Raw genomic sequence first — 72,089 nt, forward strand, 5'->3', positions numbered from 1 at the left:
TTTTTGATTATTTAGAATAAATATTCAAAACTTGTAATGTGTGGCCGGTTTAAAATTAATCTACTTAATTTTTCTATCAAATTTCCTACTGTAGTAGAAGAAAATTGTGTTAGGTAATGGGAAAATATATTGGTGGGAAACTACATAGGAAAGAATATAGTTTCCTTCATAGTCATCAAATAGGCACTTTTGAAGCAATGAGAGGAAAAGAGATTGAAGAAAATTTCAGGAAATTTACATGATATATACTTTCTGAAATTTAAGAAGGAATCAAATCTAGATAAAATTCTGAAAAATGGTCATACATATATTGGATCCAACTACATAAAGTTGGAAAGATGGTCTAAAGATTTGAACCTATTAAACAAGACTAAGGAAACATCTCAGATATGGTTCAAACTTTGGAATATCTTTACACACATGTATAATGTAGAAGCTCTTAGTCATTTTGCAGGTTTATTGGATACACCATCATTTATGGACTTAATTACTAAAGGAGGAGAGCACCTATCATTTGCTAGAATTAGTATTGAGGTGCATCATAGAAGCACACTGCCAAATAGTATGACAGTAGTAAACATAAAAGGAAAACCTATTGTCATGGAAATCACTTATGAGTGGAGGTCATACATATACACTTCTACAATACCTTCTAACATGCAAGCCCAAATTGTGATTTGGCTAAGGAAGAAGATTAGAAAATTCATAAAGGCCAAAAAGTAAAGATGCGGGAAAATGAAATAAAGGTGCCTATTATCAAAAATCAAAATGTGGTTAAAGATCAAGAAACATAAATTAAGAAAATTCTATACAAGAAGAAAATAGTACGAAAAAGGAGGTGAAATCTCAACCTAATCATATTGAAGAGATAGTTAAGGATTCTCAATCAAATCAAGTTGAAATGGTTGCTTATGAAAACATAGAGGAAGATACTCAGAATAATCGAGAGAAAGAAAAGAATTCTAAAAATATCGAAGACTAGTCAAATTTATCTCATTTACATTCCTAAAATATTTTAATAAAGATTTGATCATTTCAATGAATATTTTCTTATTAATTAATGGAGATAAATTGTCATCAATTATTTATTTAGCATTTTTGTTATATTTGTTTTTGAATTTAGTTTAAACTCAAAGGTAAGTGAAATTGTAATTTGTTTAATTATTAATAATATTTTTTGTATTTTAATTTATAAATTATAAAATACAATAAAAATATTTTTGGTTTTTAATTAATGAAAATTAAAAAAAATAAAAACTAATTAAGAAAGTGTGTGAAAATATTTTTTTATTTTTTTTTTCTAATTTATGTTTAGATAAATATTTAGGATTGTTAATAATCTAGTAATCATAAGTAATAATAAAAGCGACGTAAAAATATAAACTTTTTAGTACGAGAATATAAATTTTTTTTTATAAAAAGTTATTTTATATAAAATTTATAATTATATATCAGTTTTAATTAATATTAGTGTTTATTTTTTTATAATATTTGTACTTTATAAAATAAAATAAATCTGTAATTTTTAAATATGAATAAAAAAAAATATAAGAATTTAATTAAAAAATGAAATGCATATAATATCTTTGAATTATATAATATGTAAATTTATAAATATAATTGAAAATTATTGTATTTAATATTATGTAATTCCACTTCACCCAGTCCTCCATTTTCTTCTCCACGGTTTCACCTTCCTCTTTTTGTGGAGCTTCAACCTACTCTAGTTTATCGAGCACTATCTAAATTCCCTATTCTCTTTTGCCCATTATCTACATTCCCTAATATCTTTTTAGCGCTTCACTTTACTCGGTACATTTGAAGAAGGTTTTTGCATAGCTTCACGTACATTTGAAGAAGATTTATGCATTGTAAGTATAGTAATTTTGTTTCATCGGCCAGGTCCTCCATCTTGTAGATAATGATTAATAGAAGCATGAAAGAAATTTTGTCATTGAATATAATTAACTTTATTTATGAATTTTAAGTTATTAAAGTGGTTGTCATTGATATAAATTTGAAAAAACTAATGAATGTTCTAAATTCATTTCCTCATTTTCTCCATGATTTTATTTAAGTGATAGTGATCTCTTTTGGAACAAGGACGTCCAATTTAAGACAAGGACAAATAGATGGAACAATAAATTTTTTTGAGGAAAATTTGCAGCGCCACATTAGCATGTTAGTATGAATTCTCTCCTCCAATTAATTTATCATATGTAATTTATATCAAATTATTTAATATAGGAAATATTTTACTTAGTTCTTGCTTGTTAAAAGAGAGTAAAAAAGTGTAATTATTTACTAATTGATAAATTTGTATTTGACTCTTTTATAGGTCGGGAGAAGGAAGAGAAATTGTTTCAAATTTTGGAATTTGATTATTTTTATTGATATAATAATGTTTATTTTGTATGACTTTAAATACTATATAATTATACTTTGATGTAATTATACTTGGATATAATTATATTTTTAGACAATATTATAATATAAAAATGGAGTGTTAATTATATAATATTATTTTGAATGATTTTTATTGTTTCCAATTGACTATTAACTACACTTATAATTATTAGTTATTTTTAAACCGTAATTAGAAACAATTATTTGTGGTAAAAATAATGTTTTTATATATAACCAACTAACTGTTAACTTATGAACACTATTAATTGTGGTTTTTAAACAGAAGTTAAAGACTATTACTTACGGTAAAAATATCGCATTTATATATAGCCAACTAACTATTAACTACGGTTTTTTTTACCGCCTTTGTAGCCACTATTAACTGCGGTTTTTAAACCGCAGTTAGAAACTATTACTTGCGGTGAAAATCCCGCCTTTATAAGTAAACAATTTACTATGGTTTTAGGAACCGCAGTTAGAGACTATTAACTGCGGTCTTATAAACCGTAGTTAGAGACTATTAACTACGGTTTTATAAACCGCAGTTAGAGGCTAGTATATGCGGTAAATTTACCGCCCTTAATTGTCAAAATCTCTTTAATGTCGAAACTATTAACAACAGTTGACTAAGGTAATTTAACTACAGTAATTGTCTTTTAGCAGCGGTAAATTATGCAATAACGGCGGTAAAAACCGCCCTTAAATGTTACTTTTTTACTAGTGATAACACCTTCAACAATTGTGTCAAACAATTATATTATCTCTTAGAAGAACATACAATATTATTTCAAAACATGGTCATTACATTCACAATTATATAATATAAACATGATCATTAGAGATAATAGAACATTATCTTCACTAAATAATACAGAACCGTAAAAACACCAATCTTTGCTTATTGAGATCTCTAATATAGTGACTAAGATGATTTCGTTGTTTGTTGGTTGCATATTAAAAAAATAGGACTATGTTATTTACAAAATAAAAAACTTTTTACAAAATCATAGTAGTGTTTCGTAGAAAATAATATACGAAACCAAAGTAGGGTTTCCTGAATATGAACAAAACATAATGATTTCATTGAACGTAACATTTTCAAAGTGGGGTTTCATAAATATGAACAAAATAGAATGATTTCATTGTGCATACCATTCTCGAACTAGGATTTCCTAAATATGAACAAAATAATTTTGTTGTAAGTACTATTTTCGTGAGTTATAGATATCATGAATCACCGTGAGAAAGAGCCAAATTTGAATCGTAGTGAAAGAGAAAGTTGAAGAGAGAGATTATAAAAACAATAAGAAAATTTTAAATAATAATATAATTATTTAAATTATAAATTCAAGTGAAGCGCAACCGAGTGAAGTTTGCTTCACTTCTATTAGCAACGTTAATAGAAGTGAAGCAAGCTTCAGTCGATAGAAGTGAAACAATCTTGCTTCACTTCTATTTATAATGTAAATGGAAGTGAAGAAAGAGCACTTTAGTGAAGCTAGTTTCACTTTCATTTACATTATAATATAAAAGTGAAGCGCACTTGAGTGAAGTTTGTTTCACTTCTATTTACAATGTAAATAGAAGTGAAGGAAGCACACTTGATTAAAGCTTGTTTCACTTCTATTTATAATGTAAATAAAAGTGAAGCAAGCGCACTTTAGTGAAACTTGCTTCATTTTTATTTACATTGTAAATAAAAGTGAAAATCTTCACTCAAATACGCTTCCTCGGGTTTAACCCGAAATGAAGCGTTGATATTTCTGGGATATGGTATTTTTTTTAACTCAAAAGAGATTTAATAATATAATATTAATGATGCGTTAGGATGGATCCGGAATAGGGAAATAGATAATTCAGTAACATAGGAAACATACATCTTAAAAAGTCTATATACAATTGCATAGGTTGTTTTACCCTCTAGTCGGGCCTGACGGTAACAATGCATGAAAAATATCATGGTAAAAGGTCTATCGAAATTGAAGATAAGCCGAATCAAAAGTCTTGACAAAAATTAAAGAAGATCGAGGAGAAATCAACGTTTAAGACGAAATAAATGATGACGCAATTTTCAAATGATCCACTCTTCATCCCTACACGTAATAATTTTAGTACGTCAATAGTTCCAGAGCTTTTAAATAAAAACAATTATATTAATTAATTGGAGCATAAGTGTTAGGATCTAGGTAGCCGCTGGAGGACCAGGGGTTGGACCGGTTAGCGGTTCTCACTCGAAGGGTGGTGATTAATCCGGTTAGAGATTAACACCGGGGTTTCAATACTACACAAACTGTTACAAACCCTTGAACTAGGTTCAAGTGCGGAAGAGGTTTGTTTCAGGTTGAAGCAGCACACTTGTAGGATAGGCAGAACCGGTTTCGGATGATGAAGGTTACAGAAAATGATGGGTCGGTTTCGGTAACTTGGTGATTCGGCTTTTAGTAAAGTTAGGTCGTTTATAGCGGTACGGGTTGGTTAGATAATGGAACCGGCAGAAAGTAAATGACAAGACAGATTTTATGGATGTTCAGAGATAAAACTCCTATGTCTCCCCTTCCTCTCGAAACCGCGAGAAGGATATTCACTAAGGAATACAAGTACAATCCGATCAAGACTTATTTCCTGCTTGATAACACTCTTACAATTTGCACCGAAATTGTAAAACACACACTAGCACTTTTAGCACTCAGGCTTTCTCTAGAGTACACTATTTGGAACTTGTAAATTAAATGCTCTTAGAATCTCTTGTTATCCCACTTGTCTCTCTGTGTCGTATTTACTCTTCTTCAACTGCCCCCTTTTATAGATGAAATATGCCAACAGTCATATTTCACTTCCTTGAATCTGATTGGTTGAGCAGAGGTTCAGTGATTCAGTGATTCAGAGTTTCAGACCCTACGGTCGTCTTTTCAGACCTGACGGTCAACCTCAGACCTGGCGGTCTGTTCTTCCGGTGTGTAAGACAAACCTGCTAGGTTTGTCTTTTACTCAATGTGGACACTGTCTGTTAGACAGTTGTCTGTACTTGGAAGATCTCCTTTCTGACTTATCCCGAAGTGGAAAGATCCTGTAGGACTGTCTTCTGCAGCATGTAGACTTTTCCTCAGACTTGTATGGATATGGAAGTGTTCAGTCTGTTCCTTTGGTATCATTCTCAACAGATACCCGAATTGTCTTTTTGTACGGTCGGTCATTTGACTTAACCGGATGGCTTCCGGTATGAGTGATATAACCGGACTTCTTCCGGTTATTCATCTGCCTTGTGGCTGGTCGGCTGTCTGATGTTTCCGGTTTTAAGCTTTGGCCGATTCTTTCTTTATGCGGTCATGTTCCAAGTGTTCCTGGTCGGTTTCATGACTTGACCGGCTAGTTTTCTTTAGCCGGTTCTTTTGTTTGACCGGTCTGGTTCCTTGTTCCTGCATGGAATATTTATTTAAGTTAGGTTTATGTGAGTCGGTCTAATTTTATCTAACAATTTCTCCCTTTTTGATTATTTTATTTAAAATTATCAAAATCATGTAAGTTTGCAAACGTAGGCCGGTTCTTTCTTTGACCGGATTTTTGAAACTGACTTAGGAGAATTTTTCGAAAAATTTGGAAAAATTTTGAGAAAATTTTTGGAAAAGTCTTATCTTTTATCTTATCAATTTCTCCCTTTTTGATTATTTTATTTAAAATTATCAAAACCATGTAGAAATGCAAGTGCAGGCCGGTTTCAAAAATAACTTTATATATTTATAACCGAAAATAGAAAATATTATATAGAAACATTAAGATAGGCATAGGTAATAGAAAGAGAGCCCCTATTCCGAGTTAGAGAAGTCGTAGCTAGTCATCAACTTCTTGTTCCGCTTTTTCTTCACCGGTTGCGGTCGACTGGCCGATTCGGTGACTCATTGTCTTGTGGGCCGCCGCTGTAGATGCACTTCATCCTCTTCTTCGTCTTGAGTAGCCTGCTGCGGTATACTCTCAATGACCGTGTCAGTGACCTCATTCAGCAGGTCGGCCATTTGAACTTTCTTTAAAGGTTCCCTCTTTCGCTTTGTCGGAACTGAAACGGAAGAGGCCGCCTTTTCTTTTTGTTATCGGCTGCAAAGCCTTCTAGCCTCCGTCTTTCCCTTTCTAACCGCTCAGCATCCTTCGCAGCTTGAGCGGCTACCGTTTTTGCAAATCCTGGGAACTTAGCCTCTGCCCTTCGAATTCGCTCGGCTTCTTCTTCTTCGGTAAGTTGCGGTGGATCCTTCACTTTTCTTGCTTCGTTGTCCAGCGCATCCTAGACTTCTTGAGCCGCTCGAGCATCGGCCTCCACAGCCGCGGTGTCCGCATTTATCTTAGCTTGGAGCAATTCGGCAACTTGTGCGGTCAGCGCTTTGAGGTCGTTCTCGAGACCCGCATTCTTCTTCTCAAGTTCGGAGACCCGTCCAAGTGTTGTGTCGACCAGGTCCTCAGTAACCTCTGTGAATCGTTGATCGGTCTCTCTTTGAAATCGTTCGAAGTTCTCTTTTATCTCGGAGGTCGTATCTTCCAAAATCACGGTTCGCCTAAGGTGTTTGCTGCGCAGAACCGCTTCTTCCTGTTGATCATCTTCGATTTCTGAGAACCAGTCTTCTATTCTTGACAAAAGTTGCCTTGTAGTGTTGGCGAATTTGAGTGCCGAGCAAACGGTTCTCTGCATCCTTTCTTCTAGTGGGTTAACCGTCGAGTCTTCAAATTCTTGAAAGAGACTCTGGACTCATTCTTTTGTGACGCCCGGTTCGGAGACTTCCGGTTGTTTATGTGGAGACTGCCCGGTGAGAGGAGGGTCCGTCCTTTCATCGGTTTTATCTGTTGTCGGATTCGCCCTTGGAGGTGTCGGACAGTGAGCTGGACTCGTATCGATCCGGGGAGCTGTATAGTGCGGTAGTTTTCTTTGTCCACACATCGCCTCCAGCCGGTCAATTTATTTAATGAGTTCCCCTCTTGCTTTCTCAAGCCTTTCTAACACCAACGGTGTTAAGGTGTCCTCCGATGCTACCTCTTCGAACTTTGCCGTGATCTTCTGGATCCGTATGGTTAGCTTCCGTAGCTGTGCTCGCGGTCTTAAGAGGCAGGTTCAGCCCAGGACCTCATGAATGGTTTCGGAATTTGTGAGGTCCATGACTACGTCCTCCACTTCCTTCAGCCTTTGGAAACATTCCTCGTCGGTGTAACCCGGTAGGATGTCCCTATACCGTTTGCCGAACCGGTGCTCGTGCCATTCCAGGTATATCTCGCCAATCTTCTCGGCTCGCTGTTCAGTGCCCTTTAGGAGTTTGAGCGCTATCCTATCGGCCTTTGTCTGTTCGTCCTCCTCCTCCTCTTCGTCACTGCTTTCATTACCGCCTTCTTTACCGCCTTCTTCACCGCCTTCGGTGGTCTCAGGATTTGCACTGGCGTTGTCGGGACTTTGGCCCGACTACTCTTCATCATCGGTCTTCTCAGATTCGGTTCTTTCAGATGTGGAAGTCGACTCTTCCTCCTCTGTTGGTTGTGGCGGTTCCGAGAAGACTATTTTCTCTTTCCCTTTGCTTTCGGCCTTTTCTTTAGCTGCGGCTGATTTCTTGCCGGTTGTCTTCTTTCGGCCACCTGTGGAACCGGGGGCCGGTTTCTTCCTTTCTAGAAATTGTTTGGCTCTTATTAGGCTTCTTGATGGGATGGTGACGCGGGGACCGATTTTGAGGTTATGGTGAAGGAATATTTTACCGAGAGGAACAGTGTATCCCCATGACCGGTTTGAGTCCGGTTTCACCATTTCCATCAAATTGTTGAACACTTCCTTTGCCCAGTTAACCTTTGTCCCCTCTATCAGGCTACCAACATCCTGATTTTGTCATTGGTTAGGCTGTTGTAGTTTCCTCCCCTTGCCTGAACCGCCTTTGTGAAGATATCACAAATCGGTATATACTCCGGTCGCAACGTTGATTTGTTACCGGAAACTTTTATCGGCTCCTTAGTCGCCGAGAGTATTTGGCATGCCGCTTCGAACGTTTTGAGCTCTATGTCCGCCGTTGCATCTTGGCCGGCTGTTGGAAGGCGCAGGCTCTCCGCCACCGATTCCTCGGTGAGCTCTATTTCAGTACCGCCTACAGTTGCGGTGATCTTGTCGTCAGAGATGGTTGTGGTGTTGAAAAATTCCCCAACCGCATCTTTATATAGAACATGAGGACCGCCAAGAAAATATTTCAGACCGGCTCCGGCTACCCGGTCAATAACCTCTTTTGCCGCAGGCGTGCCTTTCTGTCGGATTTCCTCGAAATCCACTTTAGTCAAGTGTTTAAACAAGACCGAGTCGCGCCCCATCTTAGAGAGTTGAGAGAGTTTGAAAAGTGTGAGAGCAGATAACCGCTTTAAGAGAATTTAAGAGCTTTAGAGAGAGAAAGTTGTTTCGCGTGAGAATGAAAATGAATGGCCGAGACCCCTTTTTATAGATGCAGTTTGGAAACCCAACCGTCCCATCAACAATGGGCGGGAGTTTTCCCTCCAAGCTGAAAGGGCGGCAAACCATGGGCGGGAAACCAACGGCGGTAAACGAATAGGCGCCAATCCGTGGGCGGGAGATTTAGGCGGGAGATTTCCCTCAAAAATTTTGCTTTTGTCATTGATGACGCAATCTTCTTTTTGAGACCGAATGATGCTGCGATTTTCTAAAGATAACCGGTTATTTTGAGTAAGCCGAATTTTGCAATCTTTTGAGTTTAAGCGGTTTTCTTTTGAGATAGGAGCGCGGTTATTTTGACAATGTTAACCGGTTATTTAGATAGATATTCAAAGTGGTTAGATAACCCGGTCATTTAGACTTGAAATGAAGTTGCATTCAAGAAACAATGTAGAAAGAAAAGTGAACGATAGATTGGTGTGAAATCAAACATACATAAGATGGAAAAATACAACTTATGTAAAAACCATTTTGGAGATCTTGTCTTCCACCGCATCCTTGTCAAGAATGTTTGAGGAGGAGGGCGGTGTGCCCGGTCCAAATTCTGGCCGGTATTTAAGAATCAGCTTACTGATGTAAGGTGCATAACCGAGACCTTTCTTGGTCATCACCATGTTCTTCAGATTTTTAAAGAGGACCGATGACCAGTTGATGGCCGTGTTGCTGTAGATATGTGTCATCATGTTGTAGGTGTTCTTTGAGTACCACTGATTTGGAGACTGACAGAGAATAGACCGAGTCACAATCTCAAGAGGGAGTTGAGCGTGACGACCGAGGCGGGTTTTCAACCCGTAATTTTCCACTGGATCAATGGTTCCAGGGAGGAGTAGTGCGTAATAAAATGCCGTACTTCCCTCCAGAGTTGGGAAGTCAGAAAACCCCTCTGTGGGCAGGTTGAGAAGGGAGGCAAATTCGGCTTCATCAAGCCAGAAGGTGTGGTTTCTTACCGTAGAGACAATGTAATTTCCCCTGATGCAGGCACTTCTGAAGAATGCCTAGACATCCTCAATCAATATGGGACCGGATTCTTCGAGGAAGGTTCGAAGGCCGGTATCAATAAGGGATTCAAACATGATTTTCTTTGCATGATTTCCGTCCCATTCTTCCATACATGAGTTGAAATCGACGCTCAAAAAGTTTCCTAGGGTTCTGCTCGGCATGTTTCTAAACTTTGATAGTAGAGAAAGAGAGGGAGTTTATGATTCGAGGTGTGTTGATTTCATTAGGAGAGCTCTCCTTTTATAGAACCGGTTTTGGAGGGAAAATGTTTGCATTGAATGACAGTTTTGTCTCTTTAGAGAAAAGAATCTTTATATTTCCAAGGTCATTGGGAAGAGTGTGTTTTTTGACTATTTGCGGTTCTCGAGGTAGGTATTAGTTGAGAAGTAACCAAGTTAGTTGGATATTGATTACTTGTGTTAGTTGGGAGTTACCTCATTAATTAAAGATCCCATTTTTATTAATGCACTAACATAATGAAGAGTAATCAGAAGAGACCGAGGGAATCATAAATAAAACCGATGACAAACATAAGAAAAGCCGAAGTGATCATAATGATGTTGGATAAAGATACACCCGGTACATGAAGCAAAACGACCGGGTGTGGAAAGGAGTGACTCAGTGTGCGTGGGAGTTGACGACACCGGTAGGGTTATTACGGCGGTTCCTTCTCCTCCAGGCCCTCTCAAACCGCTCATAGAAGGAGTCGGTTATCTCTTTGGTCAGCACTTGGGCTTGGTTCAGACCTTCTCCGGGACAGGTCGGAACACCAAGCTCCACAAGAAGGCAGCTTAGTTGGGGGATGAGGCTGACTGATCGGATACCAACCATCCAGATGAGGACGTCAAACAGCACCCTGGACCAGTTCACCGGTGTTCCGGTGACTATAGCCGCCATCATGTTGAAGGTCGAGGTATAGTAGGTATTTGTGACATCTCTCTCAAAGATGCTCCTACCGATCACATCGTTGAGGAGATGATATTCAGCTCCCAAGTGTGATTTAGTACCGTGATCCTCAACCGGTTCGTCAGACCGTGCGAGGGTGAGGGAGATCTTGGCCTTTATGTTGGCCGGAACATCGAGATCTGTCAACCCTTGCTTTGGCAGGCTAAAGCACCGCGCAAAGTCTTTCTCCGTGAAGTCAAAGATGATGCCTCCCACCTTAGATTGGATGTGAGTTTCAAAGTGGGGGGTCCCCCTGAACACCCTGCCGTGATAGAAAAACTCTAGTATTGATTCAGGATAAATGGTGTGCTTGTCGTCCAGGAAGTACCGAAGACCGGTATCTTCCAGGGATTTGATCATCTTATACACCTCATAGTGCTCTGTGCTTGAGCAGGATTGAAAATCAACCTGAAGGATGTTGGGGAACTAAGACATTTTTGCCTTAGTGAGAGGATGATCTTTTGTCTTGTGAGTGCTTTGGTGAATGTTTGATTCATTTAAATACTAGTTTGGGGAGTATCCTATTGTCCAGGTATTAAATGGGATGATATATATTAACTGCAAGATAAATATGTATTGCATAAAATAGGCATGTTTACAGTCTAGGGTGTTGGTCATAGACCTAGACTGTGAAAGATATCATCAAATCTTCACGTCTTTTTAGGTGCGACCATTTTAATTTGAAAAGGCAATGTTTCAAAACAGATATTTTTTTTAACACTGATAATTATTCCACTTCTGTTTGAAATTTAAATAATCTAAGATAGCCTGCTTACGAACCGGTCAGCTATCAGTTGTTCATCCCGATGCGGTTATTTGGTGCATGCACCAAGTAGCCGATCGGTTTACTCTATCCGATGAACTGGGCAGTTCTTCCATAGGTACCTTGAAAATTTGGAGTTCAACAGTTTAGGAGGAACTACCGGTTTTATCTGTCCGAACTGGTTTCCCTTTAAGCATCCTTAGGAAGGATCTGACTAATATCGGTTAAACCGAGAGTAAGTCTGAATTGAGAGAACTTAGCTTCCTGTAGAGGCTTCGTGAAGATATCGGCTACTTGTTGATCATTCGGTACGTATTCCAGCCGGATATGCTTCAGCGTGACATGTTCCCGGATGAAGTGGTGTCGTATGTCAATATGCTTGGTCCTAGAGTGGAGAACCGGATTGTAAGTAATTGCTATGGCACTCGTGTTGTCACAGAAGATCGGGGACTCTTCGGCTGTGACACCGAAGTCCTTCAGCTGTTGTTGGATCCAAAGTAATTGTGAATAGCAGCTTCCGGCCGCCAGGTATTTAGCTTCTGCGGTCGACGTGGCCACCGATGTCTGTTTCTTGCTATGCCATGAAACAAGTCGGTCACCTAGGAACTGACATGTTCCGGTGGTGCTTTTTCTGTCGATCTTACAGCCTGCATAGTCTGCATCTGAATAGCTCGTTAGATTAAAGGACGAGTCCTTTGGATACCACAGACCGACATCAGGTGTGCCCTTTAGATACTTCAGTATCCTCTTTGCGGATGTGTAGTGGGATTGTTTTGGATTTTCTTGGAATCTCCCACACACACCGACTGCAAACAGAATGTCTGGTCTACTCGCTGTCAAGTATAGGAGAGAACCGATGATGTCCCGGTATGCGATCTGGTCTACCGATTGGCCCTCATCATCCCTGTCCAATTTAATCGATAAGCTCATTGGAGTAGCCGCTGAGGAGCATGTGTCCATTCCAAACTTCTTTAGAAGTTCCTTGGTGTACTTAGGTTGGCTTATGAAAGTTCCTTCTTTGAGTTGTTTAACATGAAGACCTAGGAAGAAACTTAATTCTCCCATCATACTCATTTCAAACTTGTCAGTCATCATTTTTGAGAATTTATCACATAGCTTAGGATCGGTGGAACCGAAGATGATATCGTCTACATATATTTGAACAAGTAGGATATGTTCCTTCTTTTCAAATTTAAACAACGTTTTATCCACCGAACCGATGGTGAAATCATGTTGTAACAGAAATGCGGTTAGTGTATCATACCAGGCTCTAGGTGCTTGCTTTAGACCGTATAAAGCTTTATTTAACCGGCATACATGGTTTGGAAATGCAGCGCTTTTGAAACCGGGTGGTTGTTCAACATACACCTCTTCACGTAATTCACCATTTAAAAATGCACTCTTAACATCCATTTGAAAAACCTTAAAGTTTTTTAAAGCAGCAAAGGCTAGAAAAATCCTAATGGCTTCAATCCTGGCTACAGGAGCAAATGATTCTTCAAAATCAATGCCTTCTTCCTGTTTGTAACCTTGTGCCACAAATCTGGCTTTGTTCCTCGTGACCAAACCGTCCTCATTGAGTTTGTTTCTAATTACCCATCTTGTTCCTATGACCGATTGATCTTTCGGTCTAGGGACTAAGTACCAGACTTTACTACTCTCAAACTGGTTTAGCTCTTCTTGCATTCCCAAGATCCAGTCCGGATCTGACAATGCTTCATCTATTCTTTTCGGCTCAATCTGGGATATAAACGCGGAATTGAAGTATTCCTCCAGAAGTTGACGCCTAGTTCGAACAGGTTCTGAAGGGTCACCTATAATTTGCTCAGGAGGATGTTTAGTGTTTCTTCTGAGGTTCAGTTCAGGGATGTCTACCAAATTACCGTTTAATTGATCAAGGCTAGACATGTCGGTAGGCTGAACAGGATTGTCAGACCGACCGACTTTCTCGGATTGGACCGAAGTGTCAGCTTCCTGTTGTGGGACAGCTTGATCCGGCTGGGTTTTAATGTTACCCATTTGGTCATGGACAAACCGCCTGAATACCGGAATCTCATCTTCACTATCAGAATGGATATTGTTGTTTTCCAATATGTTGTGTAGATCAAAGCATGATGCAGTGTTACTTTCAACCGATTCATCGAAAACAACGTGAAGTGTTTCCTCCATGGTTGAAGTTCTATTATTATACACTCTATATGCTTTACTCACTGCTGAGTAACCTAGCATGATCCCGATATCGGTTTTTGCATCAAAAACAGAGAGTTGGTTTTTGCCATTTATATGTATATAGCATTTACAACCGAAAATCTTGAGGTACTTAAGTTTGGGAACTCTGTTAAAATAAACCTCATACGGTGTTTTGTTGTGAAACTTGTTAATTAAAGACCGGTTTTGTGTATAACATGCAGTGTTGATAGTCTCAGCCCAAAATTTCTGAGCAATGTCGGAATCGGCTATCATGGACCTTGCGGCTTCCTTGAGAGTCCGGTTTCTTCTCTCGGCCAGGCCATTTTGTTGAGGAGTCCTAGCACTAGACAACTCGTGTCTAATGCCGGATTCATCAAGATATGCGGTTAATGTACTATTGGTAAATTCGGTACCTCGATCACTTCGAATGCTATTAATGCGAGTTGATTTTTCATTTTGCAAGCGTTTAAGAAGTGTAATCAGATTTGATGCGGTTTCACGTTTAGATGGTAGAAATATTACCCATGTAAATCTAGAATAATCATCAATAACTACCATGAAGTAAAACATACCTCTTAGGCTAACAACCTGAATCGGTCCAAATAGATCCATGTGAAGAAGATCTAAACATCGGCTAGATTGTATATTTCCTTTACTCTTAAAGGTTGACCTAGTTTGTTTACCCATTTGACATGCTGAGCAGACCTTATCCTGATTAAATACTATATCAGGAATACCTTCAACTAGCTTTTTACCGCGAATGTAGTTTAAAGTTTTCATGTTCAGATGATTTAGTCTCTTATGCCACAACCAGGTTTGATCAGTCTTAGCTATCATGCATATAGGATATTCTACTTTAGTTTTCCAGTCTACCTTGTAGATATTACCTAACCTATTTCCGGTTAACAGTACAATACCTTGAAAGTTCTTAACTAAGCATGCATGTTTAAGAAATTCTACAGTATATCCAGCATTACACATCTGACTAATGCTGAGCAGGTTAAAGCGTAGGTTTTCAACTAAAAGTACGTTATCAATAGTTAAGGTACCATGGACAATCTTACCCTTGCCCACAGTTCTACCTTTTGAGTTATCACCGAAGGTGATTAGAGCACCGGTTTCTATTCTGATGTCGGTTAGCAAGTTGTTGTTTCCGGTCATATGCCTGGAGCAGCCGCTATCCAAGAACCATTCAGAGTTTCCTAGCCGTTTCTTTGGATCCTGCAAAATGTACATATTTACAACTATTTGGTACCCACATTTACTTGGGTCCACATGCGATTAGTCCCTTAGGTATCCAAACCTTGACAAACCGGACGGTCTTCTTTGCTAGGGTTTTAACCGTCCTTTTGGCACTCGGTCTTGTGTATCTCAGTTTTTCTACAAAGGTCTTAAATGGTGGTGATCTTCGTTTTGGTGATCTTTGGTTTGACCTATGCGGTTCAGGATAGGCTTTCATATATTTGAGGATTTCAGCTTTTCTTTTCACAGGGTCAAGCCATTTCTCAGAGTCGGTTGGACCAACATAGTCGTATTTTAGTTTTTTTTCCCTGTAGTATGCGGTCAACTCTTCTTCAGTGGTCTATGAGCTTTTAAGGAATCTTATAAGAGGGAGGTTATTTCTTGTAGGCCTTACTTTCTCTACGAGTTTTTGGTCTTTGGAGCTATCCTCTGTGTATCCTAGGCCAAACTTGCAACGGGGATGTCTATAATGGCTACACATTTTCTTTACTATATCACTAGATCTCTAATATGCAGCCATCTTATATTGGAGTCTGGCATTTTCTTCCTCGGTTAGTTCTCTAGCCGGTTCACTGGATTATTCGGTCTTAGGATCTAACTCGGTTTCTAAAATATTGGTATCATCAGGTTTTACGACCTCCGGTTCGGTTATAATGGGTACCTCTGGTTCTGTCAGAATGGGTATTATAGGATCGGTTCTAATGTTGAGGTGCTTAGGCAGCATGGCTAGTAAGTTCCTATATTCTTCTACCATGTCATTCAATGCATTGTATAGTTCATCTTTAGTAAATTCATCACATGGAGAGTCAAATACCTGTTCCTCATTTGTCATGAGTCATGTGAGTTCATCATCACTGTCACTGTGAGCCCATAGACTTCCTCCATCATCGGCTATCAGTGCTTTCGGTACCTCACTTCCTTCACTGGTTTGTTAATAATTGTTTCGGTTATCTTGATTATCCGGTTTCCGGGTATCCCTCCTTGGTTTCCTGCATTCCCACTTAAAATGACCCAAACAATTACAGTTATAACATCTTACATTGGATTTATCGCCATAGTTGTAGTTTGTTGGTTGGCTCCTTTTCATGAACCTCCCAAACTTCTGTGCAAGCATTGCCATGGCATCCTCGGTGAACTGTTCGGCGGTTCTGATCGGTGCTGGTGCAGGAGCAACCGGTTCTATGGGTGTGATCAATGCTCTGGTTGAGGTTGAGGCCGAAACCTCTTCTTCAGTTCTAGATCTCATTTCAAACTCATATGCCTTAAGATCTTCGAATACATCATGCAGCTTCATCTTGTTTAGGCAGTTTGATTCCCTCATTACCATTGTCTTTATGTCCCACGCACTTGGAAGAGATCTTAGTGCTTTCATGATAACCTCCTTGTTGTCATACCTCTTTCCAAGAGTTGCTAGCTCATCTAGCACACCAGTGAACCGGTCACTGTACTCCTTCATTGTTTCTCCCGGTTTCATTTTGATGCTTTCAAACTTCTGTGTAGCCACCATTATCTTGTTCTCCTTTGTTCTTTCATTTCCCTCAAATATCTGGATAACCGTGTCCCATGTCTCCTTTGCGGTTTTGCAATCTCTGATCTTACAGTATGTGTTTCTGTCCACACTGTTGGAGATCCGGTTTCTAGCTTGATTATCCAGGTTGTTTCTTCTTCTGTCTTCAGCTGTCCATTCCTTTCTGTCCTTGTCAATGATTATCGGTCCTTCGGCCAGAATGGACTCCATCTCATCATCCAAAGTGATTAAGTGCAGGTGCATGCGTGCCTTCCAGTTGACAAAGTCATCACCTTCTAGCATTGGAGGCCTATCCTGAAACATGCTTGCTTGAGTATTGAAACTAACTGCTCTGATACCAATTGTTATGATCTAGGTAGCCGCTGGAGGACCAGGGGTTGGACCGTTTAGCGGTTCTCACTCGAAGGGTGGTGATTAATCCGGTTAGAGATTAACAACGGGGTTTCAATACTACACAAACTGTTACAAACCCTTGAACTAGGTTCAAGTGCGGAAGAGGTTTGTTTCAGGTTGAAGCAGCACACTTGTAGGATAGGCAGAACCGGTTTCGGATGATGAAGGTTACAGAAAATGATGGGTCAGTTTCGGTAACTTGGTGATTCGGCTTTTAGTAAAGTTAGGTCGTTTATAGCGGTACAGGTCGGTTAGATAATGGAATCGTCAGAAAGTAAATGACAAGACATATTTTATGGATGTTCGGAGATAAAACTCCTACGTCACCCCTTCCTCTCGAAACCGCGAGAAGGATATTCACTAAGGAATACAAGTACAATCCGATCAAGACTTATTTCCTGCTTGATAACACTCTTACAATTTGCACCGAAATTGTAAAACACACACTAGCACTTTTAGCACTCAGGCTTTCTCTAGAGTACACTGTTTGGAACTTGTAAATTAAATGCTCTTAGAATCTCTTGTTATCCCACTTGTCTCTCTGTGTCGCATTTACTCTTCTTCAACTGCCCCCCTTTTATAGATGAAATATGCCAACGGTCATATTTCACTTCCTTGAATCTGATTGGATGAGCAGAGGTTCAGTGATTCAGTGATTCAGAGTTTCAGACCCTGCGGTCATCTTTTCAGACCTGACGGTCAACCTCAAACCTGGCGGTCTGTTCTTCCGGTGTGTAAGACAAACCTGCTAGGTTTGTCTTTTACTCAATACGGACACTGTCTGTTAGACAGTTGTCTGTGCTTGGAAGATCTCCTTTCTGACTTATCCCGAAGTGGAAAGATCCTGTAGGACTGTCTTCTGCAGCCTGCAGACTTTTCCTCAGACTTGTATGGATATGGAAGTGTTCAGTCTGTTCCTTTGGTATCATTCTCAACAGATACCCGAATTGTCTTTTTGTACTGGTCGGTCATTTGACTTAACCGGATGGCTTCCGGTATGAGTGATATAACCGGACTTCTTCCGGTTATTCATCTGCCTTGTGGCTGGTCGGCTGTCTGATGTTTCCGGTTTTAAGCTTTGGCCGATTCTTTCTTTGTGCGGTCATGTTCCAAGTGTTCCTGGTTGGTTTCATGACTTGACCGGCTAGTTTTCTTTAGTCGGTTCTTTTGTTTGACCGGTCTGGTTCCTTGTTCCTGCATGGAATATTTATTTAAGTTAGGTTTATGTGATCCAGTCTAATTTTATCTAACAATTAGCATTAAAATTGCACTCATACAAAAATTCAAGAAAAAATGTCGATTTCTCATTCAAAAAGATGTTGCTTGACAAGTTTGATGGATAATAGTATAAATAATAATGTGTTTTGAAATACAGTTAAAATAATATTTTAACTGGATAGTGTATGCAGGGTCGGCCTTGAGTAAGCCCGGCAAACCCTCATGTTAGGGCAACCCACTTCTCAAGGCAACTCATTTATTTCAAATAGTAAGACGGTTAGTCAAATATATTGTACTTTTAAACATAAAATATTATAGTTTAGTTGTTTAAAGTAAAATTTTAAATTTTTATTTGGTTATGTGTTCAAATCTCACTAAAAACTATTTTTTTTATCAACTTTGTAACTACACCTAAGACAATAAAAAAATATAAATATTTTTTATCTATGGGATACTGGGGCAACCCAATACTCGGGCCGATCCTGAGGGTATGTATTTCAAACAAAATCAAAGGGTATCTCAATTTCATAACTGAGTGATATTGACGCACAAATTGATTCTTAAAAATATTTTTCTTGTCCTATAAATTGAGTATAATTTAATTTCTATTTCAATGCTTTTAAAATCAAACAAAATAAATGACTTCTTTATATTGTAAAATGAGGAATCATGATATTGATGAAATATTTTTTTTTATATTGAACTCACTTTTCAAGTTAGACACTAGAAATTCATTCTCTTATAACAAGAATAGTGTTCACTTAAATAAGATTAATAATTTAATTTGTAAAATTCTTGTAAAGGTCTTTTTACAAGTTTGTTGATTACTTTTATAAATGAGTAAAACACTACACGACTAATATCAAAAAAAAATTAAATCAAACGAAATTTTGCGGTTAGTTCGATTAAAAAAATGACACGTGTAAAAAGAGAAAAAAATAAACAAATGAGGGAACTGATGCTTCACTTTTTTGTATAGGTGTCACTTAATGAGTGGAATATATACACTACATATATGGGTAGTATCGAATTAACTGAATTTTGTACCGACAACTTTTGTTTACACCTCATGTCACACCAAAAAGTCTTAAAAATCCAACTTTTGTACTGAATTTTTTTTTAATTATTATGAATACACACTTTATTAATAGATTGCTAGTTGAAAACATAAGTGGAAAATGTCCACTCAAAATATAAAAAATTAAATCAAATCTGAAAAATAAAGACATTTGACTATTTAAATCCAATATCAAAACCAAACAAAACTTTTTAATATTAAAGAATTAAATCAGTTTTATTAGTATATCAAATTTTTTAAAGGAATATAAACTGTGAAATCATAATATTTTTTTATATTGATAGATATAAAGTTTTATAGAAATTTTTTCGGACAGAAAAACACATGTGCATATGGTAATGATAAAAACATTTTAGAAACTGAAAGTTTTTCAAGAGATAATTCATACATAAATAACACCACAATCTTAACTTAGATAAAAACAAAGAAGTACAGTTCAATTTTGATGATTTTATTTCAATAACATTCTATTAATAAATGTTATTATATTCTTGATTCTTTATTTAACATAAAGAATGATAAATTTTTATTTTAGTTGTTTACTTTGATAACATGTTTAATGCTGAAAATTACCAATATCTTGAAGTCCTTGACGGAAGATTGATTGGAAAACTTCAATCTTATGCTTAATAAAAACAATCCCACCTTCTTCATCTCTAGCATCACAGAGAGAGAAAGAAAGCTACAACCTTGTCAATGGAGACCATCTCAACATTCACCGGCCGACCCCATCCAAAATCCGCCCCATACAACTTAATCCATGGCGACCCACCAATGTCATACGTTTTCTGACCACCAAAGGTTAAGCTCTGATACCAATTGTGAGTTTAAACATTGATTGTCAGAAAATTGAAAGTTGTAGGCCTTTATTGTTGTTAGTGTATATAATATAATAATATTATAATATAATAATATATTATATTGATATATTATTATATTATACAATATAATATATTATATTATTATATTGTCTTTTATACCATTAGGTATATTTAATTATAATGGGCTTGGGCCTGTATGTATAAGCAATTTAGGGTTCTAGGCTAATTACTCCTATATAAGGATTGTTTGTAAAGGTTGAATTGCAACACTCAAGATTTTCAAGACTTTTTCTTCTTTAGCAAATATCTATTTTCCAGAGTTTCATATCTTCATAGCTGTTCTTAGAAAGATCCAATAGTCAAAGCCAACATTTGGTATCAAAGCTAGATTGAAGAACATGTCGTCGACAAGATCAACCAGGGATGCGGCGGCAATGAAGATTGGAAGAGAAGGGAACGTGACGCTCTCCTATCCGTTACTCACGAAGAGTAACTACTCGTTGTGGGCATTCAAGATACGGGTAAACTTACAAGCACAAGGAGTGTGGGAAGCCGTGATGTTCGAAGATGTCGACGAACGGATGGATAGAATGGCTCTCGCCGCCATCTATCAAGCACTCCCTGAGGACGTCCTTCTATTAGTGGCTGAGAAGGATTCCGCCAAACTAGCGTGGGAGACGCTAAAGACAATGCATGTTGGAGTGGAGAGAGTCAATGAGGCAAAAGTGTAAAACTTAAAGACACAATTTGAGGCGATTCGTATAAAGAATGGGGAATCGGTGGATGATTTCGCCATGAAATTGACATCCAATTTGACTGGTATCCGCTCGTTAGGAGAGACGGTGGAGGAGATCTCTGTCGTCAAGAAGTTCCTTAGAGCCTTACCACAAACATACATACAGATCGTTACAGCGATCGAGCAATTTGGTGACCTCAAGAATATGATTGTCAAAGAGATCGTCGGTCATCTCAAAGTCCACGAGGAGAGACTTCACGGATACGGAGACCAAGAGGAGGAGCATCTATTGCTCACGCATGATGAATGGATGTAACGAATGAAGAAAAACGGAGAAGCCGGTTTTTCTTCTAGATCATCGAGTCGTAGCGGCAACGGTGGAGATAATCGAGGTCGTGGCAAAGGGCAAGGAAAGGTCAAAGGCGAGGTTGTGCAGGAAGCTCACCTCGACAAGAAGGTACCAAACCCCGCAAAGACAAGAGCACAATGAAGTGTTACGCTTGTCAAAAGTATGGAAACTACGCGTCTAAGTGCCCTAACAATAGGTCTGACGGTGAGGCAAACCTCACTAGCTTCTATGATGAGGAGCCAACATTAATGTTTGTTGAGGTAGTGACGAAAGCTTTACCCGAAGAAGATGATGCAAACCTCGCTAGCTTCTATGACGAGGAGCCAGTATTAATGTTTGTTGAGTTCATGCAAGAACCGTCCAAGGAGGAACCAGATGTGGTGTTGTTCAGTGAAGAGAAAGTCATGGAGAAACTCCCCGCAAGTGGCGATGAGTGTAATCACACCGATGTGTGGTACCTTGATAATGGAGAAAGCAACCATATGAAGGGCCATCGAGAGAAGCTCAATGAGCTCGACGAGAAAATTACCGGAAATGTGAAGTTCGAATACGGAAGCAAAGCGCACAAGTTTCCTAATTCATCTTACGGGGAAATCTATGTGAGCAGAGAAGCTATATTCGAGGAGGAGAAGAAGTGGGAGTGGTGCAACAACAACAACAAGCTCGTACAAAATCCCGTGGAGTTTGGAATCCTACGAGATGTTTATGAGGAGGCACCACTAGTAGAGATGAATCTTGATGAATTGTTGTTGCTCACCATCGACGAGCCAACAACATATCACGTGGCGGTAGTCGAAGAGTCGTGGAATGAGGCCATGAACAAAGAGCTCGAGTCTATCAGGAAAAATAAGACATGGGAGCTCACCGACTTACCACCCAGTCACAAGACCATCGAGTTAAAGTGGGTTTTCAAGTTGAAAAGAGACAACGAAGGCAACATCTTCAAGCACAAAGCGAGATTGGTAGCAAAAGGCTATGTGTAGAAGAAAGATAGCATTGAGGTGAAGTAGGAAGCTTATACAAAGAATGTGTTGAAACAGTTTGCAATGGAGGATTTTAACTCGAGCAAGTATCCTATGGAAGCAAAGTTGCAACTCGAAAAAGATGTGGAAGGAAGCTTAGTGGATTCGAAGGAGTATAGGCATATCATCGAGTGTCTTAGGTACTTGACGCATACTCGACTCGTTATCTCTTATGCAGTTGGCATAGTGAGTCGATACATGGAGAAGCCTATCACTCTACGCCAACAAGCAGTAAAACACATTCTTCGTTACGTGAAGGGAATGACGAATTATGGGATTCAGTTAAGAAGAGGACGAGAAGTTGAAGAACACGTTGGTTTTACTAACAGTGACTTAGCCGGTGACACAGACGACAGAAAAAGTACTGGAGGGATGGTGTTTTATCTCAACAGGAATCTGATCACGTGGCAATCTCAAAAGCAACGAACTGTTGTTTGTCTTCATGTGAGGCGGAGTTTATGGTAGCTACTGCAGCGTCGTGCCAAGGACTTTGGCTAAGAAACTTGTTGAGCGAGGTGCTCGGAAGCGAGCCGAGGCCGGTAACCCTCTATGTTGACAACAATTCCGCATTAGCATTAATGAAGAACCCGGTGTTTTATGGACGTAATAAACACATCGACACTCGGTTCTATTTTATCCGTGAATGCATCGAGAATCGACAGATCGTTGTAGAGTTCGTAAGCACTAGAGAGCAGCGTGCAGACATTCTCACAAAGGCACTAGCAAGAGTCAAATTTGCAGAGATGTGAGAGCTGCTCGGCGTGAAGAATCTCGAACCAAATCAAGCTTATGAGGGAGATTGTGAGTTTAAGCATTGATTGTCAGAAAAGTGAGAGTTGTAGGTATTTATTGTTGTTAGTGTATATAATATAATAATATTATAATATAATAATATATTATATTGATATATTATTATATTATACAATATAATATATTATATTATTATATTGTCTTTTATACCATTAGTATATTTAATTATTAATGGGCTTGGGGCTGTATGTATAAGCAATTTAGGGTTTTAGGCTAATTACTCCTATATAAGGATTGTTTGTAAAGATTGAATATACAACACTCAAGATTTTCAAGACTTTTTCTTTTTTAGCAAATATCTATTTCCAAAGTTTCATATCTTCGTAGCTTTCTTAGAAAGATCCAATAGTAAAAGCCAATCGAATCTGTTTCCGAAAACCACTTTTCTGTCCCCTTCACAACTCCTTGAGGCAAGCTTCCAACCGCCTCTTCAATGGTCGCCGCCGCCGTCACCAACCCATCTCCCCCTTCCAAAGATACAACCTTTGTCTTTGCGATCCAAAACGCTACCAGTTTCCAATGTAATTGGCCGGAATCGGAGACTCCAATCGTGCTCGACGATCCATGTTTATTATGAGAAAAACATTCTTTTTTGTAATATCTCCCCCCTCCCTCTGCTTTAACTAGACACGTCCATACCGTCTATTTTGCTCTTTATTTGACCAATCTGTTGTCGACTTAGTCGGAATGCTCCTCGGAGTAATCCTGGTTCTGGTTTTATTTCCATTAGAGTGAGGCCGGTTCCTTCCGTGGCAAATTCTTTCCATCTTTCAGTGAAAATCGTGCAGATATCTAAAGGGTCGTTGATGAAGGATCTTTCTAGAACCGGCGTCAATTCCAACGGAAGGGATCTGTGAGTTTAAGCATTGATTGTCAGAAAATATAAAGTTGTTGGACTTTATTGATGTTAGTGTATATAATATAATAATATATTATATTGATATATTATTATATTATACAATATAATATATTATATTATTATATTGTCTTTTATACCATTAGGGTATATTTAATTATTAATGGGCTTGGGCCTATATGTATAAGTAATTTAGGGTTCTAGGCTAATTACTCCTATATAAGGATTGGTTGTAAAGGTTGAATATACAACACTCAAGTTTTTTCAAGACTTTTTCTTCTTTAGCAAATATCTATTTTCCAGAGTTTCATATCTTCATAGTTGTTCTTAGAAAGATCCAATAGTCAAAGCCAACATTTGGTATCAGAGCTAGATTGAAGAACATGTCGTCGACAAGATCAACCAGAGATGCGGCGGCAATGAAGATTGGAAGAGAAGGGAATGTGACGCTCTCATATCCGTTACTCACGAAGAGTAACTACTCGGTTTGGGCATTGAAGATGCGGGTAAACTTACAAGCACAAGGAGTGTGGGAAGCCGTGATGCTCGAAGATGTCGACGAACGGATGGATAGAATGGCTCTCGCCGCCATCTATCAAGCACTCCCTGAGGACGTTCTTCTCATGGTGGCTGAGAAGGATTCCGCTAAGCTAGCGTGGGAGACGTTAAAGACAATGCATGTTGGAGTGGAGAGAGTCAAGGAGGCAAAAGTGCAAACCTTGAAGACACAGTTTGAGGCGATTCGTATGAAGAATGGGGAATCGGTGGATGATTTCGCCATGAAATTGACATCCATTGTGACTGGTATCCGCTCGTTAGGAGAGAAGGTGGAAGAGATCTCCGTCGTCAAGAAGTTCCTTAGAGCCTTACCACAAACATACATGCAGATCGTTACAACGATCGAGCAATTTGGTGACCTCAAGAATATGACCGTCGAAGAGATCGTCGGCTGTCTCAAAGTCCACGAGGAGAGACTTCGCGGATATGGAGACCAAGAGGAGGAGCATCTATTGCTCACGCATGATGAATGGATGTCACGAATGAAGAAAAACGGAGAAGCCGATTTTTCTTCTGGATCATCGAATCGTAGTGGCAACGGTGGAGATAACCGAGGTCGTGGAAAAGGGCGAGGTGGAGGTCGAGGTCGTGGAGAAAGCTCATCTCGACGAGAAGACACCAAGCCCCGTAAAGACAAGAGCACGGTGAAGTGTTATGCTTGTCAAAAGTATGGGCACTACGCGTCTGAGTGCCCTAACCAAAGGCCCAACGATGAAGCAAACCTCACTAGCTCCCATGATGAGGAGCCAGCATTAATGTTTGCCAAGGAAGTGACGAACACTTTGTCCGAAGATAAGGAGACAAACCTCGAAGATCTCGAGCAAGAATCGTCCAAAGAGGAACCAAATGTGGTAGTACTCAATGAAGAGAAAGTCATGGCAAACCTCCTCGCAAGTGGCGATGAGTATAATTACACCAACGTGTGGTACCTTGACAATGGAGCAAGCAATCATATGACGGGTCATCGAGAGAAGTTCAATGAGCTCGACGAGAAAATCACCGGAAATGTGAAGTTTGGAGACGGCTCACTCGTCGAGATCAAGGGTCGAGGATCCATCTTGTTCGAATGCAAGAACGGAGATCAACGTATAATGACTGAGGTATATTACATTCCAAAATTGAAAAGTAATATTATAAGTCTCGGTCAGATGACAGAAAAAGGAAACACGGTCATCTTAGCTAGCTCGCTCCTAAAGATGTTCGACCAAAATGGTGTTCTATTGATGAAGGTGGAGAAATCGAAAAACCGGTTATACAAGATTTCTCTCGAGACAAGGCAACCCGCTTCTCTATTAACATCGCTAGCAGACCCAGCTTGGTTATGGCACGCGAGACTTGGGCACGTAAACTTTTATGCGCTCAAGATGATGGGGGAGAAGGAGATGGCTATAGGGCTGCCCAAGATCACACACCTCGACCAAGTGTGTGAGAGTTGCATGGTTGCAAAGCAGACAAGGCTACCATTTCCTGCCCAAGCAAACTTTCGTGTCGAACATCCCCTACAACTTGTGCACGCAGATCTGTGTGGTCCGATCACCCCTCCATCACTCGCCGGTAACAAGTACTTTCTTCTACTCGTTGATGATTATAGTCGTTGGATGTGGGTGTACATGCTTAGAGAAAAAGGAGAAGTTTTTGAAGTATTCAAGAAGTTCAAGAGGCTCGTTGAGAACAAGTCGGAACACAAATTAAAAACTTTGCGTACTGATCGAGGTGGAGAGTTCACATCACAGAAATTTGCGGAGTTCTGCAAAGAGGAAGGAGTCGAACGTCATCTCACGGCACCATACACTCCACAACAAAACGGCGTGGTGGAGAGAAGAAATCGTACAGTGATGGGTGCTGCTAGGAGCTTACTGAAGAGCATGCGGGTACCGACAAACCTCTGGGGAGAGGCAGTACGACATGCAGTTTATCTCTTGAACCGCTTGCCGACAAAGGTGCTAGGAACTTGCACTCCTTACCAGGCGTGGACCGGTAAGAGACCTCATCTAGAGCACTTGAGAGTATTTGGGTGTACTGGACATGTTAAGACAGCGGGACCACATCTCAAGAAGCTTGACGACCGAAGTCAAGCCATGGTGTACCTTGGTGTCGAAGACGGAAGCAAGGCACACAGGTTTCTTGATCCAGTTTGCGGGAAAGTCCGTGTGAGTAGAGATGTCGTGTTCGAAGAGAAAAAGAAGTGGGAGTGGTGTAACGACGACAACGAGCTCGTACAAAATTCCTTGGAATTCAGAATCCTAGGAGATGACGATAACCTAGTGGAGTTGGAAAACACAACAGGCACACCGAACTCTCATCGTCATCAAGAGAGCTCAGAGGAGTCCACAACCGAAGTTGGCCCCATTAAACTTCGTTCCCTCGCTGATGTCTATGCGGAGGCACCACCAGTAGAGATGGATCTTGATGAATTGTTGTTACTCACTACCGACGAGCCAACAACATATCACGAGGCGGTAGTTGAAGAGTCGTGGAATGAGGCCATGAACCAAGAGCTCGAGTCTATTAGGAAGAACAAGACATGGGAACTCACCGATTTACCATCTGGTCACAAGACTATCGGGTTAAAGTGGGTTTTCAAGTTGAAAAGAGATAGCGAAGGCAACATCCTCAAGCACAAAGCGAGATTAGTAGCAAAAGGCTATGTGCAGAAGCAAGGCGTTGACTTTGAGGAGACATTTGCACCGGTGGCGAAACTTGATACAGTTAGGTTAATTCTTGCCATATCGCAGCTCACCGTGGATGGGAGATTCACCACTTAGATGTCAAATCAGCATTTCTCAATGGTGACATCGAAGAAGAAGTCTATGTCGCCCAACCCGAAGGCTTCATCATCAAGAATAAAGAGCACAAGGTGTACAGGTTATATAAGGCTCTCTACGGACTACGTCAAGCACCAAGGGCGTGGAACACCTGCCTCAACAAGAGAATGATGAGTCTTGGTTTCGTGAAGTGTTCTCAAGAGCAGGCTGTGTACACGAGAAACCATGGAGAAGAAGTACTCATTGTTGGCGTATACGTCGACGACTTGATTGTGACAGGATCAAGCATCAAGGGTGTTGAGGAGTTCAAAAACCAGATGATGAAGGAGTTTGAGATGAGTGATCTCGGGCTACTCTCGTACTATCTTGGTATCGAGGTGGATTAGAAGATAGATAGCATCGAGGTGAAACAGGAAACTTATGCGAAGAAGGTGTTGAAACAGTTTGCAATGGAGGACTGTAACTCGAGTAAGTATCCAATGGAAGCAAAGTTGCAGATCGGAAAGGATGTGGAAGGAAGCATAGTTGATCCAAAGGAGTATAGACGTATCATCGGGTGTCTCAGGTACTTGACGCACACTCGACCCGATATCTCCTATGCAGTTGGCATAGTGAGTCGATACATGAAGAAGCCTACCACTCTACACCAACAGACAGTAAAACACATTCTTCGTTACGTGAAGGGAACAACGAGTTATGGGATTCAGTTAAAAAGAGGACGAGAAGTTGAAGAACTCGTTGGTTTTACTGATAGTGACTTAGCTGGTGACACAGACGATAGAAAAAGTACTGGAGGGATGGTGTTTTATCTCAACGGGAATCTGATCACGTGGCAATCTCAGAAGCAACGAACTGTTGCTTTATCTTCATGTGAGGCGGAGTTTATGGCAGCTACTGCAGCGTCGTGCCAAGGACTTTGGCTAAGAAACTTGTTGAGCGAGCTGCTTGGATGCGAGCCGAGGCCGGTAACCCTCTATGTTGACAACAAGTCCGCAATAGCGTTAATGAAGAACCCGGTGTTTCATGGACGTAGCAAACACATCGACACTCGGTTTCATTTTATCCGTGAATGCGTCGAGAATCGACAGATCATTGTAGAGTTCGTAAGCACTAGAGAGCAGCGTGCAGACATTCTCACTAAGGCACTAGCAAGAGTCAAATTTGTAGAGATGCGAGAGATGCTCGGCGTGAAGTATCTCGAACCAAATCAAGCTTATGGGGGAGATTGTGAGTTTAAGCATTGATTGTCAGAAAATATAAAGTTGTTGGACTTTATTGATGTTAGTGTATATAATATAATAATATATTATATTGATATATTATTATATTATACAATATAATATATTATATTATTATATTGTCTTTTATACCATTGGGGTATATTTAATTATTAATGGGCTTGGGCCTATATGTATAAGTAATTTAGGGTTCTAGGCTAATTACTCCTATATAAGGATTGGTTGTAAAGGTTGAATATACAACACTCAAGTTTTTTCAAGACTTTTTCTTCTTTAGCAAATATCTATTTTCCAGAGTTTCATATCTTCATAGTTGTTCTTAGAAAGATCAAATAGTCAAAGCCAACAGGATCCAACGTGGCAAATTTTGGCCCATGACTTGATAAACATGGCGGCGCTCTTGCCGTCGAGAGGACGGCGTGGTGGGCGGTGTATCCGATGGAGAATCCAGAACCAGGGAAGAGAGTCACTTGTAGAGAAAGCACTGTTGCCTATATTATTATTTGTTTTATTTTGTTTTGGGTCAATTAAATTAAAATTAATCTTAAATAATTCTATTTTTAGATAAAGATTTACCTGATTCTCGGAAACATGGAATTCCGACGACAATAGAGAATGCATGTCTTTGGCTTCCTTAACATCGTGGGTGGAGAGAGAATGAAAGTCGGCGGTGGACTCTGCTACAGTGAGAAAGACCCCATCGTCCGGCGCGAAATGGATAACCGGTTTACCGGTGACGGGGTGCCACGTAAGATTTCCGGCGAGTTGGGGATAGTATTGAAGGGTGAGAGACAGAGCATGTTTGAGCTTGGGAAGAATGTCGTCTGAGAAAACAGAGAACGATACATCCTGGATTTCGTAGAAGAATAGACGTTGGGTGGGTTGGAATTTGAGCCACGTTGCATCAAAGAAGGTGAGAGGAAGGTAATCGCCGGAGATAGTCGTCGCCGCGATGTACTTGGTGCTGCCGGAGCTACTTTGAATACCTCTATCACTTTCACCATGTCCAAGGCCATGGATACAAAGAGAAAATATTATATTTAAATAAATGAAATTCTAAAAACTTGTAACAAAACAGTTAGGTCTAAAGAAGCGCTGCACCAAGTGTATATAATTGTTTAAACTATATATTAAGTGAAAAATGATATAGGCAGTGATAGCTGCCCTAGTGACCGACTTCGTGGGGAAAAGAAAATTAGTTAAGGGTGAGTCAACATATTAGTTGACAACAACAATATTATAATGATGAAATATCATTACAAGGTATGTTTTATTTCTAAGTAATTAATTCATTGAGGTTTTTTTAGTAGTATTATTCACTTTGTCTACTAAAACATGAGAATAACATGTTTTTGGTAGTTTCATTGCAAACTTATAATAATTTGAACTTTTATAAGTGTTTTATTTAGTTGTATTTGAGAAGGTTCCATCAATGTTTTATTATTATGTTTACATTGAATAATTTTAGATATACTATTAAGGATTTTCTTTTCAATGTTAGAACACTATTACACACAGACCATAGATAAAGTGGATATTTCTTGAGAAGTTAACTTAGTTCACACTTCAAGATAGTAATTGACTAAAAGAATTTTAAAATTAGTAGTAAAGTTATTTGTTATCTCTAAAAAATGAAAGAATACTTTTAAAAACCCCAAAGTCGTAACTGTATTCATTTTAATTTTAATTCAAACCATCATTGTTCTTTCTAGCAATTTGGACCAATATCATCATCTTCAGAACAAGTTTCAAAAATTTTTGTTGAACCATTATTGGGCAATATTGATCATAATGTACAGTTAAACATAAATAATAACATAGTAAAGATGTTCTTTAATTTCTTTTAATTTCAACCATCCAAATGGGTATATTAGTGTATGGAAATTTCAAAATTGCAGGTGATGATTGATAATGAAATTCTCCAATTTTTAGGTTATTGTAACCAAGTGAAACTGTCATTACTATTCAATATAATAACATTATAATTTGATTGAAACTAACCATCTGAACTAAATGGATGAATGAGTTATAACATAGATTATGCATGTTTATCTTAGATATGTGTTCAAGGTTTTAATAAAAGTTATTTCTTTTTATCGGTTCTGAGATCTTATTTTGTCTGAACTAGGTTTAGTTCATCCATATTCTCTAGTCAAGCAAACAGAGAAGAAGAAAATGATATCCCTGTTTTTAAATCTTACTATAAATACGAGAGGCGCGAAGGTAACAAAGTTTGTCCACAATGTCAGGTACGAAATAGTTGTTTATTTCTTAATTAAATTTGTTTTCATAGTTATTAACTAAATGCAATGTATATAGATTTAAAAAAAAAATCGTTCTTTGATTGAAATTGCATTTACCATGTTTGTGGATTTACTTTGGTAATCTTTGTGAATTTCGTTACATTCTTGATTAATTTGTTTAAAATATATATTCTATTTTTCTTTGTCTTAAATATGGTTTAGTGATTGGATCTAATCAAATAGAGAGAATATATTGTCCATGTTTCTCATCTTGATCACAATGTATGTGAAATATCTTTTTATTTACATGATTCTCCAATGTTATAAATTTGGTATAAGAAGAACAACTTATTTTTGTTAATTACATTATTATACTTTAATTAAGACTCTTAAGAAATATATACATTTTCATTTTAGTATAAAAGTGATATATATTTGATCAATTTTTTTGTTGTGATAGAAGGTTTTGGATTCATCGACGCTAGATATCTACTGGAAAAATAAACATCCATTGATGTGCACTAGGGAGACATGTACAACAACTAAAAGGGATCACTACAAGAAATCGATAATTGAATTAATCTTCTTCTTTGTTTCGTCCTCTAGATTGAACAATGACATCTAATCATATTTGATCGATCTACTTTTCATCTATTGTTATATAATACAGATGACATACATAATCAATTAAGTTTTGATGATAGACATATTAGATGTTCTGACGGTGATTTCTTGAAAAGATAGTTATTAATTTGATGTGCTTTGCATTGTTTTGTTGGAAACAAGATTCAATCATTCTTCTCACATAAACTTTTAGGCCTTATTTTTTACTTTGAAATATTTCATTGAAAGATAATTATGTAATCCATATTTATGGAGTATCATGATGATGAGTAGATTGTTAAATTTGTATCGGGTATATTATAGGAGAATGTTAAATTATTAATACGTATATTGGGACAAATTAAACTATTTGATCATTGGATTAAAAAGATTTATTATTTTAGATTAATAAATTTTTAACACGTGATGATCATATTAATTTTATTTATTTATGGTAGGGATTACCTTGATGACTATGAATTGCAATAGTAAAAGAGATTGTTGAGTATCGAATTGAATACAACATGTTACCAGAGTTCAAATTTAAATTTAAACAATATTTGTACAATAGAAATATTAAGTTTGTTTGGGTAATATACATATTTAATTTTATTATTAGAAAATTGTATTTTATTATCGTTTTAACATTCTTTTTGTAGTTAATAATAGATATATTAGACATTTGATGACAATTTTTAATTTTTGTATTCAACTTTTTAGCGACAGTAATTTGTTCCTGTATCCATCCTTTTAACGATAGTAATTTATTCCTGTATCCACTCTTTTATCGACAGTATTAGTCATATTGTAGCTACGGAACCAATAGCATCGGTTCGTGACGGGAGCATTTACTGTGTCTATTTTCATTTAGCGACGGTAAAGTAAACATTAGCGACATTATTTACCGTCGCTATTGGCTCCTTTTTCACCTGTGCAACCTATATTGAAAGTTTGAGTAGTTATTCTCTCTTATTTATGTAGGATTATAGTTTACAATATAATCTTTGTACGGATTGTATTTCTATCTCAGTTTCATGTTCTACATCTCTAGAGCTTCAGAAACATCTCAGTTTAAAAAGCCATCCATGCCATAAGTTCAACACGTACAGGTTGACATTTTCTAGTGTTATTTCTTCAAATGTTATTGCATATATTTTCTAGTGTTTATAATACTTATTTAATAGGTTAATCCAATTTTTTATTATCTGTTTTCTGATTATGTTTTTCGTGGCTTAGCATTCACCTTGTTTATTTAAATATTTAACATTCTAAAATCTAATTGTATCTTATAATCTTCTTTCTTATTGACAATCCTCTTTTCCCATCCTCTCTTCCCCTACCTTAATTTTCATTGCATATAGTATGTAGGTTAATCATACTTTATAATTCTTCCTAGCTTATTTCTTCAGCCCTATCTCAAACCTTAAACGTATTGAAACAAGTGAGGAAGATAAGTTAATTCGTTTATAGTGAAGATAGAAGAAGAAGTGATCGAAAAACAAGCTTCAACGGATCCCCAATTATAACAATTAGTCAAGATCCAACATCAATCTTCAAATTTCTTAACCCGGACTATTTGCTCTAGAATTACTATACAAAATTAGGAGAGTTAAAAAGAAATATTTAACAAACAATTATACAAATTATTATATGCATGCAATAAAATAGGCAAAACCCTCCCAAGAACCGAACAAAGAATAAAAAAGATAATTTAAAGTGGAGAATTTTGATTGAGTGAAAATCGACCGCAATGAAATAGAATTTACTTTTATTTAACATCTTTTATCAACCTTAAAACTACCAAAATATATATATATAGGGTCGCCCTGAGAAGTTTTGAGATTTTGGGGTCCTATGCAAATTTAAATTTTGGGCCCCTAAAATAGTAAAATAATTTTTTTTTTAATTTTAATTAATAAAATAAAATATAAATAATTAATATATTATAACACGAGACTAAAAAAGAGATATAAAAGTTATTTTTATAATATATATTTAATATTAAAGGAAAAAAAAAATAATATTAATAATATAATATTATTAAATATAAAAAAATAGGTGCCCTATAAAAATGGGGCCCAAGTGCATTGGTTGCCTTATCCCAGGGCCGGCCCTATATATATATATTTTTAAGAAATTGCTAACATGGAAAAATATATTATTATTTCCATATAATAAATGAATAAGTGTAAATTAATATTTTTTTAAATGACAGAGTTAAAAAGATGCATGTTTCACTTGTAACAAACCAATAATAAAATCTTTACACGTAAAATAAATTTTTCATAATTTATCGAGAAATAAATTAAGTGGCGAAGCTAAAAAAATAAAACTCCCTTTACATTATTAATTGGGCTATATTTTAGCTTCTCATATCACTCGAGATCGAGACTAATGAGAAAAGTAAGTTAATAAAGACAGGATTCGCTCGAGGAACTAAATTTGATGGTTACATTAACTAAAATAATTTACAAAATACTATTTATTTTTATTTAATATCTAATATAAAAAATTATATATAACTTAATATATTGAGTTCATTATTAACTAATATAATCAATATACAATGTTATGATATTATGTATTTTATTGACATCTTAATTTTAAATACTATTAAATTAATTTAAATATTGGTTATTTAAAGTCTAATGTTTCTATTTGATAAATTCATTTTTTTTATCTTAAGATATTAAGTATTTAAAATTTAGTGTTTAGTATTTAGATATTAATTTTTAATCAAAAAAAACATTATGTTTACTTTGATTCAATTTATAATCTCAATTTATATACTACAATAATTATAACTGATAAATTATAATCAAACTATGTTTTGTGTAATAATATATATGCTACAATAATTTTAAATAGTTAATTATAATAAAATATATTTTTAGTTTAAAACATAATTTCCTTTCTAATTCACTCTTTAAAATTAAAATTTATAATATAAAAAAATCTTACTTCACATCTTTTTTATTATCTTTTTCTATTCATTCCCTCTTCATCATTTATTATTAACTTTTTCTTATTTCTCTCTCTAATTTATTATATAATTTTATTTAATTATATAAAATTATAATAATTATGAAACATTAATTATAACCCAACTATACTATATTATACATGACTACACAATTATTCATACTAAACTTAAACCAAAACACATCAAAAGATTATTTCTTCAAACTCACAAATGTTGTCAAATGAAACAATTTATTATTAGATAATTTATTGACAACATACTTTTTTATATTCTTAAACAAAATTCTAAGAAAATCAACATCAAACAAGTTTTTAGATGTAACTTTTTTTTTAAAAAAAATAATAAAATATTAATATAAAACTATAATAAAATATTTATATGAAAAAAAATAAAATGATTAATAATTTTAAAATACATATAATATTATATATATATAACTCTTAATGAAAATATTTATATGAGATTATTCAAATTCTTGAAATAAAAATGTACAAAGTGTTCAAAATTTTGTATTCCCAAGAAATTTTTAAACAATATGATGAATTTATAAATATTGCATAGTATGGTTTAAAGAATCCCAACTTGATAATTATTTGTTTGTTTATGATTTTAAACAATCCTCTTGATAATTATATATTTGTTTATTTATGGTTTTTAAGTGTTTGCATACATGTTAGAAAATGTTGTAATATAATTTTTTACCACTTAAAAAAGGTGACACTTGAGAGAGAGATACCGACGTCACTTTCACCACTTCTATATTATGAATTGAAATTCTATATCCAAAATTATATCTTTTATATATATGATTTTTCATATCACTCAATACTAGATAGAAACGTAAGTTATGAGACGAGATTAACGAGTAAAGACGTGGTTTTTTCGAAAGACGAGATTTGATCATTACATTAATATATAAATTTAAAAAAATATATATTCTTTAATTATTTTTATTTATCATTTAATATATCAAATGTATTTTATCGAGTTATTAATTTTAAATATTATTAAATAAATTTAAATATTGATTACTTAAAATCTGATTTTCTATTTGATAATTTTTTTTTTTATCAAAAACAGTATGAGGCTTAGTTTATTCAATTTATAATCTCAACTTATATACTAAAATTATTTTAACTAATAAAAGATATCTTTTATTTCAATGTCAATTAACGTGTGTTCGCGGTCAAAGCAAACTCCTCGGCTATAAAAGAGTTTGGGATAAATGACAAATTTAGAACTCTAATATAAAAGTTTTGTCAAATTTAGAACTCTCCTAAATTTTTATCATTTAATGAACTCAAGTTACACTGTATTCTTATATTTAAAACTCTTTAACGGTGTTAAATTACAAGTTAAATCTGTTAAATAAATTGCCATATCATTTTATTTATTTATTTATTTAATTAATATAATTTTAATTCATATAACTATCTCCTCATTTTCCTTCCCAAAATATATTTAAGAACAATAAAATGAGCAGAGTACCAAATTGCACTAAATTTACGATACACACGAGGTTAATCCCAGCTGGGTTGGTTGGGATCAATTGGAGATATCAACCAATTTCAACAATTGGAAATCCAGTATTAAGTACTCTCTATCCCCGCACAAAACCTTCGGTGGTTCCGTCAATAACAATCGTCTTCACCATATTCTCTCTCAAATGCTGGGCCACTTCAAGCACAAGTCGGATCGAGTGATTCTGCATCTCTAACGCCGTCAAGATAGAAGAAATACCTTCATCAAAACTCACATCTACAACAACACCGATGACCTGGAAGACATTTCCGATAGATCCGACGCTAGTGAAGTCATCAGTGATCTTCCCGGTTAGTGCAACGAGCTTGCTTAGAGGCAGTGAAGTAGTGGGCTTCGACTAAGACTGATCTGGAAGGTGAACTGAGAGTAGAAGATCGCAAGAAGTGAGATGAGATCAACCTCCGAGAAGACATGGTTGGGGAAGAGATATGAGATAGAGAGAGTTAGAAAACTAATTAAAAGTTAACCGATGACTGTTAGGGTTCTTCTAATTGACTAAATGACACTTGTATATATTTTCTTCATGGTTAACCGAGATTTTCTTTAGCTTAAAGTCAATTGAAAGTTAGAGAAAGAAGAAGTTCGGAGTAACAGTCATGGCGACTGAAGCTTCATCACAGCCGACAATGCGACCTTTGGATTCTGACATAGAAGGTGAAAGAAGAGAGGGTGATTCTGAAGTTGCGGCTTATGTGAAAACAGAATCTCCAGCGCGGAGAATATTAAGCGTGAGAGGAGTGAGCTACAGAAGGAAGGAAGAGGCGTACATAGAAGGACACGGGAGTCGGGAAAGAGGGACATGATGACGAGGAGAAAGAAGAATGATTAGTTGTGTATGTGTAAATAAATTATATTAAATAAATAAAATTAGATACTAGATTTTAAATAAATAAAATTAGATAGCGCTGATAAAAGTGAAGCAAATTTCACTAGGTATTTACATTTATAAGATATTTAAATTATTTTGTAAATATATTTAAATGAATTTGTAAAACAAAATATTCAATTTTTTTTAATATATTTAAATAAATTTGTAAAACAAAATATTTTAAAATTTATTTTTAAGATATTTTTTAAAAAAATATTTAAATTATTTTATATTGTATATAATTATATATTAAATATATCTAAATATTTATGTAAAACCACTAACATATTTATGTAAAAGCATTTATATGTTCATGTAAAAGTATTTATATCTTCATGTAAGTCTTCAAAAGAATAAAAAAATAAAAACAAACTACCAGGTGAAGCATAATTTAAATATATTTTTTTAAATATCTTAAAAATAAATTTTAAAATATTTTGTTTTACAAATTTATATATATATATATATATATATATATATATATATATTTAATATATAATCATATAAAATAATTAAAATAAATTAATTTAAATATCTTACAAATGTTAATATCAAGTGAAGTTTGATTCACTTCTATCAACGCTGTAAATATTGAGTGAAGCAAACTTCACCTGATAGTGCTTGTTTCACTCATTTGAGCGTTGTAAATACTCAGGTGAAGCAAGCTTCAACTAATAGAGCTTTTTTTTTTGTTATATTTTTTGCAGATTTACATGAAGACATAAATATTTTTACATTAACGTATAAATTATTTTACATAAATGTGTTAATAGTTTTACATGAACATTTACATATATTTAATATTTAATTATATAAAATATAAAATAATTTAAATATTTTTTTTAAAATATCTTACAAATAAATTTTAAAATATTTTGTTTTACAAATTTATTTAAATATATTACAAAAAAATTTGAACATGTTTTTTTATATATATATTTAATATATAATCATATAAAATAATTTAAATAAATTAATTTAAATATCTTTCAAATGTAAATATCAAGTGAAGTTTGCTTCACTTCTATCAGCGCTGTAAATATTGAGTGAAGCAAGCTTCACCTGGTGGTGCTTGTTTCACTCATTTGAGCGCTGTAAATACCCAGGTGAAGCAAGCTTCACCTGATAGCGCTTGTTTTTTTATTCTATTGCAGATTTACATGAAGACATAAATGCTTTTACATGAACATATAAATATTTTTACATAAATGTGTTAATGGTTTTACATGAACATTTATATATATTTAATATATAATTATATAAAATATAAAATAATTTAAATAATTTTTTTTAAATATCTTACAAATAAATTTAAAAATATTTTGTTTTACAAATTTATTTAAATATATTACAAAAATTTTTGAATATATTGTTATATATATATATTTAATATATAATCATATAAAATAATTAAAATAAATTAATTTAAATATCAAGTGAAGTTTGCTTCACTTCTATCAGCGCTGTAAATATTGAGTGAAGCAAGCTTCACCTGGTAGTGTTTGTTTTACTCATTTGAGCGCTGTAAATATCCAGGTGAAGCTAGCTTCACCTGGTAGCGCTTGTTTTTTTTATATTTTTTACAGACTTAAATGAAGTCATAAATGCTTTTACATTAACGTATAAATGTTTTTACATAAATGTGTTAGTGGTTTTACATGAACATTTACATATATTTAATATATAATTATATAAAATATAAAATAATTTAAATATTTTTAAAAAAAATATCTTACAGATAAATTTTAAAATATTTTATTTTACAAATTTATTTAAATATATTAAAAAAATTTGAACATTTATATATATATATTTAATATATAATCATATAAAATAATTAAAGTAAATTCATTTAAATATCTTACAAATTTAATATCAAGTGAAGTTTGCTTCACTTCTATCATATAAACTGCTTTTACATGAACATATTTTATATTCACCTGAGTGAATATATATTAATCAGTTTTACATGGACAACCTTACGTAAAACAGTGTAGACTGTTTCTTCAATGGTCATGTAAAACAGAGTGAAGCGAATGAAGCTTTACTCATTTCCGTTTCTGCTGAACCTGGAATAAAATATGGATTCTGGGTTCTCTTTCTTCCTTTCAACCCAGTTTTAATTTATTAATATAATAATAATGCTAAGTTTTGATTGGTCCGCAATAGAAAAACACCCAATTCGGTAGCAGAAGATCTGATCTGCAAATAATGAACCCAAATTCAGTTTTGATATGGTGTAATTTTAATTTGGTTTGCAAATAATTATAAATTTTGTCAACTTGGTTTGGTCATAACAGGTTGAAGAAGATCTAATCTTTTGTCTCGTAGCTAGAGTCTCTAGAGCCTTCAACCAAAATAAATCCAAATGTTATTATAGTTATATATTTTTATATAATGTTATTAATTTAAAGACCATCCCATGGCTAGCCATTTCAAAGGCAGAACCCAACCCTTAGCCTAATGAGCTTTATATATGTTCCCTTTCACATGAGAGAGACAAGACATTCATTTAAAAAATAATGTAAAGGAACAGAAGGATTTGAGAGCAACCTTGGGTGTAATGAGTTCATACAAATATTTTATTTTTATTTTTATTTTATTACCCTCTTTCTTTATTTATATAGATGGTTTTTGATAATTTGATTTATCTCTTAATTTAATATATTAAATATTTATTTTAAACAAAAATATATTTGATAATGCATATTTATAATCAATTATTTTAATATAATTAAGTTAAAACATATTAAACTAAAAAGTTAAAATATAAAACTTATTTTAAAAGTAAAAAAAAAAGCTAAACCGTTACTCAAAAAATAAATCACCAAAAAGACCGTACAAACTTCTGAATTTAATAAAATTATTGTCACATATAAAGTTATATTATTTTAGTTTTTTTTTCAATACAACAAACTTTTGTTTTTTTATCTTAATTCATATATATATATATATAATTATATTTATATTCCTTACGTAACAAATTATAATTGAATGTACTAGTTAATAAATATTGAAATTTATTTAATATTTTAAATTATACATTTCAATATATTAAATTGGTTAACTAATATAATTAATATATAAATGTATAACAGTCTTGATCTATTTGTTCAGATATTATTATATTAATTAAAATATTAAATATTTAAAATTAAAAGTGAATTTATTCCTAGATATTTAAGTTATTAAGTAATTAGAATTAAATATTTAGTATTCAGGCCTTCAGGTGCGTCGATCCGTAACCGAGCCAGCCAGCCCAAGCTCAATTCGCGTCAGGTCAGCTTCCGAGCCTGCTAAGTAATTAGAATTAAATATTTAGTATTCGTGCCTCCTGGTGTGTCAATCCGTACCCGAGCCAGCCAGCCCAAGCCCAATTCGCGCCAGGTCAGCTCCAGAGCCTGCTTGAGAATTCTTTTGTTTTCTCTTTCCATTTTTTTCACTCCTTTTATTAATTGAAATGCCTAAAATATTTTTAAAAAATAAAAAAAAAATAGAAAATGATTAAGAATACTATTATTCACTAACATAGACTTTTCTACAATTCTTAGAAAATATTTAGATTAATTCTCAACTTTCATCACATTTATAATATTATAACTTAAGTTTTATAACTCCAAAAATCACAGGAAAAATTCCACATACTTATAATATTATTTTAACTATTTTGTGCTAGCAAATCTTAATTTAAGAAAATTCGAATTTCATGTCTCATTTATGCCTTCTCATTTCTCAAGTTTTGTCTATTGCTTTCCTTTTCAATCTTGTCTAATATTATAAATATCTTAAAATAATTTTTAGGAACGGAATAAGAATAGTCCTTTTTAGACGTATGTTACAAACCTTAGACGAACATCTAGGTTACTGAACTCAAAAAATAGTGTAATGATATTTCACATTTTGAAAATATCAATTATTTCGTAGTAGAGACCGCCCGTTTAGGACTGGCGTGTGGGCCACAGCGCCGAGGCCCTTTGTCACACGTCAACAAGCACCAACCCCTTAAAATAAAATATAATCTTTTAAATTCTTTCCCAATTTCTTTAAAAGAAAATTAAGTGGCGACTCTTTATTGAGTCTAATACATCTCGCTTTAGTTAGGATTCTATATTCGGTTTCTCATCTTACTTTAGGGTGAAACAACTCTTAAAAGAGTGGTATACTTGTCCATTTAACAAGATTCAAGAGAAAATAAACAAAGTGATTTCTAATAAAGCTAATTGATCCAAAAACAAATTAGTTTTTATCTAAAAACCAAAACAAACCAAAGATCTCACGGGATCATTTTGGGGTCTATTAAAAACGTGAACAATAAGATTTGAGAAAAGATCAATCGGATAACACTTTATTCGAGTCTCAAAAGTTATGTGGGCTTGTTTTTGTGGATATCAAGGAAACATATTATTTTTCTTTTATCCTTACTTGTTTTCTAAATCCTCGTCTCTTATTTATTTTCCTTGTTATACACTTTTTGGTTGGAGAGGGTCAAAAGAGTTTCATTCTTTCTCAATGCCTTAACAAAAATGTGTTTATTTCGATTTCTATGTTTATGATTATGACCAAACCTACGTAAAGGTTCCATATATATTATCCTTTAAGAGAAATTAAGTTTAACATAGTTTAGAAGCATAACTTCAAAAAATGTCAAAATTATTTTTTTACCATTTAATTTTTCATCATTTTTATTTTAATAAAATTTACCCTAGTATTGATATAAGGTTATTTTTTCTGGAACGTGAACAAGTTATGTTTTTCATCGATCCGAAATATGCATGATCTAATCGAAGTATCTTTTAAGTATATCGACGTTGAACGGGGATGAGAATTATTATCCATCTAGTGTTCAATTGTCTTGTCATGCGTCCTTCAAGGACGATGCATATACAGATGAGATGTCTGACAACATGTTCTTGAAGAACATTGCGTCAATAGGTTAGACACGTTTCAACGCGTTCTTGAGGTTTTTATTTCACATCGATGTTGAGCCTACAACTTTATGGTTGTTGTTAATAGGTCGACTTTGATTTCTTGTGTAATTCGTGTTGGATTCCGTCTATTATCGTTACTAAACCAACATTTTTCATTGTTACTGATAGGCTAACTTTGACTTCTTTCCCGCAAAAACTAACTTTTGCATATCGTTGTTGTTGATCCAACAATGTTTTTTCCTTTGGATTCTGTCATATGTCGCTATTGAGTTGACTAGACTTTCGTCTAGACTCTAGAGGTGTCTGACTTTTTTCTCGCATTATTAAGAGGTGTCCAATTTCTTTCTCGCGTAACTAAGAGGTGTCCGACTTCTTTCTAGCGTTTTCAAGAGTGTCTGAATTCTTTCTCGCGCCACTAAATGGGTGAAGACCACTACCGTCAATGATGGTTCTATCGCTTGTAGGGCATCGCATATACTACTGTTTCTTGCTCTGCCACCACGTTTTCTAGCGAAACAGAGGATAGTCAAATAACGAATGGAATGCCACTACCATCAATGATGGTTTTGTCACCTGTTGGGGCATCACATGTACTATTGCTTCACAATTTACCGCCACGTTTTGCGGGGAGAAGAGAAGATACTCGGGCATCGGATGGAACGCCACTATCGTAAATGATAGTTCTATCGCCTGTAGGGACATCACTTGTACTACTATTTTATGTTCTGCCCCCACGTTTTTCCGACGAGAAGAGAGGATACTCGGGCACCAGATAGAATGTCACTATCTTTAATGATAGTTATGTCGTTTGTGGGGCACCACATCCATTGTCACCAACACCATGGTCACCAGCACAACCATTTCTAGTTGCTATTCCAATTCGGTAAAATTGACAAAGTTGCCTGTTAAATGATAACATCCCCATACAGAAAGAGAAGAGGGAGAGAAATCGAAAAAGGTGTTAATTGATACTCTAGTTAAATCGTTGCTATATAAAGAGGGAGAGAAATGAGCAAAATAGTTTAATGATAACAATGACACATAGATAAAATAAATAAATAAACTTTTACGAGAGAGATGGACGGATTTTTTTTACAGTCATAGAGAGAAAGGAACGAAAGTTCTTTGAGATCATAAAATAATGATTTAATTTTTTTGCCTTAAAATATAGACTGTACTACTATTTTATGCTCTGCCACCATGTTTTTTGACGAGAAAAGAGGATAGTCGGGCAGCGGTTGAAAAGTCACTACCGTCAATGATGGTTCTATCGCATATAGTGACATCATCTTTACTACTGTTTCCCACTCTGCCACCACATTATACGACGAGAAGAGAGGATAGTCGGGCAATGGATGAAACGCTACTACCGTCAATGATGGTTCTTTCGCCTACAGGGTATCACTTATACTATTATTTCTCACTCTACCACCACATTTTCCGACGAGAAGAGAGGATAGTCGGGTAGAGGATGGAATGCCACTACCGCCAATGATGATTTTATTGTCTATAAGGGCATCACATGTACTATTGTTTCCCGCTCTGCCACCTCGTTTTCCGGCGAGAAAAGAAGATACTCGGGCAACAAATGGAACGCCACTACCGTTAATGATGATATTGTTGCTTGTAAGGCATCACCTGTACTACTATTTCCCGCTTCATCACCACGTTTTTCGGTGAGAAGAGATAATAGTTGGGAAGTGAATGGAACACTACTACCGACAATGATGGTTTTATCGCCTGTAGAGCATCACATGTACTACTGTTTTCTACTCTGCCACTATATGTTTTCCAGTGAGAAGAGAGGATAGTCGGGCAAAGGATGAAATACTAGTACCATCAATGATTCTTTGTCGCTTACAGGGGCATCATCTGTACTATTGTTTCCCGCTCTACCACTAATTTTTCCAGTGAAAAGAGATGATAGTCGGGCAGCGATGTGAATGTCAATACCATCAACGATGCTTCTGTCGTCTGGAGGGTTCATTGGTTCTACGGTTTCCCGCTCTATCACCATGTTTTCCAACGAGAAGAGAGGATAGTCGGGCAACAAATGGAATGCTATTACCATCAATGATGGTTCTGTCGCCTATAGAGTATCACATATACTACTATTTTCCACTCTTCCATCATGTTTTCTAGCGAGAAGAGAAGATAGTCGGGTAGCGGATGGAACGCGAATACCATCGATGATGGTTTTGTCTCTTGTAAGGGCATCACCTATACTACTGTTTCCCGTTCTTCCACCACATTTTCTAACGAGAAAAAGAATAGTTGGGAAGTGGATAGAACGCCACTACCGTCAATGATGATTTTGTCATCTGTAGGGAATTACTTGTACTACTGTTTCACGATCTGCCACCACGTTTTCCAGCGAGAAGAGAGGATAGTTGGGCATCGGATGGAATGTCACTACCGTCAATGATGGTTCTGTCGCATATAGGGGCATCACCTATACTACTTTTTCACACTCCACCACCATGTTTTCTAGCGATAAGCGAGGATAGTCGGGCAACGGATGAAACACCACTAACGTTAATTATGATTTTGTTGTCCCCTGGAGCATCACTTGTACTACTGTTTTCCTCTCCGTCACCACATTTTTTGGTGAGAAGATAGGATAGTTTGTTAGCGAATGGAACACCATTGCCATCAATGATGGTTCTATCGCATACAGAGGCATCATTTGTACTACTATTTCCCGTTTCACCACCATAGTTCTTGATAAGAATAAAGGATAGTCGGACAATAGATGCAACACCACTACCTTTAATGATGGTTCTATCGCTTGTGGGGGACACCACATGCATTATCAACATCACCACGGTCACTAGTACCACTATATCTAGATGCTACGCCAACTTGATAAAATCAGCAAATATACCTGTTAAATGATAACATCCCCATAGAGAAAGGGAAAAGGAGAGAAATCGGCAAAAGTGTTAAATGATACTCTATGACACTGTAGTTAAATCTTCACCATATAGAGAGGGAGAGAAATGAGAAAAAAAAAAACGGTTAAATGATAACAATAACACATAAATTAAATAAAAAGTTTGAAGAGAGAGAGAAAGGAGCAAATTTTTTTACGAGAGAAAAAGGAAAAAATAACCTTTGAGATCATAAAACAATGATTTCCTATTTTTGCTTTAAAGTATAGTGTGTGACCTCTTTGTGCTATTATGAATTAGAAACAAATTTAAAACAAATTTAAAAACAGGAGAAGAGAATAAACATGTTTTCTCTTTTTTAGTAAATTATATTTTAATTCATATAATTGCATGCAACTTATTCAAATTTAAGGATTTCAAGACATTTTATATATACGGTGGAATTCAAATTTGTTGTAAGATATTTATATATTACCATACAACCTACCATTTCCACATGAAGTCGATGGACTTTCAGTAGCATCTATTAATAGTTAAATTTTTAAAAACTGAATATATATATATATATATATATATATATATATATATATATATATATATATATATATATTTGATGATGATTGAGTAAATAAATAATAATGATTAAAATCATAGTAATAATAATATGGTGATGTTATTATTAGAAAAAAATTATTGTAAATTAATTTGGTGTGTTTTGTATTTTTTTAAGAATTAAAAAAATAGTTTCAAGGTCTAACCCTAAAGGGAGTTGTCCAAATGGGAAAATACAAAAATAATAATCAAATAATGCATAATAAATGAGAATGTGGTTGTCTCTTAACTTAAGCTCCACTGTTTACCCAATTATAACTTTTTTTTTAGGACAACTTCACTTTAAAGTATCATCTGAGGTTCAATATTGTATCAAACATTGTCTATGAGTTCTCAAAATGACCACAACGACTACAACTCTGTTCAAACAAAATTTAAAATTCTTGTCCCAAACGATCCACTTTGCGTTTGAAACCAAAGGTGGTGCAAGTAGGGTTCACTCGGGGTAGTTTTGGTTCCATCGATGATTGGTGAAGCTACGATGCCCCAAAGTTGGGTAATGTGTCACCACATTATTCCTAACTCAATGAGGAACAATTTGGTATTAGCCTCAATACATCATTCAACTGCTATAACCCAAGAGAACTCGTGAAGAGACATGATTAACTCAATAGAGCTGCAAGAACCAATTTAGCATAGCCTGGACTTCTAACGAAGAGAAGTCCAGCTACACTCAACTATTTGAGCTCCACGACCTACCAAATTAAAAGTCTATGAGCTGGCTTTCTTTGGTAACAACCATAACCCATCATGCAACCTATACCAAATCCCAATTTGACGCAAAACCAATCTATGGCTAATTTCAAAATATTTTGTTTGGATGCATCTAAATCATTTTTTTCAAAACTATATTCAAATCTCAAGTGAAACTGAAAATTAAAAATTATAAATGATTTCAATTGGAATAGTAGCAACATAAACCAATTCATCCACAAAACTAACAAAATATTTAAATTCCAGAAACACCAACCCACAAATACTAACAAAATATTCAAATCCAAAAACACAGACCTAAAGTAGCGGCCGCGAAATTGTTTGTATAAAACCTTCCTATTTATATATATACCCGAGAAACATCTTCATCACCACTTTCTACATATAAATGGTCAAAACACACTTGATATTCACCTTTCATAAAAAAAATGGATCATCAAAAAGAATTTGGTCAACCCTGAAAATTTAACATTATTAATCAAGTTTATTAGTTATATTTTAAAATATTAAATAAAGAAAAGAAAAATCATATTATAATATAAATTATAAAATTTGTAAACACGAACCTTCAAATTATTTCATTTTAATGGATTAATAAGATATTCTTATATTTTCTTAACATTTTAAAATATAAATAATTAATTATAATAAAATTAACATAAAAGACACTAACATTTTTCTCACAAATAATCTCACCAGCAACCTAAAATTAACCAATAAACAAATAATTTTTATGCGTTTTTATTTTATACTTACAAAAGAGGAAAACATATATGATAGAAATGTCCACAAAGAATGCTTAGGAAGATTTCTTTTATTAGCATTAAAATTTTAACCTTGTCTTCTAGTCTTTTTTCAGAAAAGCTTTCTTCCATCTTATATATTCAAAATCATAGACACTTTCATTTAATGAACAAACAAAAAAACTGTTAGCCCAACATCAAACAAAGTTCCCTAATTTTTGTTAATATATACCTGTAACAAAAAACTGAACATCAGAAAATATAGATTAGTGCCAAAAACAAGACCAAACATATCTAATTTGTAATTATTAAACTTATTACGCTACATGAAATATAGCCCGAATACAATCTTTATCAGAACCACCGATGAGTCCTATAAGCTTTTTTTTTTACTTCCAATAAAATTGGATTATATTCATCCTCTATCTGCAATCAAAATGATCCAACATAAGTTTTTCAAATATATATATATATATATATATATATATATATATATATATATATATATATATATATATATATATATATATATATATATATATATATATAATATGCTACCACATGTACTATCTATGGTGGTGGCTCTTTCGCATATAATGACATCACCTTTACTACTATTTCCCGCTCTGCCACTACGTTTTCCGGCAAGAAGAGAGGATAGTCAGGCAGTAGATGGAATGCCATTACCGTTAATGATGGTTATGTTGTTTACAGGGCCATCACATCTTCTATTGTTTCCCGCTCCGCCACCCCATTTTTCGGCGAGAAGAAAGGATAGTCGGGCAGCGGATGAAACGACACTACCATCAATGATGATTCTATCGTCTACAAGGCATCACTTATACTATTGTTTTCCACTTCTCTACCACATATTTTGGTGAGAAAAGAGAATAGCCGGGCATCGAATGGAACGTCAATACCGTCAATGATGGTTTTGTCGCCTGCAGGGGCATCACCTGTACTGTTGTTTTCCGCTCCGCCACCATGTTTTCCGATAAGAAGAGAGGATAGTTGAGCAGCGGATGGAACACCACTACCGTCAATGATGGTTCTATCGTCTACAGGGGCATCACCTGTACTACTATTTCCCGCTTCGCCACCACATTTTCCAATAAGAAGAGATCATAATCGAGCATCGGATGGAATGCCATTGCCGTCAATGATGATTTTTTCACTTGCATGGGCATCACTTGTACTACTATTTCTTGCTATGCCACCACATTTTCCGACGAAAAAAGAGGATAGTCGGTCAACAGATGGAACGTCACTACCGTTAATGATGGTTTTGTTGCCTGTACGGGCATCACCTGTACTATTATTTGTTTTTCGACGATAAGAGATGATAGTCGGGTAGAGGATGTAACGCCACTACCTTAATTAATGATGGTTTTGTCACTTGCGTGGGCATCACATGCTAGCTACTCTCGGTAAATTTGGCAAAACTTTCTTTTAAATGATAATATCCCCGTAGAGAAAGGAAATAAAGAGAGATCATCAAAGGTGTTACATGATACTATATGATATTCTGGTTAAATCATCGTCATATCGAGTGGGAGAGAAATGCGCCAAATTGTTTATGATAACAATAACACGTATTAAAATAAAAAAGTTTTAAAACAGAGAGGGAAGAACGCAATTTTTCTACAATTAGAGAGATATGAACGAAAATCCTTTGATATCATAAAATAATAATTTAATGATTTTGCCTCAGATTATAGGTTGTGAACTCTAGATGCTATTATGAATTAGTAACATATTTTAAAACGGAAGAAGAGAATGAACATGTTCTCCCTTTTTTAGTAAATTATATTTTAATTCAAATAATACCATGCAACTTACTCAAATTTAAGGTTTTCAAAATATTTTAATTTTATATATACTGTGGAATTCAGCTTTGTTGCAAGATATTTATATATTACGATACAACCTACATTTTCCACATGAAGTCAAGTATCCTTCAGTAGCATCTATTAATAGTTAAATTTTTAAGGAATGAAAACATATATATATATAATATATATATATATATATATATATATATATATATATATATATATATATATATATATATATATATATATATATATATATATATATATATATATATATTAGATGATGTTTGAATAAGTAAATAATAATGATTATAATCATATAAATAATAATGATGGTGATGTTATTATTAGAATTTTTTTAAATTTTTGTGTGTTTTGTATTTTGTAAGAATTAAAAAAAAATAGTTGTAAGGCCTAACCCTAAAGGGAGTTATCCAAATGGGAAATGCAAAAATAATAATCAAACTATGCCAATAAATGGAAATGTGTGTCTCTTAATTTAGGCGCCACTATTCACCCATCTTCACTGAATTTTTCTTTTACCCAATCGTAATTTTTTTTGGGACAGCTTCACTTTAAATGATTATTTGAGGTTGAATACTTTATCAAAAATTATCTACGAGCTCTCAAAATGACCACAAAGACTACAACCCTGTTCAAACAAAATTTAAAATGCTTGTCCCAAACGATCCTAATTTGCGTTTGAAACCAAAGGTGGTCTTAGTGGGGTTCACATGGAGCAGATTTGGTTCCACCGATGATTGGTGGAGCTACGATGCCCCAAAGTTGTCCCATGTGCCACAAAATTATTCATAACTCAATGATGAACAAATTGGTATTAGCCTCAAGCCATCATTCAGCTACTACAGCACGAGAGAGTTCGTGTAGAGACATGATTAACTCAATAGAGCCGAAAGAACTAATTTAGATAGACTGGACTTCTAACGAAGAGAAGTCTAGCTACACTCAAGTATTTGAGCTCCATGACCTACCAAATTAAATTTTGTGAGTTGGCTTTCTTTTGTACCAACCATATCCCATCTTGCAACCTATACCGATCCCAATTTGGCGCAAAACCAATATATGCCTAATTTCAAGATATTTTGTTTGGTCGCATCAAAATCAGATTTTACAAAACCATATTCAAATCGCATTTGTCTAGAAACGGGATAAAAAAGAGTCAAAGTAACACTTTTAAATATATATTCGAAGTTTTCAATGAAACTGGAAATTGAAAATTGAAAATTACAAAAGATTCCAGTTGGAATTGTAGCAACATAAACTAATTCATCGACAAAAAAACTAACAAAATATTCAAACTCCAGAAACACCACCCCACAAATACTAACAAAATATTTATGAAAGCAAAAGTGTGACATTTTATGGAGGCGTGAATGACGAAACAAAGCAGGACATATTCAACATCATGGGCATCAAGGAAGACAGTTTTCTCGTAAGGTACTTAGGAATTCTGTTAACCGCGAAGCAGATCGAGTTCTCACACTATAAGTCGCTGATTGAAAAGGTAAAAAACACGATATCTGGTTGGGCAGCGAAAAAACTTTCTTATGCAGGGAGGATCGAACTTATCAAAACTGTGGTCATAGGCATAGTTGGCTACTGTGCGCAACAGGTGGTCATTCCAAAGAAGGTAATGAAGGAGCTCGATACGCTGATGAAGAACTTTATCTGAGGTAGTAGCAGAAGAGAAGGAAAAAAGTCAAATGGACTGCTCTCTATAAACCGAAGGACAAGAGAGGCATCGGCTTGAAGATCTGTATCGAGTGGAACAAGGCTCTCACCTTCAAGCATCTGTGGGCTTTAGAGCGCAATCAGGAGTCATTATGGATTAAATGGGTGCATAGGAGGTTTATGAAATACGAAACCAACATCTGGACTTGAAAAATTCATGAAGGTATGAGCTGGTCTCTAAAAAAGATTCTTAAACTAAGAAGCGATATTGCAGATCTTTATGACATCCGGTTAGGGGATGGGAAAGACACTCTATTTTGGCACGACCCCTGGTTCGAAAACCAGCCTATCATCCACAAAGAGGAGTTTCAAAATACCCGCATCAGAAGGGACTGCACAAAAGAGAAAATCAGAGACATTAAAAACGTGAATTGGGACTCACTCATGAGAAGAAATTCAGAAGGACAGAGGATACTTGATCATATAAATAATATACAACTACACGACAGACCGGATATTCATGAATGGAAAGTTGAGGACAATGGGAGGCTGGTATCGAAGAAAATATGGGAGGTGACCCGGGAAAAAGCGCAGAAAGTAGAATGGGCTCCTCTTGTATGGTCAACGAAGATTATCCCTAGACACAAGTTCATCTTATGGCTCGCCTTTTGGGAAAGACTCAGCACTCATGATCGTATCAGTAAGTATATGAGCATCCCGGACGCGAGCTGTCTTCTATGTAGAGGAAATGAAAAACCATAGATCACCTATTCGGGAGCTACTGTATTACTTTAGAGCTTTGGGACAGATTCTATAAAAGCCTAGAGTTGAACAGTTTCCCGAGCGAATAGAATGAAATCAAAGATGCAACACTACTCAAAGTCAATGGAAATAGATTTGCAACAAGTGTGTTCAAGTGCGGCTTTGGAGCAGTGGTGTATAATATTTGGCAAGAACAAAATATAAGGGTATATGGAAGAACCCACAGGAGCGTTGAAGAGTTATGGAAAGATATTGTATCGGATTGCAGCGCCCTCGCGGGAACGTGGACAAGAATTTCAAACACGGAGCAAAACTAGAATATCTGTAAGAACTAGAATTTACCGTTCTTTAAACTCACTAGAATTGAAAGCATTATAATCAGATAATTCATTTACGTTTTTAGTTTTTTTGCTTTTATTCAGAATGTTACGACTTCAAAATTATTTTAGGCCTTTCTAGAATGATCTCTTAAACTCGTGGGTTTTTTCCCATTTTTGGGGATTTTTAATGAAATAACGCTAAGTCGTTTCCCCCCCCCCCCAAAAAAAAATACTAACAAAATATTCAAATCCAAAAATAAAGACCTAAAGCAGCGGTCGCCAAAATTGTTTGTATAAAACCTTCCTATTTATACATATACCTGAGAAATATCTTCGCCACCACTTTCTACATCAAAATGGTCAAAAGTCACTTGATCTTCACCTTCCATGAAAAATGGATCATCAAAGAGAATTCGGTAAATTGTGACACAACCCCTTGAAAGTTTAACATTATTAATCTAGTTTATTTATTATATTTTAAAATATTAAATAAAGAAAATAAAAATCACACTATAATATAAAATATAAAATTTGTAAACATCACCTTTAAAATTATATCATTTTAATAAAGGGAAATGATACAGAGCGGTAAATTTGGGCGGAAAAACGTAGGGAATGACCTGGCACTGGTTCAGTGTTAATTTTAATCAAATTCCGTCTTCATTTATCCGTTAAATTTTCTCTCTCCTCAACCCAGTTATCCCTTCCCGTCTCTTTCTCCCTGCTCACACAAAGTCAATCATAACTTAAACCCATAAACTCACTGAAAACCATTTTCGATTCATTCTTTGTTCATTCGTTCTCGCACCTCGTCGTGTCGTTTATCCCTTATTTCTGACTTCCGCTTTCGACCTAACGAAAATATTCATCCACTGATTATGCCGCTTCTATGTCTTCCTGCGCCAATCGATCAAAAAGGTTACTTTTATTTTGTAAATCTATTATTTTTGTGTGGATTTTCTATATAGATTCTTTGTTTTTTCTTTCGTTTTGTGTATATTTGAAAGGTGTATCGAATGTATTGATAATCTGTAATGATTCACTGTAAAGATTTAGCCGCTACCGCTACCGTTAGAGGGCATTAGTGTTGACATGTTTGAGAAGATGAGACTCCTTGATTTTTGATGTCTTGATTGAAAACTATTGTATAAACTTCACCTTAAACCTTGAATATCAGATGAATACTATTAACTTGTTTCAGAAAATTGGACAGATTTTTTAAAATTATTATTTTAAAGTTTCTTTGGGATTTAAATCACACTTAATTAGCAACTTTAGATGTGAATGAAGAATCTGATAAGATATTAATGAAGATTCTGTAAATATGAACATGAAGGTTCTTAAACTATCTATACAAATATAATATGAGATAAAGATAGAATGTATTGATAATCTGAATCACTATAAGTCAATGAGACCATAATCCAGTCATGATCATCGTCTATATAGGAACTTAAGAAGTGGTTGATTATCCATATATCTATTGTTACTACTTGCAGGCAAGCAACTGATACAAGGGGAAATAATATTAGGGTTATTGATAGAGTAGTATAAATAGAGTATTGGTTGTTTAGAAATGTTAAGAAATGATTTAGTTAGAAATTATATCTCTTCCTTATTGTATTCTCCCTATCAGTTAGGGTTCTTTCTCCCTTCATCAATTCTTTCACTTCTCATCTCAATATAATTCAAGATTTATACCTAATTCTACTACAAGGTATAACACTGGTATCAGAGCTCTTTCTTGGCAAAATGACTATGAAGTTATAGCTGAAGCAGAGTTGAATTTGAGTCAATTTCTTTGGTTGTTCCTTAGAAACAGTTCACAAGGAATTCAGCGCAAGAGTTAAAGGAGAGTGTTGCTTATCGAAACTGGAGAATTAGATATTATTGTTGATGGATCGCAGTTGGTTGAGAGTTGAACTCAGTTGAAAAAATATCGAAGTTCATTTGAGGAAAGCTAGTCAGAGAACGTGCAGAGTTGTCGGCATAGTCAGAGAAAAGAAGAAGTGAGGACGACGTTCGCGGAAGGAGTTCGCAGAATGATTCGGAACTCGATTGCGACCCAGGCGCTGACGAACCAACTAATCATCGATTTAGAGTATTTGGTATTAACTTTGCCGATTGTGGAATTGCGGCAACAAAATTGAGATTGAAGATATACGCCAACCAGAAGTGATACAATCCGAAGAAGATTCATTACGGACGATTTCCGATTTAGCGACTGAGGGAATAGAGATTTTGATTTTGTTCACTGATGCTGAAGAGTAAGGAAAATGAATCCCTAAATCTCCTATTTGTTTGAAGGTACGAGATCATTAGTAATAAAGCAGATAAAAGCGGATAAAGCAGTAGTCACTAAGGAGAGAGAAAAAGTAGGAATTGTTTGACTTGCACATAAGCCTTATTTGACTTGCACAGTAAGCTTGTTAGCTTGTTGATTATATCAGTTTTAACCGATCCTTCAATATATTTCTACCGAATTGAATTTTGGGACTCAAAAGTAAAATTCCGTCATTTGAAAATGAATTTTCCCAAATTCTTTGGAGAAGAAGTCGAAAAAGTCGAAGACTGGATTTATGAGGTAGAAAGATTTTTTCGGGTTAACAAGACGCTTGAAGAAGACGAGGTGTATCTTGCGACAACTCACATGAGGGAAAAGGCACTACGATGGCTAAGGGAACATGTGATCTTGAAAACTCTCAGCAAAGGATTGACATGGAGAGAACTGAAACAATTATTGCGACGTGAGTTTGGGTCATGTGCAAGGGACGATCTCCGACATATACAAAAGAAAGTGCAGCCAGAACCGTGGGAGTTAATCGCGGAACAGTGTCGACAAATAACCGACTTGTTAAAATCATGGAGGATCGCTGACGAAATAAAAAGACAGAATCAGATGGCTGATGAAGAAATATCCAAGCAAAAGTGGAAAAATGATCGTCAAAAATTGATCTTCGAATCCGATGAGTTATTGGAAGATTATGATCAAGACGTAGAAGATGTGGGACAATCGACGTCTTACCCATTGTTACATTCTGCTCCAAACAAAGATGAAACCCCTTTTGATGTCGATTGTTCTAAAGTGGAAGACGCGCCTCCTCTCGACGACTTTTGTTATGAAAAAGAAATGGAGACTCCACGTGATAACTCATGTTCTTCGTTTATTCATTTGCAAGTCTCCATAGTGTACGATGACCAAGAGAATACAAAGGCAACCTACGTTGAAAATGATGATGATTATCGGGGTGATTTGGGAGAAGCTGAAACTGAAAAAATGTTTGAAGATGTTTTGGGTCTTGAAGATAGGATGTTGGCGTTTGATCCCATTTCTCAAGCATACTTAGCGGCAAGTCCAAATTGCGTCCAGATTTTGTGGTTCGAGAAATTACAAGACATTGGATCTTGTTTTCAGACATTTTTATGGCATAAAACATGGATGAGATGCAAGTACTTATTATGGTTTGAAGAACCACCTGATGCAGAGTTTTGTAATTGTTCTTATGGGCTACAATTGATAAATCTTGTGGGACAGTTTGTATGGTTTGAAGAACCACCCGATAGCCTAAAGAAGCAATTCCGTCTATTAATATGGTTCGAAGAGCCACCAGATGTTTTAGAGTTTCAACGGAACCTTCGACTATTGTCGTTCGCGGACGAACGAAGTGAAGGAGAGGGTAATAATACAAGGGGAAAGAATATTAGGGTTATTGATAGAGTAGTATAAATAGAGTATTGGTTGTTTAGAAATGTTAAGAAATGATTTAGTTAGAAATTCTATCTCTTCCTTATTGTATTCTCCCTATCAGTTAGGGTTCTTTCTCCCTTCATCAATTCTTTCACTTCTCATCTCAATATAATTCAAGATTTATACCTAATTCTACTACAAGGTATAACAGCAACTTTGAATTTCAGGAGAGATTTCCTAAACTCTTCAATCCAAGGAACTCCAAGATCACCCTTGATCAAATATTCATGACTAATTATTATAATAATTACCATTCAAAACCCACATGAACGTCTACACCCCCTTGATTTATTTTAGAGAATTATTGTAATAATTTCTTGTGATGATTTATTTTGATGCTTTAGTATATATTTATTGTATTTGGTTATGGGATGATTTATTCAATATATTTAATGATCTATTTAATGTTCGTTGTTGGTCATAAATTCACTTTTGTAGAGATTTATATTCATTATATTTTGCATGTTCTACTTTTATTTTCATTACTTGAGTGCATTAGTAATTATAGAAAAAATTCTTTTATATTTAATATGCATCTATATTTGACATAAACATTTTGTTTGCGTGTAGGCTTTAAGCTAATATGGACCAAAGAACAAATAACTCAAGTGTGTCATTGAATGAGAGTGATGTGCAATGTTTGGGTGGTTCGTCAACAACAAATCAAGTCGAAACTCCACAGCTTGGGATGCTCTTCTCATCCGAAAATGAACTGCGTGATTTTTATAAGTCCTATGCCCAAGGTGTTGGTTTTGGAATTTGCAAACAGAGTTCAAAAAAAGGAAACGATGGCCAACAGAGGTATTTTTGTTTTGGATGCTCTAAATAACGTAAGTGTATTAGTAAAGGAAAAATACTTTTTATCCTAGACCTTCTAACAGAACAGATTGTAAAGCATGAATTAATAGCATGGTTAAACATGATGGTTTATTTAAAATTACAAGTATGCAACTTGAACACAATCATCCATTAAGTCCAAGGAAGTCAAGACACTTTAGGTGTAATAAAGTTTTAGATTCCGAAACGAAAAGAAAATTAGAGTTGAATGATCAAGCGGGAATTACATTGACTAAGAGTTTTAAATCATTTATTGTTGAAGTTGGTGGTTTTGAAAATTTGTCATTTGATGAGAGAAAGTGTCAAAATTATGTGATTGAGGCACGTCGATTGAGACTTGGGAATGGTGATGGAGAAGCTTTGAATAATTATTTTTCTCGCATGCAAAATAGAAATTCAAATTTCTCTTACATGATTGATGCAGATGATGATAGTCGAATAAGAAATATATTTTGGGCTGATGCAAGATGTAAGGCTACGTATGAGTATTTTTCAGATGTTATTACTTTTGATACTACTTATTTAACAAATGCATATGATATGCCTTTTGCACCATTTGTTGGAACAAATCATCATGGTGAATCTGTGTTACTTGGGTGTGGTTTGATTTCGAAAGAAGATTCACAAACTTTTATTTGGTTATTTAAATCATGGCTGACATGCATGGGAGATCGAACTCCACAAGGTATTATTACTGATCAATGTAAAGTCATGGAAATTGTCATTATTGAAGTATTTCTGAACACTCATCATCGTTTATGTCTTTGGCATATCATGAAAAAATTCCATCCAAGTTTAGTAGTCATGCTAAATACAAGTTGATAAAGAAAACTTTGAAGAATGTTGTGTATAATTCATTGACTTCTGATAAATGCGAGACTAACTGGAACAAATTCATTGAAGAATTCAATTTGGAGTGAAATGATTGGTTACATTCTTTATATGAAATTCGTCATAAGTGGCTCCCAACTTTTGTGAAAGATTAATTTTGGGATGGGATGTCAACGAGTCAAAGAAGTGAGAGTATGCATGCATTTTTTGATTGATATGTTCATTCAAAAACAATGTTAAAACAGTTTGTTGAACAGTATGACAGTGCCATGAAAAGAAAGATTGAATACAATTCTTGTTTTTTGGTCATTAGTGCTTATTCAATTTAGAAATAGTTTCAGAATGTCTACACCAATAAAATATTCACGATGGTTCAAAATGAAATTAGAGCTTTGATGTATTGTAACACCTCATTAGTGAAACAAGAAGGGTCCACTACTGTGTTTGAAGTGGTGGAAACAGTGTTTGGGAAAGGAGGCGCAAATGGAAAGGATATTCCATTTTTGGTGCACTATAATGAGTCACAATGTGAGATTAAGTGTTTGTGTCGCCTTTTTGAGTTTCGAGGAATTGTGTGTAGACATTTGATTTATGTTCTATTCCGACTAAAACTCTCTTTAGTTCATGACAAATATGTTCTAAACAGATGGATGAATGATGTTAATCGTGGTTATCAGGGAATCACCAATATTTATGATGACCCATGTCATACTGAGGAAGATAAACGAAGAAAAAAATAGACTTCAACCATTGTGGAATGAAGTCACAGATCTTGGGTCAAAAAATGACGAAAATTTATTGATTGTAGAGAAGATGCTGAGAGAAACAAAACAGAGGTTAATAGATGTTAACGAAATTCATTCTTTGGAGGGTGATGAAAGTAGAGTTGCGAAGAGTTTGCACAGCCCATTGAAAGTAAGGTCTCGTGGACATCCACCGACGAAAAGAAAACAGTCCAAACTTGAACAAATTGTAAGAAATATGGTTGCCAAACGTCGGAAAAAGGTACGAATTGTATTTTTAGTAATTATTAATTATAGTTTTTTTTAATAACACTGAATTTAATATAGCATAGCAAGAAGAGGTATCCGTTTTAAACCATACAATTGAGACATTCGATACTTAGTCCAGTCAAAATATAAATCATATACATTAAATTTATTCAATTTATTCAATTATTTATTTATCATTTTCAACTACAATTGCCTATAGTTTTATTAATCTACTCTTTTTTGGTTAGGTTGTAATAGAACCAGTTGTATGTTCTACAAACCAGAGTTGAATATGCACATAATCAATTGTAATAGATTCACATATCTTCATTTATGGAGATGTTAGTGGAATGGTGAAGTCAAGTCACTTTGTTGATTCATCTATCTTCAATTATTGATCTAACTAGGATGTTTTTACGATTAAATTATAGATAACAACTATATGCCTAGAAGTGGGCATGCATGCAGCGTGGAAGAACAGATATAGGCAAATGTCAAGAAGATAAACACTAATTTTGAGTTATACAAGTGTATTAATTATCTCATTATCACGACACTACTTATTTTCAAATTGTGTTTGTATGTTAATTAATAAATAACATTGTTTATGGTTTTGAATTCTTGTAAAACTGTTCTTTGTCGGATTGTTTATGTCAATATATTCTATATTTCTTCAGTAATTAGGATTGGAATAATGTAAATAGAGGTTTTTTATCTTCAGGGATCATGGGTTCTTATATTGTTTTTCTCTGTTGGTCCACCATTAGAAGGTTGATTGATTTGTTGAATGTCCATCATGAATAAATCAAACACTATACTAAACATATATTGAAATGAAATTATTGTTTGGTTATTCCAGTGAGCTAGTGGACAAGAAATGCAGCCCTTAGAAGGAACCTAACACTATACTAAACATGTATTGAAATGAAATTGTTGTTTGGTTGTTTAAGTGAGCCAACAGTCAAGAAACGCAGCCTCAGAAAGAACATAACAATAAGCATGTTAATGTCCTCGTAAGATTTGTAATTGTTTATCTGTTTATTGATATTGAGGTTAAGGTGCAGATAATGGGTAGTACTTTCCAAGTTAGTACTCATGCCAAATATAAGATGAATATGGATTCTTCCATCTTGTATTCCCCTTAAGGACCATGTAATTTGCAATGATATTTATCCCCTTAAGAGAATGTTTTAAAATGCTTCTTTGGAGCCCTGGTCTACAATACCTTGAGAGAAAGAAATACAAGAATTCATAGCACGAATAAGAGAACAAAAGGAAAAGTTTGGGATGATATTGTTTCTGATGGCAACGCTCTCATATATACATAGAGGGGATATCCGATTAATGAAGATAGTTGGAAGCTTAGTCAAAGATGGAATATCCCCTATAAAATCATTACAAGGAAAAGAATGTTCAAATAGTTCTTGTTTGATGACTTATTTGTAATTCAATTGTTTGTTGTTCTGTTTGTTCTATAATTCAGTTGTTTGAAATATATTTTCATCTCTCTTTTTACTTTCATCTCTCTTGAGTTTTAACACTTGATATTGTGCTGATATTGTGCTGATGGTCAGAGCTACATTGAATCCTTCAGATTGACCGACCGATAAAATTACTTAATGAAGACTCCTTCTCTATTATTCAAATCTTTTAGGCCTGCTTTTATTTCTCAATCTATTCATATGATTCTTTGTTTTATTTTCACCAGATTTGATTAATGATTATTGCAATTTCTTGTGATCTTTTCTGAAACAAGTTAATAAGTATCGAAGAAAAATTTAATTACAATCTCATCTAATATCCAAGGTTTAAGGTGAAGTTTAACAATAGTTTTCGATCAATACATCAAAAATGAAGGAGCATCATCTTCTCAAACATATCAACACTAATGCCATCTAATGGCAGCGGCTAAATCCTTACAGTGAATCACTTCAGATTATCAATATATTCGATACACCTTTCAAATATATACAAAACAAAGAAAAAACAAATGATTTATACAGAAAATCTACACAAAAACAATAGATCTACAAAATAAAATTTTACCTTTCTGATCGGCAGACGCCGGAATACATAAAAGCGGAAGGATCGGTTGATGAAGATTTTCGTTAGGTCGAAAGCGGAATTTAGAAAGAAAAGATAAACGACGGAGATGCGAGAACAAACGGACAAAGAATGAATCGAAAGTGATTTTTAGTGAGTCTGTGGGTTTGAGCTATGACTTTGTGTGACCAGGGGAAAAAGAGACGGAGAGAGATAACCGAATTAAGGAGAGAGAAAGACTAACGGAAGAATGAAGACAGAATTTAATTAAAATTGACATGTAACCCTGCCATGTCATTCCCTACATTTTTTCCGCCCAAATTTAGCTCTGTATCATTTCCCTTTAATAAAATAGATTAATAAGATATTCTTATATTTTCTTAACATATTTAATTTAGAATTATTAAACTTATTACACTAGACAAATTATAGCCCGAGAACCATCTTTATCAGAACCACCGATGATTATTTTAAGCTTTTTTTTCCTCAGTATCTACAATCAAAATGATATAACATAAGTTTTTTAGAATAGTTGCTCTGCTGAGTGATATGAGTGATAGAGAGGAAAATATACTACTATTTTCCGCATTATATATACTACATAACCTGCCTTATGCATTATCTGTAATGGTGGCTTTGTCGTCTATAGAAGCATCACATATACTACTATTTTTTGCTCTGTCACTATGTTTTCCGACGAGAAGAGAGAATAGTTGGGCAGCGGATGGAATGCCTTTATCGTCAATTTCTTTATCGCGTTACTAAGAGGTGTCCGAGTTCTTTCTCGCGTTGTCAAGAGGTTAAAAATAAAATTAAAAATACTATATGTATGTTTCGAATTTGTAACTTAACAAAAAAAAAAAAGTAAAACCTTCAACCACCCATTTAATTCATATATATATATATAATAAACCTTAATAATGAAAAAAAGAATTAGTTAATTAGAAAATAAATTAACATATATTTTTTTATTTTAATAATAAATCTAAATAATTCAAATTAATAATTCAAAATTAATTTAAACAATAATAAAAAATCAACATTAATAATATAATAATAATTTATTCATATATATAATAAACTTTAGTGAAAAAATTAATAATTTTTTTAAAAATAAATATTCAATTTAAATATATTAAAATAATAAGTATTTATTAAATATTTAAAAAATAAAAATATTATATATATAAGTATTTTTTAATTGTTAGTCATATAAATTATATATGTATACACAAAATTATAAATATAAATAAATAATATTAAATGGTATAGTGGTTAAAATATTAATGCTACATAATTGAGAACATAATGCTTAGTATGTGAAATAAAAATGTTGGTTTATTGAAGTGGGGAGATTGTTGGATGAAAATTTGTATACACTAATTTATAATAATATTGTGAATTTTTTAACTTAAAATATTCGAGAGGGGAGGTTAAAAGTAAATTAAGGTTAATTATTCGGATAATTAAACCCTAATTAGGAAAAATTAAATACAAACCAAAAATAAATTGAGGTTAAAATATGGTATTTATTTTACCCAAATTAAAAAACAGGGTTGAAATAATTTAATTATGATTGTAAACATAAATTATGTATAATTTATGGCTTAAAACAATTAAATAAATACACCAAAATACCCAAAAATAAATAAATAAACATAATTTTCAATTATGTAGTCAAAAATATTTTTGTGTGTTAATTTGGTGAAGTAAAACGGAAAAAAGGATTAAAATTCGATTTCAAATAACTCTTATATTAAAAATATAAACTAATAATCCCGTGAGGCAGAAATTATAATCAAAATTTGCAGTAGGATCAGTAGCCAACATATCAGCAATGGATTTTCATCCAGCGCCTAGAAATACTCTGTGTAGCCGGTTATAACCAAAGTAACGCGTGCCCGAGTCCCATGGGATCATCTAACGAAATGTTAACCCCGTTAGCCCAAACACCCGATCATTGATGGATCACCAACGGAACGCAACGGCGCGATTCATATTAAATGAAACGATGTCGTTTTGTTCGTCTTTCCTGATAGATAGGGTGATCGCTAAAGACTCGCGATCGATGCTAGCGATTCTTCCAGAAACCTTATCTCAGCCATCTTTCGTCCTTATCCTTCGAGATTTCACCCACGAGCATGTCTCTCCCTTTCCATCATTACCCATAATCTTAGAAGGCAAAACCTATACTCTAGTTAGTCTATCAAAGAACAAACTGAAACATTAAAAAAGAATTTCATAAGAGAAATTGAAGTGGAATTCATTTATGAAACTGACTTAACTCGAGTATAAATAGTCTCTAGGAGTTCTTCATCCAAGCCATCGAACAAATATCACAAATTACAGCCTGGTTGAAGATCTCCCAAGAATCTTCAACGACTGGTTTTTGAAGAAACTTTTCCGACGATCTAAACTTCAATCTAGGGCTTAGAAAAGCTTTTTACACATCATTGGAGTGTTCTTTGATCATTAATAAGCTTATAGACTCACTATAATTCGAATTGTGATTCAAAATGCATTTTTCCAAGTTCGATCAAATTGATCATATTTAGAGTTCAATTTAATGTTTCTTTAGTTGAAATCAATCCCTAGATGTTTTCTAAGTTTTCTGTCGAAAGAGATTTTATCAATTCAACCTAAATCGAAAAAACTCAAATTTGATTTGAAAATCTGGAAAATTTGAATTATGTTTTCTTGAACTTTTAAGCTTGAATTTTGATTGAATTAGCTGCCTAACATGTTTGTAAATATGTTAGGATAATTTCCAAATCAGAAAATCATCATTCCGATAATGTTTGATCCAACTGAAATTAAAAAAAATAAGTTTGAATTTTTGTTTTAAAAGTTGTTACAAAGCTTGATTGATGTTCTTGTTTTGGTTGTGTTCGACTTTAAACATCATTTCAAAGTTGTTAGAACAAGAATTAGGCCATGAGATTGAATAAATCAAAAGTTCTCAATTATTGCCTTAGAAATCAGATTGATAAATTGATTGTTGTAGATCTCGATTGATGGTGTTTAGGGTTAGGGATTATGATCCCTGCATGAGTTGTTTGCAACTTACAGATTATGCTTTCATGAGTTGTATCAAAAGATACACACCCGCAATCTTTATACCAAATGAAGAACACTCGGTCTTGAAGGACCGAGTCTTGTAGCACCAAGGACCGAGAAGTAGAACCGAGAATTTTTTGTCCTGACCGAGATTGAAGACCGAGAAAATTGACATAGAACCAAGACCAATGACCAGTGTTCTTGAGAAGGACCAGGAAAATAGACCAAGGACCAAGACCACGGACCAAGACCAAGGACTAATGTTCTTAAGAAAGACCTAGAATTTTGACTAAGGATTCTCACCTAAGACCGAGAGGTCTGATTAGGGACCGAGACTCCCAGATCCCACAACCGAGAAAGCTAGATCTAGGACAAAGACTCTCAGTCCTAGGACCAAACAATCTGAGTTCAGGACCGAGCCTCCCGAACCCCAGGGTTGAACCCTCTAGTCTCTAGACCGAGTGTCCTGATCCCCGATCTAGACCATCCTTAGTCTAGATCGAGCCCATACGAGCCTAAACCAATACAAACGAACCCAAGCCCTAGGACTCCGATCCTAAGGCCTGTTTGGTTTCACTTTTCAAAATTCAACGTTATTTTTATAATTTTGGAACCCCAATCCATTTTCAAATAACCCCTAAAGGTTAGAAAATGATTTCAAATATTTTTGGGATATTTCACAAAACAAATATTTTGGCTAAGGCCCCATTTAAAATTTATTTTTAAATTCTAATACTTTTCCAATATTTTTCAAGTATTATACTAAATCTTATATTAACGTCAATCACAGGTACGCCCTTCTAAATAATTTTGTACAATTATTTACGTAATTTAAACTTATCCTTGTTTAAGACCCCCGAACTACTAATTAAAAAAAATTATAAATAAAACTTTTGATTTATAAATAAACGGGCGCGGAGGACATAGCACGAAAGCCCTTTCCCGATCGTAACGAATTAACGAATCCCTTATAAAAACTCAAGTATAAAATATCTTTATACACGTACTTTTTATTGATTTTTCTAAAATCTTTTGGCGACTTTGTTTTCAAATAAATTATCTTTTTTTAAATTAATTATGTTTCATTAATTTAAACCGGATTTCGAATCAAGTTATCATTTGACTAAAACAAATTCCCAAATTATTAAAATTTGAATAAAATTAATTATTTTCACATAGTTAATTTCAAAAATTCCCAAGTATTGTAAAAATCCCTTTTAAAATAATGTTTCCTTTTAAAATGATGTTTGGCACATAAATCAATGGTGAAATGCATCGAACCTCGAGCCACCCCAGATTTTTCGTATTGCCACATATTACCCGACACGTGTTAAGCTACAGTGACTAGAGGGATGTTTCCGGGGGTTACAACGATATGGAAGGAGATGGTTTGTTATTTGTTAAATTGACCGAAGTGAAAGTGTAAGGTCAATTGAGGTGGATAAAAATATGGAACGAGTTGGTTGGTTAGTCAAAGTGAGCATGCCACACGATGAAAGATCTATTGGTTCAATTGAAGTGGATAAAAATATGGAATGAAATGCTTGGTTAGTCAAAGTGAGTATGACATGCGATGAGAGGTCGAATGGGGATTAGTGTGCAAAAGTAAGGGTAAAAGAGATTGGTAATGTATCAAAGTGATAAGGTCACGGTATGACATGTCTGATTAGGGTGGATAAATGTGAAATGAGATAGTTGGTCAGTTAAATTGAGGATAAGTAAGTCGGGTTGTTTATTGTAAAATATGTTAGGAGATGGATTGTTTGGATGAAATAAAAGTAAAGTCTCGAGATGAGAGGTCGATTGAGATTAGTGGGATAAAATGTGGAATTAGATGGTTTTGGTTAATCGAAGTAAGTAAGGTCGTTCTATGAGAGGTCAATTGGGGGATTGATGGGTTAAAGTGAGAGTAAAAGAGATTAGTAACGTTGGAGATTGTTGATTTCATCGAAATGAAATTGTGTAAGGTCACACAATATGAGAGGTTGATTAGGGTGTGGATAAATGTGTAATGAGACAGTTAATTATCCAAAGTGAGGATAAAAAGGCAAGTTGTATATTATAAAATATGTGAGGAGATGGGTCACGAGATAAGAGATTAGTTGAGAATTGGTGATCAAAGTGAAAAGTAAAAGAGATTGGTGATGTTGGAGATTGTTGATTTGATTGAAGTGAAAGTGTAAGGTCACATATGAGAGGTCGATTATTGAGGTGGATAAATGTGGAATGAGATGGATGGTTAGCCGAATTGAGGATAAAAAATGTCGGATTGTATATTGTAAAATATATTAGGAGATGAGTTGTTTGACAAAGTGAAAAAAAGTTCTCGATATGAGAAGTTGATTGTGAATTGGTGGATAAATGGGGAATGAGATTGTTAATTAGTCAAAGTGAAAGTAAGGTAACGAGATAAGAGGTCAATTAGGGTGGATAAATATGTAATGAGATGTATAGTTAGCCGAAGTATGGATAAATAATAGTGAGAAGATGAGTTGTTTGATGAAATGAAAGTAAGGTCTTTGAGAGAATAGATATCGATTATGATTGGTGGATAAATATGGAATGAGATGATTTTTTATTAGTCAAAGCGAAAGTAAGGTACGATTGGGAAAGAAATTGATATTTGTGGTTAAAATATGGGAGAATATTAGTTGTTTGACCGAAGTGAAAGTTAAGGCCACGAGATGAGAAGTCCGATTTGAATTGGTAGATAAATGTGAAATAAGATGGTTGGTCAATCTGAGTATTTTAAGATCACGAGATGAGAGGTCGATTGAGCATTTATGGGCTAAAGTGAGGGTAAAAAAGATATTGGTAATGTTTGAGATTTTTGATTTGACTAAAGTGAAAGTATATAAGGTCACGAGATGAGATGTCCATTTGGAAAACATTTGTAATTAGATATGTGAGAAAATGAGTTGTTTTATCGAAGTAAATAAAATATGAAATGAGAGTGTTCTATTTTTATATATTATTTGTGATTTATTAAAAATTTAAACATTGAAATACATATTATTATAATTTATTTTATTAAATTTATTTTGTTTATATTTTTATCTGTATACATCGTATGTGAATCTTCCTAATTAATTCAATTATTTTTGTTATTTGCATCTTGAGGCCCTTTGGCCATTCTAAAAAACAAATCCAACAAAAATATGTAACATGACTAAATAAATATATCCAACAAAAATATTAAAAAAATAGAAAGTAATCACCTTAAGTCTGATTTAGATTTTTACTTTGTTTTCTAACTTTGATTTATCTCATTATTTGTTAAGTATTATTGAGATCTCACCTACACCTACAAGTATTTATCTCAATTTTACCTATTTATTTTCTCGTACCATGATGACAACCTAGGCGCATACCCTAGGGACGGATTGTTACAAGCATTTAATCACATGATTAGGTTTGAATTTATCCTTAGACACATGTACTAGGTTACACTAAATAAAAAAAGTGTAAAAGAAATATTTTATATAAAATGGCTAAGAGTTTATAAAAGAGACCATCATTTAATGGGCACAAAATACATAACGCTACCGTCTTTTTTCACGTGTAACCAAGCCCCGAATCTTGATTGAAATCTCTAGTAATCACGTTCGAGAACGCAAAACATATTTTTTCCCAATTTCTTTAAAAAAAATGGGTGGCGACTCTATAAAGTTAAAGTTAATCTAATCGATATCATTAAATTTTACATTTTATACGAGACGACTCATGTGAAAGTCGTATTTTTGTTTCGTTTTACGAGGTTTGAGAGGAGGTAAGGCACGAGATTTAATGAAATGGACATTAAATTAGACTCTGGTTTGGCCTATCATTTTGTTTCTCATCTCACTCGAGATTCGAGAAGAAAGTAAGTTATTAGACAAAAATTATTAGGTCGAATAAATGTTTTAAGATGTCGATCGTTTTTAGACGTTACAAGTACATTTCTTGTTTTCTTTTTTAATTAACTATTAGCTTGTTCGAATTGGGATTACTTAGAGGGAGAAAAAAATAAAGATGATTGATGATTTTGAGGAGGTAATGATTATTTTTAGTAAAAATGAATTAAATGGTATTATTATATAAAATAAAAAGTAATAATAATTTAAAATAGAGGTATTTTAGTGTTTTGATTAATAAATTTAGTGATTTGATATATATAGATGAAAAGAAGATGAAATAATGTTAGAATGATTTGAATTATTTAAATAATGAAACAAAAACTTATCTTAATGAATAAAATTATTTTAAAATCTTCTACCAACTAGTCCTAATATTATTTATTGGTTTCACTACTTTGGTCTGGTTATTATGTTTCTTTAATTTCTTATATAATTAAAAAAATGGTTGCATTTACTTGTAAATCATATCAATTAATTAGTTATATTTTATTAATTAAAATATGCTCTATTTTTTAAAATGATTTTTCATAACATATTAATATATTTTAATTTCTGTATAAAAAAATATTTCTTAAAATCTACACCAATCAAAATATTGAAATAATCTAAAATATATTTAAACAAACCCCATCCAACCAAATAGATAAATTTCCGTGAGGACAATATCCGTTTGGTAGAAACGGGAAATTTGACGAAATGACCTTAAAAACCGGGTTATTTGACATGGTGGAAATTTGATAATTTAATTGCGCTCGTGGTGATTTTATTTTTTTTGGACGATTTTGCCCTTGTCGCGAAACGCTAAGTGACTTAGCGTTTCGCGAAGTGACGATATGTGAAATGTCCAGATTACCCTTACTATTTAATATAACCTCCGTACTTTTTTTTCATTTCTTTTCTTCTCCTTCTCTCTCTTCCCGCTCTTCTCCTCCTTCTCTCTAAACTCCGGCGGCGGCGGCGGCGAACTCGTCGGAGATCTCGGCGGCGAAGTTAGTTCGAAATCCACTATGAGCTCGACGACGTGCACGAGCACTGTTCCAATAGGTACGTCTATTTGAAGCATGTTTTATTGATGTTCGGTTTCTGAGATTGATTAGGGTTTACTTCCCGTTTCGCTAAGTGCCCAGCGATTCGCGAAGGACTTCTCGTTTCGCTAAGTGCCTTACGATTCGCGAAGGCCTTCCCGTTTCGCTAAGTTCCTAGCGATTCGCGAAGTATTAATTATCCGTCTCTAAATCAAATCATGTTTTTATATTGCAGCTGAAGTTTTCGTTTTCTATAATGGAGAGTGGAAACTTGATGCTGATGGAATACTGTATTTTGATGCATCTTCAATCAAAACATTTGATCTACCCCAAAGTACTCGTTATGCTGAATTACTTGATATACTCTACGATAGACTTAATCTCCAGATATCAACATATGATTTAGTGCTCCAAGTGAAGTATGATATTCCGAATATCAGAAATCCAAAACCTGTTTTTATTGATAATGATGGGGATTTGAACACATATCTATCACGCTTGATTTTGGGTCGAACAGTGTCACCATTGTGTGTATCTGTAGTGGAGAAGTCAGCGTTTACTAAAGAAAAGATACCACTACTTACATACCCAACTCAAGAAAGTATACTACCACCACAACTTACTCAGAAATTTGTTCCACCTGTTGTACCCTTGGAATTCTTTGTTGAAAGTCAAAATGAAGCCGGAGAAACCTCTTTGCCTCACATCCCACTTACTCAGGACTTGCATGTTAATAGTGGTGAAAAAGCATCAATACCTATACAACCAAGTGCAAGAAGATCATCATTGGGTACACCAACTAGTGCAAGAAATGCATCAAATGGTACACCAACAAGTGCAAGAAGATCATCAATGGGTACACCATCTAGTGCAAGACGATCTTCAATGGGTACACCATCGACAGACCCGACAGACACATCACCGCCAGACCCCACATTTGTGATGGCATTAACTAGTGAAACCGTATTGGAAGTCAGTTCGTTGTTTGAAAATAAAAAAGAACTTCAACTTGCTCTATATAAATATGCGATGGCCAATCATTTTGAATTCAAAGTGGAGAAGTCAAGAAAAAATCTTTGGGAACTCAAATGTTTGGATGAGACATGCAAGTGGAGCTTACGGGCTGTGAAAGGTAAGTTTTCTGAGATGTTTGAGATCCGGACATTTTAGCATCAACACTCATGCTCAACTTTGTCGAGGCCCAAGAAAAAAATGCAAACACCAGCATGGGTTATTGGGCAGTGCGTGAAGAGCAAGTACATGGACCATCATCATAACCACTTGCCTAAGAAAATAATTGAAGACATGCAGACAACTTATGGCATATTTTTGACTTATAATAAGGCATGGAGGGCAAGGAAAAATGCTTTAATAGCGGTGCGAGGAACGGTAGAGGATTCTTATGGAATACTGCCATCATACCTTTACATGTTGGAGAAGTGTAATCCTGGTACCATAACCGACATACAGACAGACGAGCTCGGCCACTTCAAGTATATGTTCATGTCCCTAGGCCTCTCAATTAGGGGTTTCAAATCCTTTTGCCGTCCTGTATTATGTGTTGATGCTAGTTTTCTTAAGCACAAGGTGGGTGGTCAATTATTGGTGGCTATTGCATTGGATGCGAATGAGCAACTGTATCCTGTCGCATTCGGCGTTGTTGATTCAGAGAATAATAACTCCTGGACTTATTTCATGCAAAAACAGAGAGACGCAATTGGATTAGTTGATGATCTCGTCTTCGTATCCGACAGACACCCAAGCATCGTTAATGCCTTGTCTGCTGTTTTCCCAGAAGCAGACCACGGTGCGTGCACATATCACATAAAGACGAATATTGTGGCCAAATTCAAAAGTGATAAGTGTCATGCGGAGTTTGATTCGGCTTCAAGGGCGTACACTGTCCACGAATTTAATCGGTGTTTTGAGAAGATTAAGGTTAAAGATCACAGGATTGCTGCCTATTTAGAAGACATTGGGTTCCAAAGATGGAGTAGAGCATTTTTTCCCGGTAAGCGATACAATCAACTGACAAGCAATTATGCTGAGAGTTTCAATAGTCAGAGCAGGGAAGCCAGAAAGTATCCCATTTCAGAAATGGCTGAGTATTTAAGATTCACAATACAACAATGGTTTAACGATAGAAGAGAAAGAGCGTCTAATCACGAAGAAGTTTTATCTCCAAATTATGAGAAGGTGTTACGTGAGGGATTCGAGAAGGCCAGATTCTATACAGTCCAATCGCTTAACCGATTCGAGTTTTATGTGCATGACAATCAGTCCCATTTCAAAGTCAATTTGAAAGACATGAACTGCACTTGTAGAGTATTCGAAGTTTCGGGTCTTCCTTGTACGCATGCAATGGCTGCTGCCCGTAGTCAGAATTTGGTTTCTTATGACTTCTGTTCAAGGTATTAATATCTAGCTCACGTGTTCATTCTGTTTAACCAATTAATAATTCGTTATATTTTCCCTACACACAGGTATTACACAACTGAGTGTTGGATAAATTCATATGCCGAGACATGTTATCCTCCCAGTGATGAAGAAAATTGGGATGTTCCCGAACATATCAAGCAACGTTCGTGTCTTAAACCAAATGTGAAGGTTAAGAAAGGCAGGCCACAAACAAAGCGTAGGTCATCCCAGGGTGAGGTCCGTAAGGTCCCGAGACGATGCAGCTCATGTGCTGGGCTTGGACATAATAGGGCAACATGCAAAGCAGTGATGCCTGCACCATCTACTGCACGAGCTTCATCATCTAAGCAGCATGACTCATCATCTCAACAATATGAACCTTTAGCTTGATAGATACTATGTTGTAATATATGTTGTTAATTGAACTATGGTACTGGTATGTTGTTAATTCAGGTTTAATGTTTATGTTGTATGTTCTAGTAGTAGTAGTATATGAGTATGTACTTAGCGAAATGAAATGTAAAGTGCAAAATTCAATATCTCCATACCTCAGTAGTCTTTTCCTCTTCGACCTTCACAGCCTTCTTAGAATCCTTCTTCTTACTCTTCTTCTTCTTTATATTCTCCTCCATATCATCTAATCTGGTTAATAATATGGACATCCTTTTGTTTGATTTTTCTAACAATTGTTTGGACATATTAAAAACCATCTTCTTGAACGACTCAAGGTGAGTTTGTTGAGTTTCTTGGATTGTGATTTTTAGCTCTTTGATGAGCTCTGTTTTCATCTTTTTCATCTCCTCTTTCATCTCTATTTTCAGCTCCTCCTTCATCTCATTAAAATCACATCCAACAGTAGGTGTTGGAGCCCGAGGAGAAGGTGTGTCAGCCCGAGGACTTGAGGTCGCGGAGGGGGGGAGTAAGAATGCGGGCCGGAATCGATTCATAAGCAAGCTTCTTCTTCAAGTTGGCTGCTTCTTTAAGAGTAGCATCAGCCTTTCTCTTCCTCGTGGCAGGTTTGGGGGGAATCGGAGTAACTTCTTCATGTTCATTTGCTTCATCTTCATCAAAATCATCTTTTATTACCTTCCCATCAGTAAATCCCTCAAAAAAATCATCAGCTGTCTCGTCGATTTGCTCAAATACATCACCATTGTATAACCTCTTCTCCATGGAGGACTCTTCCATCTCAGTCACATCCGTGGTCTCTAGGGCAGTCTTTACCTCCATCGATGTGTTTTTCCTATTGGAATGATAGAGTAACAACCTTGGGCGTAGAGGGTCATTAATCTGATTCCTTCTGGCGAATTTAGGGATAAAGTTTTCGATGACCTCATACGTCCACACTTGAAGTGCCAATGCGAACCCATAGATGTTATATGCAAAAGGAGCATAAGGATCTTCAGCCTTCTCCTTCTTGTCAAAAAATGAGGTACAGAGATGTTTCATGTTCTTGTTTAAACCCTTGAGGGTGGCTCTAAAGGTGACCTTCCCCCATGGATATTGGAGGAAAGTGTCCTTGTCTTCCACCATGTTGAGTATTTTTGGAAATATAACTCTTTTTGGGTCAAATGTGAATAGGTACTGGCAAATCAGGCATACCAGCCCCATCTTGAATGCATCTTCCTTGTCTTTGCATTTGAAAAAAGCCTTCTCGAAGTCGCACATTTTCACACTCATGCTCCCTTTAAAGTATTTCACCGAGAGAGGTGGACAACAGCGCAATTTTTCTTGGTCCAACTCAGGATAAACGCCGAAACATAGGCCGGTAACCAACGCATACTCCTTCATACCAAATACAAGCTTTTGCCCATTCACCATGAAAGTTATCTCCTTGGAGTTTGAGCTTAACCTCCTCATCAACATTTGATGTACAATACTTCCTGAGAACTGTAAGAGGGGGGCTGTGAATAATGATCTGAACTGGGTATTGTACACACTCTCCAGAAGATCCATTTCCTCGAACTTATTAACAATCTTCTTCAGGGTGAGGGCACTTTTCCACGAAATCCGACCGGGAAACTCAGTAACAGTTGTTTCTGCCATCTACAAAAGGAAACAACATCATCAAAAATGTTAGAACAAACACATACAACGTAAGAACTTAGCGAATCGGGAGGTACCTCTCGATTCGCTAA

General features: G+C 35.0%; 2 protein-coding genes across 2 annotated transcripts; one reads left to right on the forward strand and one right to left on the reverse strand.

Annotated features, from left to right (window-relative positions):
* Positions 1–20,435: 20,435 nt before the first annotated feature.
* On the forward strand, positions 20,436–21,263 carry LOC124934729. Its single transcript, XM_047475241.1, has 3 exons — positions 20,436–20,756; positions 20,805–20,996; positions 21,099–21,263. The coding sequence occupies exons 1-3, from the start codon at positions 20,436–20,438 to the stop codon at positions 21,261–21,263; spliced, it is 678 nt and encodes a 225-aa protein (XP_047331197.1).
* Positions 21,264–23,242: 1,979 nt separating this feature from the next.
* LOC124934730 (malonyl-CoA:anthocyanidin 5-O-glucoside-6''-O-malonyltransferase-like) lies at positions 23,243–36,155 on the reverse strand. Its single transcript, XM_047475242.1, has 5 exons — positions 36,142–36,155; positions 28,948–29,365; positions 28,729–28,862; positions 23,594–23,805; positions 23,243–23,460 (listed from the first exon to the last, which is right to left on the reverse strand). The coding sequence occupies exons 1-5, from the start codon at positions 36,153–36,155 to the stop codon at positions 23,243–23,245; spliced, it is 996 nt and encodes a 331-aa protein (XP_047331198.1).
* Positions 36,156–72,089: the final 35,934 nt, after the last annotated feature.

The sequence above is a fragment of the Impatiens glandulifera genome, chromosome 4 (genome assembly GCF_907164915.1).
Source record: "Impatiens glandulifera chromosome 4, dImpGla2.1, whole genome shotgun sequence".
Lineage (NCBI taxonomy): Eukaryota > Viridiplantae > Streptophyta > Magnoliopsida > Ericales > Balsaminaceae > Impatiens > Impatiens glandulifera.

Excerpts from the sequence above, each read along its gene's own strand:
- LOC124934729 (XM_047475241.1), top strand. The coding sequence starts at position 20,436 with ATGTCGTCGACAAGATCAACCAGGGATGCGGCGGCAATGAAGATTGGA. Across the intron at positions 20,757-20,804 it reads GAGTGGAGAGAGTCAATGAG|AATGGGGAATCGGTGGATGA; the intron begins GCAAAAGTGTAA and ends ATTCGTATAAAG. Across the intron at positions 20,997-21,098 it reads ATATGATTGTCAAAGAGATC|AAAAACGGAGAAGCCGGTTT; the intron begins GTCGGTCATCTC and ends TAACGAATGAAG.
- LOC124934730 (XM_047475242.1), bottom strand. Across the intron at positions 28,863-28,947 it reads TCCATGTTTCCGAGAATCAG|GCAACAGTGCTTTCTCTACA; the intron begins GTAAATCTTTAT and ends ATAATAATATAG. Across the intron at positions 23,806-28,728 it reads CATGGGCCAAAATTTGCCAC|ATCCCTTCCGTTGGAATTGA; the intron begins GTTGGATCCTGT and ends TTAAACTCACAG.